The sequence below is a fragment of the Zingiber officinale genome, chromosome 4B (genome assembly GCF_018446385.1).
Source record: "Zingiber officinale cultivar Zhangliang chromosome 4B, Zo_v1.1, whole genome shotgun sequence".
Lineage (NCBI taxonomy): Eukaryota > Viridiplantae > Streptophyta > Magnoliopsida > Zingiberales > Zingiberaceae > Zingiber > Zingiber officinale.
In genome coordinates this window covers 122199677-122260624 of record NC_055993.1, presented here as the reverse complement: position 1 = coordinate 122260624, position 60948 = coordinate 122199677, and the positions used below count along the sequence as shown (strand labels likewise).

The following is a 60948-nucleotide window of genomic DNA, read 5'->3' as shown; positions in this document are numbered from 1 at the left end:
AAAAAAATAAGGAAAATGTTTTTATTTCTAAATTAAATTTTAAAAAATTCACTTTTATGTGCAATGTAAATTAAAATGATAAAAATATTTCTTTAAACAAAATTTATTTTTGTTCATTTTTAATTAAAAAATATTTTTTTTTCGCCAGAGAGAAAAAAAGACCATACTCAATCCTGAGAATGTTTTTTTCCGTCTTGGAAATGACAAGAATGGAAAGAACACGAGCATGCAACTAAAGGAGGTGCAAGGAAGTCAACAAAAATGGCCCACGCTTTTATCATTTGGTGTCAATGTTTCTTGTTCAAGGAAAAATATATTATTCTCTAGTTTCTTACTCTTTTTTGTCCGTAAATCTTATATGTTATAACATAGAAATGTTATTTCCTTAATATTATATCATGGAAATATGTTATTTCCATTTTTATTATTTAAAAAATACAATAAAACTATTTACTAGGCTTTACATCATCAATCAGTATTAAAGTTCACTTGGTAATCCCATCGAGCTAGAATCTCTATAAAATTTTCAAGTTAAATCCGTTGAACTGATCAATCTTTTTTCAAAAAAAAAAAAACTATAGTTTAAAGGGAGAAAACAGAGACAAGTTCTAAACGATTAAAGGAGATCAAAAACAAGTTAAATACAAATAAACCAAAAAAAAGATAAACTACAATTTTACCTCGTCTTGCGGAAGTTAAACTCTGGCTGCAATGGAAAAAGCTCTAAAGTTTGATCCTCATGATCATCATATTCATCTCCAACCGCCTTCAACTCTAAGCAATTCCAACTCTTATTACACTTGCGTTTGTATCTACTTGTATCCTTGACAAACATAGAAGATGGTAAATTAACAATATTTTCTAGATCACAAAATTATAAGTGATTAATATTTAATAGATAATATTTTCAAAAGTGATTATATATTACCATGAATATTATAATTTTGTTAATTTTTTAATGAGGAATTTCCATTTTGTGCACCTAGAGATTTCAAGCTTTCATTTACAACTTAGAAAATCATATTCCATCTTCTAAACTGTGAGTTAAGTGAAGTATTCCATCTTGTTAACCAAAAATTTAAGAATATTACATTTAGTATTATAAACATTTCAAAGAAAATAGTAAGTAATTTTTTTCTCCTTTTTCTTTTTTTCATTGAATTTCCAAAAATGAGAATTCAATAGTTAGATTAATTCTTCTTACCCTGAGATTGAGATTGGAGAGATCAGCACCGGTATCACCATCCTGTTGATAGCTGCGTTTCTTGTTCAGCTTCTGCCTCTGCCTCTCTCTGGCCTTGTGGTTTTGGAACCAGTAGAAGACGTTCTTTCCCTCTATCCTCCCATACTTGCTCAGCTCCGTGGTCACCTCCTCGATTTCCGACGGACTTGGACTCCGCATCCCGCCTTCGAACAAGGCCTGCAAGATCTTCATCTGCTCCGCCATTGGAGTCCATCTGCTTATGCTTCTTGTAGTCGACTGCACACAAATATTTCCAGAAGGAATTACATCTATGATCAGGAGAAGACATATATAATGAAGTGATGAATTACTAGTATTGAGGTGGTGCAGTTTTGAGGATTCTGGGGTGGCTGGAGAGGAATGACGGCGGCGGCAACAGCGGTGGAGGGGGGCGGTGGAAATAAGGAGGAAGGAGAAGGGAGTTGGTCTAGTAACAATTGATGAACCTTCATGGGGCTAGGGATGATGCAAATGAGAGGAATAAGTAGCTTAGTGGTGTTATATGTTTATATAGTGAGAAATGATGTGATGACACAAGAAAACAAACATGGATAATGCAACAAAGGAACCTTTTGCAATAATGATAATTAATTAAATATCTTATTCAAAATGTTCTTATAGTCATATAGATCGTCCTAAATATGTAACTAAAAAAGTATGACACTAAATAGATGGAGTAATGCACTAGCTGACTAGGCGTATGACTTGGAGTAATGGAAGGGAGGCATGCATTCAATTGCATTGCATTGCATTGCATTGCATGAGAGAAAAGGGAAGACCAAATGATGAGCAGGTGTTTGACTTTGGAGGAGAAGGGAAGGGGAAAAAAAAGAAAAGAGAGAGAAGGGAAAAAGGAGCTAGTGTTTCTTGGTGTGGAGTGTTGGCTTACAATAATCATTAAAAAGTAGTTGCAGGAAAACATACTCTGCTCCCAATGCTGGCACGTCAAATCCTGGTCGGGCTTCTTGTTTTCATCATTCATGCTCATGCTTTCAAGTGATGGCAGATGGGATTCATGGAGGTGATCAAATCCTGCAATTCCCATAAAGAGAACTACAAAAGGTCAAAAGACAGCTGAAGATAAAAGATAGCAAATAGATAAATGTTATTTTGCATAGCAACTATGCTGCCTAAATATAATACAAATGCATTACATTTGAGGGGGCAACTGCAAAATAAATATAAACTTGAACCTGTTTATTTCACTAGTTTGGTAAATAACATTGTGCCTCATTACTAAGTTTATTTTAATCATAAGACAACTTGCACAATGACATTTTACATTAAAACACAAGGACCAACGGTGAAAAATTCACTATATCACATTATTTCAATAGATAGCTAAATGTACTAAAATCAACTTAGATAATATCAATATATTTAATGTATACATCGATTGAGTATGGCACAGCTTTCATACAAAATAATGGATGAGAGAGGACCTGATTTAGACTTGTCAGAAGGGAACCATCTCTGAGAATTTTCTATTATTTGGGACTGCAATTGGGTATTTGGCCATAATAGAACGGCAAATAAGTTAATCTCAAGTATGAACATATAAAGCACAATACACACACATATATACATAGATATACGAGCGACAGTTACATTTGTGTCCTCTATGTACAAGATCAAAATTTCATTATCAAACGAGTGCAAAAGCAAGAATGCTCGTAGCCTATATTGGCAAAGATGCTTTCATTCATCAGTGGTTTGTATAACCGACAGACGCAATTTCCCTCCGTAATTCTCGTTCACCAAAGCCTGAAAGATGGGGAGATGTCAAACTATATCATACAGTAAGCTGATGAATTTGATTTGGAACTCCAAAGCAGGGTGGCAATATTCATTTCAAAGATGCTTGAAAGAATAAGAAACAACACATGACTGCAATTACAAATGCGCGTGCACAAAGAAAATACATAATATTGAAGTGCAGAGTAATAGTAGAACCTCCAATGTGCAGATCAGTATTGACAAAAAATAAATGCAGCAATTAATCAATCATGATGAGGATCTATGAGTTGTTGGCAATCAACAAAGTGTGTAGATATATATTGAATGAAGTATTAGGTAAAAGGAAAACTAGTGTATAGAAATAGAAAAGTTTTAAGTATGAGCGATAGTCCCCCCATACTGGAGCAATTCAGCTTCTCAGAACTCTATTATCACGAATCCAATTCTCATAAATCTTACAACAGGTGATATGACAGCAAATTATTCATGAAAACCATTGTTAACCTTCAATGTGCGCCCTAGAAGTTGATCGGAATAATCATTTTGAGGGTAAAAAGCTCATCACTGGTATTACCTCGACCTCAATAATCAAAGAGTATTTTGTATGAAAGTTCCCTTGGTTATATCTTGCAACAGAAACCATTTAAAATGTCAATATTTAGGCTACTCAAATTGTTTGGAGCATCAATGAAGCATTGAATGATCAACAGTTACCCGTATAATAGAACAATTTACAGATAGCCTGAACAATAGACCATCTACAAACCATCTATGGTAAAAAAACATGTTTCCCATTTTTCCATATGCCTATAAGAACAGAGAGCCCAAACATTACAGAAAATACTTTTATGCTCCCAAGCAAACACGAGAACATCAGGAAAGTTAATATGAAAAGAACATCAAAGTTCCAAGCTCTTACCTGGAAAAGAGGAAGTGCACTATTGTATACTAGCAATAAAATTTTTGATGATGGTGAGATCCTGAAAATACAATGACATACCAAGTCAATATACCATACCGAATTGGAATTGGAATTGAAATAAAAACAATTAGTAAACAAGAAAACGAGAATGAGATGGGAATTAACTACATTTCTTTTCTCCAAAGACAAGTATACGTTCCATAAATAAACAGGAACAAAATTGTAAAAGTTCAGATGTAAAACTAGACATAAGAAGTCCAAATAAAATGAGCATACCGTTTTAGAAAACAAAAGCAATTATAAATCTCCTCAATATCAGACCCAATTTTTAGAACAATATACTGTGCAAGAAGCTCATGTAACCAACAGATTGCTTCAGCATATACTTCATTGCTTAATTCACAAACTGGCAACAGGAATGGAGCTACAGACTGCAAAATAGATGAAAGACGAATATCCTTGCTGGATTTGGCATGCCTAGAAATAACGTTCAGAAGAATGTTCTTGCTTGTATTAAATTTCTCCACCCACCATGGTGGATCACCCGACCAAAGATGGGTTTTCAAGTGAGGATCTGGAAATTGTACACAGCTTGGAAAGTCGAAGCAAGTATAAAAATCTTTAGAGACCTTTAATTCTCTGTGAAGTGGAAGTAGGCCATGTACATCAGCTTTCACATCTTCAGGCATCTGTTCAAGAACTGAAGCATCTGCCTGGCTTAGAGATGCAGGCATTAAATCAAACAGTTTAGGCTCCATCGTTACTTGATCTACATAGCTGATACTCTCCACATTCTTTGAGAAAAAAAATACAAATGAGGTGAGAGAAATGTCAGAAGGTCCACAAGCAGAGGGAATACAAGTAACATTTAAGCAAGAAATTGTTCACCTTCGGATTTTCAGGTAAAAGGCTGGTGAGATTATAACAACAGAAAATCAAAGTGGTAATCAGATTTCTGTTTGAAAGTATGCTTTCTTGTTTCATTCAAGAAAGATTACATGAATGCACACACAATTATAGGGCTCTAGCACAACAATATAATGCTATTACAGTCAATGGAGGGCTAAAGGTTTATTCTGATGAATATGTGCATGTGCTACACACATATTAAAAGTTATGCAGCTGCGGCCAACTAAGATTTTGAGCTCCAGAATGAATAGCCATTGAGGAACTTTAGCAAATTAATAATTTTTAATTATCGTTCTCAATGTTCTAACTCATGCTGATTAATTTATATTGATGCCTATATTTATCCATGTGTAAAACAAATTGGTATGTTACTGGTATGAGATCTTAAATTCCACATCGGATCAGTATCATCAACCCAAACATGAACTGGAGACTTGAATATCTTCAATTCAACGACAAAATAAATGTTAGCATGTCAAAAACAATTCTAAAATGACCAAGGAAATGAGCACCTAAAGATAGATAATAAAATCGAAAGCAAAGAACAAAATGATCCTTCAGCTAATCAACTGGAAACAACAAAAGAATGTACACTACTGATTTAAAAAAAAAATGTACCTCACAGATAGGCATTTTCCCTTTGTCTTTTGAATCTAGACCCAGTTTCACAGAATCAATATGTGCATCAGATATGCCTGTGTCAGCACTGTTAGTGCTTGCATCTATCAAGGATACAGTAGAGGAGCATACGTGGGTCAAGCAATTGTTCCCTTTGCTCTTGCTGATAAGATCAGATAATTCCCCCTTGTAAAGAACATCCATTTCTAATATAATTTCAGTAGGGAGATTCCTAACCACATCTATATCAAGATCTTGTAAAGGAGGCAATGCTGATGATCTAATTGGTCTGACACAATCAGCACCCTTAATCGAAGAGCAATTAGATCCTGCATCTTGAAAGAGCAGAGTAGGCTTGTCCTGATCTAGCTTATGTGAACTGTCTAAATCTCCTGATTCTGGTGCCCCACTAGAAAATGAAAAATCTGCAATGATATTGGGACATCTGTGAATAAGAGATCACATCTAACAGATGGGCATGCAATGCCAAGAAAAAAGGTTCCCAAACACTATAAAACTATAAGTTTTACCTCCATTATCACATTGTCTGTCAGACTGACTAATTTGTTTGCATTTGCTTCTTGTTGCATGCATAGGAGAACTGAGCCATACTGCTATATTCTCACGACCTTTAGAATTGATCAAAAGCAGAAACAGACATTAGCATTGGTCTCAAACAAAATATGTAGCAAAATAGAACCCTAAAGATCCTTGTGTTGCACAAGTCCTAAATAACCAGAAATATGAATGTGGGAACTCCCACAGCATTGTCTCAGATAACCTGTGATAAGCTAAAATGAAGGGACTTAACTTCTAGGAAATCTTGGTTTAGCTCTTAGGAAAAAGAAATCATGGGAGTCAATGATAAATAATTTAAAGAATGCATCGAGGTACTTCATATAATTCCATTCTCAACATCATTATCTTCATTATCAGGGTCGAGTATACATCACTACCATGTGTGAAGAATTATCAAGCAAACTTCCTAACATACCTTTCCTAGTAATTTTTGCACTCTCAAGCTTTGTTAAATGCAAACCAATGCCTCGGACTTCCTTGACATCTATGAGAAGACAAACATAATCACATGATTTGCAAGAAGTGCATTATAATTCAAGAAAATATATAATTTTTCAGCACTCCAATAACCTCAAATGCATTCACAATTAAATCAGGTCATAATTAAAGATGTATTATTCGGTCCTGAAAGATGAGATGTACTAAATAACAAACAGTTCATACATCTGAACTACCTGAAGACTTGTTGGTTGTTCCTACACCTAGGTACTACCTTGACTTGGATTAAGTGTCATGGAGACTTCTTAGCCTTGACTACTTTGCTTTTGAGACTTCTTAGCTTTGACTACTTTGCTTAAAAAGCAAACAAGCCGAAGGAAGACAAGCTCACCATGCTCATGATGGGAACTTATAGTCTAACAGTACTATTATGTAGACATGGATCTGATCCAAACTAAGACCTACCAATGTGAAAAGAAGACAAAATTTTCTTCGCTATTCTCAGAAGGGCAGCTTCATTATCTATGGCAATAGGTACCTGCAAAAACCAAGAAAATTAGTTACACATGATGATGCATCTGCAGAAAATATGAAGAAAAAAAAACAATAAAAACTCCTCAGATTTAATAAATACCGTATTGGACCGGCTCATATTTTGGCAGTCCCCACAGCCCATGAACTTTAACGGCTCAGCTGCTCCGTGCTTTCTTTTTTTCACCTGAAGATGTGTTAAGGACATCCATGCATAGCACTTCGAAATGACAGATATAAGAGCTTTGCATTCTGAATAGCCTGTAGATGTATAATACCTTCAATGTAACAGTACGACCTTGTACTCCACATCCCTGAAGCCGTAATGAGACCTCCTTGCAGAGATTGATGAGGAAATGATTACACTGAAATTCAACAAAGATACAACACCATAAACATGATGCCATTCCTGCACCATAAAGACAATAAAATTTAGATAACAATTCCAGCTCAAAACCCACATCTGTCATATCATTGAACCTAATTCCCCAATTAACTTCAGCACCAATAGATTTTGCTTCCTGCAGAAAAATTCGTAGTTACTAATTTTCCAACTATAAAAGTAACTAATCTTCCAACACGCTCTTGAGATAATGGAATTCAGTAACTTAAGTAGAATGGTCTATCCATATATTAGTTTTTCCTAATATATTTGAATTTTTTCCAATAAACAGGAATATTCAACTATGCTCTCAAACCTGAACTTCTCCAACATTTCGATTATCAATTCCGCGACAATAATTCCACAGCATGTCACCAATTTTTTCACCAAAGTCCTTCTGCAAACCTTCCTATAGACATAAATCAAACAAGTGGTTTTTATTTGATAATTAACAGCCTTCTGAAAAAAGTAGGGAAAACAAGGTGCTAGTAATGGGTAGTAATATTGCATACTTGTGTTACACTGGGAAATAATTACATATCAGAAGCAAGAAACTATACAACAAAAACCATGCCATCCCATTTTCAGGATTTGCTGCCTCGAGTTGATGCAGCCAATGACTGTATATTCTGTTAATAATACCCACATTTATTGTTTGTTGTGAAATCACAAGTTGTTTGTCCTGTTTAGAACAACCTCAGCAGTTGATTGGCCGCCTCAGTGAGTGCCTAGGAGTGATAGGTGTTGGATGTAACACACTACTTGAATAAAGTCACGCTTGTGTTTGGAGCAACACGTGGTGCCATCTTCTCCAATAATTTTGTGTCTGCTGAGGTCTGACTTTGAGGTCATCTCTAAACAAGAATCGTGAATGATAATGAAATTCATAAATTATAATTTAGGTCCTTGAAATGTAATATGATAGAAGTTTAAGGTGGACAGAAAAGATGGAATAAAAAGTGAATTATTTATAACGCAATAGTTATGAGAATAAAGAAAAGAATAAGGAATAAATTAATAATTGAATAATAAAGACTTCATGACCTAAAAGCTAGAACTTGGTTACTGGAGAAATGTTTAACCTTTCTGCTTGCATTGGAACAAATAATGTAGCGTATGCAAAGAATGAAGGTGTAAAACTGCATAAGAAATCTTATCAACATTGAAGATTAAATAATTAAATAAAATAACAAACCTCTGAACAATATAAGCAAATTAATATTAAATAATTAATGGAAAAAACCTTTTGAGTCATGCGCATTTGACCACAGGTTTGAATTTGCCTCTTCTTAAGCTTCTCATGTGTAGCATACCCAATGCCAGGAAGTTCCATGACAGGAAGATCATTTAAGTAGTCTTCTACCTACCCCAATCCCACAATACAATAGTACTAAAAAATGGGTAGATTTGGTATAAATAAAAAGAAATAATGATATGAAGGTAATACAACAGACTTTTTAGAATAAAGTCCACTAAAAAAATTTGGGTATAATGACACATACGAACTAAATGTGAAATACTTTAACAACCAATGCATCAATGTGAAGTTCCACCTTTTCAGATGGAAGGAATCGCTGGCCATTAGGTTTTGCAGACCTAGTAGCCAAACGAGCAAGAAGCAAATTCTCAGCAATTCCTGCACTGGCTGTACAACGTGTAGTCTCAGCAATTTCCTTCCTAATGGCCAATGCTATGTCTTCAGGATCAACATCACATTCTGTCACATCTAAAAATGCTTCATCACAGCTTAATGCCTGCACATTCATCCAATGTTAGATTAGGACAAACAAAACAAGAAGATGGATAAATAGAAAGATGCACTTAAATTTAAAATAGTAAAAAAGAATTGCATTGTGTGCAGTGAAACTCAATTAATGCAAAAAAAAAAAAAACATGCACAGCCCAATTTGACTATCCTCTCAAGAAGATTGTTTTGATGAATTAAGTACTGATTACCAAGCTTGCATATATGTATAATAGTACAAGATTTTACCAATTCCCTTGCAACCAGTCGTAGTCAAGTATTATAGGAGATGATTTTTAGACTCAAAAGTAATTTATGATTTTTTAAATTGATACACATGTTAAGTAGCAAGTAGTAGCAATATGTACCTGAACTTTGCTGCAATGTTTATGTAGTATGTTGTAGAATTGCTCAGCCACCTGCAGAATGCTTAGCTTGATGAGCATCTTAAAAAAATGAAAAGATTAAAACTTTCCATTGTATATGGTAGCAGAATCATGCAATCAAGTGTATATTACCTCTTGATAAGCCTCAAAGTCATAAGGCAATATAACAAGATTAGGGCAGCAAACTTTGGCATCTCTGACAAAAATCCCAGCCTTAACACCTGAAAGAAAGGTATGCATAAAAGGTGAATTATGTTTATCATCGTCAAGCATAGGAACACTAAAAGGTGTATGCACTCAAACTGCACCAAAATTTCTTGCCACATAATTGGCAGATGATATTTCAGCAGTTCCTCTGGGGTTGTCAGAGTGACACACTGCTACAGGCTTATGGACCAAATCTGGGAAGTTTCTTATAATCACCGAAACGAAAAAGCAGTCCTTAGAAGGAACACAAGGCTTTTAGTACACAAGAAACAATATGGACAACGATTACAAAATTAACACCAAATGTAGATGATAGCAGTCAGAACAGGGACTACAGAAAAATACACAACATCATGACAGATATCTATAGAATAAAATAATAATTTACCATATCAATGTGTATGATTGCAGTTTTCTGCTTGGTTGAATGACACTTCAAATTTTCATTGCTGCTTTTAACTCCAGTAAGCAATTTTGAAAATCGCTGTCTGTACCTGTTTCTCCATGTCCCAATAAAATGCAGCCTGGAATTCTAAATACCAAAATAGTTAGGTCCAAACCAAATATTCAGAACACACTCTCTTAACGAATGAAACTATAGGGATCCACTCCCCACCAAATATAAATGTTAGAATCCTTGTAAGTAGAGGGGAAATTGAATGTATACAAATACAAAAATCTCAATAACTTCTAGCCAAATGACAGTGCAAAATTAGAACAGAAAGAAAGTCACAGTGGTACATATAGGGCATACCATAACAATGATAAACATAGACACTTTCTGTTCTCCCTAATTCCATTTTCTATTCTATTTCAGCTGTTCTCCATTTTTCTCAGTAAAACAAGATTATTGTTTTGTATTCTCTATTAAGTCTTGAAGGTAAATTACACATAACTACTTACTATACTCACTATCATCTTTCATCCTGATTCTGATGTCCAAATAATAACTTCTCATCCTCTCTTTATAACTGAGAGAAATGAACTACAAAATGCTACTTAATGTATGCTAAAGTCGATCACCATCTCTTTGAGATATCACCATCTCTATGAGATCTTTGTCTATGGTTTAGTGTGTTGCAATTTCCACTTCCAAGTTCCAAATCAGCTATGCAAGCCATGTAGGGTAACATTCAACCAAATTAGTTTAGGTCGCATTCACTAGAACTTGGAACTTTATATGGATGGTTCAGCTATAACAACACACAAGGACAACAATGAATGGCAGAGAGAAACTAACTAAAGATTTTAAGTAGAACCAAAACTGATTGTATAAAATGTAAATTCAACAATAAGAAAGAAGTGAAGAAAAAGTTTAGATGGATGAACAAGAATCTCTACAGTAAGGATTTTCGAATATCTAAGATGTATTATCTGACACAAAAAAGAGTTGAAAATAACATAATGAAAACTATAAATGGAGAGGAAACTATGGAGATATTTTGCAATCAAGACATGCCTCTTACGTAATTGTATAGTTTTATAAGATGAAGGTAGAACAAATTATATTTTATGTGTTAGTATTGGCAATTAGAAAATAACATGCACAAAAAAATAGAAAAGTAAAAGTGAGAATAATAGGATGGATGTGTGCAGTTACTAGAAAGATAAACACAAAAACAATTATTTGGTTGCAACTGGGTACAGCTCTAAAACATGGTAATTGATAAAATGGGAGAAAATAGATAATGGCATATATATTGCAGACTAGGTAAAGCTCTAATAAATGATAAATATGAGAAAATAGATAAATGCATAGACATGTTTACAGACCACTATAGGTTGTATAGTTTGAAAAGTAGAATCCAGAGTTGAAGGGTGAGTGGTAGAGAGAGACAAGATAAAACTCTTTAATGTAACTGAAATCAGTTTAAAATATCTGAATATTACTAATGATAGAGCCTTGCATAGAGTTCATTGCAGGATAACATTCATATAACTGACCCAAATAATGATGCTCATGGTTTGTTGTCGTAAATTACATAAATGCCTAGTTAATTGCAAAAGTAAACTGACAAATTAAACAATCAGTCAACTTCTGAAATATAAGATAAACAAAAGGCAATTAGATTTAAGTCGAAGATATGAAACATTAGGTACCAGATATTTCCAAAAAGCTTTACAGATATTAACAAGTAAATTTACTTGCAAAACAAGTTAATCAAACCACCTTGAAGTAGTTCTCCACAAAATTGGGATCTGTAAGAGTTGAATGTACCATATTGGAAGCTGTGAATTCACACTTAAAGAATGGTTAGACTTAAATTATTTAAATACTAGCATTAACGACAATGAGCATTTGTGGAACCAAATGCAACTAAAATGGCAAAGTAATCTTACACACCAGAGGGTTCTTGATTTGCATCTCTTGCTTGAGAAAATTCTTCACTTTTCAAGCATGCCACATCACCAACCTGAATGCTTATCCCTCCACATTCAGATGTTTGGCCATCGGTTGGTACCACCGAATGATTTTGACCAACCTTAATTGCCTCATCATGATTTATAGAACCTTTAGCATCGCTGCTGGTTGAAATCCTCTGGTGATGAAAGTAAGTTGAGAGTTTCTGTTGTTTGCATGCACCATGTACAAGCTGATATGGAGCCCCTTAAGGAAAACAAAACACAAAATAAGCTTGCCTTGTCATATAGGATGAGTAGATGCGTGGTTAATATATAAAGGTAATACTAATATCTAATAAGTATAAATTTCATTTGCATCACCTGAAACATCAAGCACCATATCATTTTGTTACTCTATTTACATAAAAAAGCAATGCAATTGCCATATTTTTCAATGTAGAAACTCCCAATGAATACTCCCAACTTCACAGATTTCACTTCACGCATTTCACCATTCAAAAGAAGACAAAAAATATGGCAAGCATGTCATTTAATAGAAGAGCTTAAGAATCAATATCACAAAATGAGTGAAAGTAGCAGCCACATGTTAACTTACATAGCGTGTCCATTTGTTGTGCTCTCCACTCGCATATATTGACCCAACTGGAGCATGCTAACTTACATAGTGATGGAACTTCAACACTATAGTGCACCCAGAAACAAACAATAGCACATCCCAGTTCTTTGTGATGGCTAATGCTTTGTTGTACATAAAAAGCTTGATGGTTTCAAATTTTGGCTACTCATCAGTCATCAGGGTACCAAAAATAAAAAGAAGAGAATGTGTTGTGTCTGCATAATCACTTTTACAAATATAATACCAGTGCACTCGACCTATTATTTTGCAAGCACATCCCTACAAACATGCAATTGTTTGCCTGCACAAATTCAGACCTGAATATCATCTGTTAAAAGAGATGGTATTCCAGCATCATAGGCAACAAATACTTGCCTATAACGTGATCTTGTTGCAGTTTACTAAGACCTAACATAAGCAAACATCAAGGAGATATAACAGCTGCAATCAGATTAAGAAAAGAAGTATGCATCAGCAGAAAGCTCACAACTCAAGAGTCTATTGGCCGCCAGGCTGTGCAGCACCCACTCAGGTCTCACGACAGGTAACCCATGGCTGAACGCACTAAACCAAAACAACCAACACAAGGAGATCAGTCAGAGAAAAATATAAGTGCAAAATAAATTAGAGCAACAACAACCACACCGAAGGTTTCTCATTTTACTATTGGGTAAATTGCTGCATATGATATGAGTCACTGTATCTCTCGAGAAGTAATTTTCAAATCGCCCACCATGCCTCAGCATGTACCCCCTCAGTTCCTGATAACCAAATTCACTATCTAATTACAAAGGGTCGTACAAGAACAGTGTGTAAAATCTCAGCCATAACCAAACTCATGTATTGAATGGTAAGTGAAGCGCTTTAGCTAGGTTTTCCAGTTAATCATTTTCGGCAGAGCTGAGAACCTGACTGGATGGGATGGTAAAACCATCGACGAAAATGGAGACCCCACGAAAGACGCCCTTATCTTCTTCGGAATCGACGGGAGCGCCATCGGCGCCGAGTGACGAAACGGAGGCGGCATCCGCTCGAAATTGAGCTCCCAGCTTCCGGTTCTTTTCCGCCATGTAACTACAAGAAGGTTACCAGATGAGAAGATATCGAAGGTTTTGAGGGAGAAACAACCTCGTTACCTTCCGAAGTCGGCGAAAGGAGATTTTCTCTTGGTCGTCGAGCGGAGGGGATTTTGTGGGGTTCGGTTTCTGCTCCTCTTCAGGGAGCCACCAGATGCAGCTGCAGAGGCGAAAGAGGAGACCGAGGTGGAGGGCCGATCTGAGGATTTAGAGCCCATGTCGCCTTCGAGAAGGCGGAGATGGGCGATGGAGTGCCGATCGCCGGAGACGATCACGTTCTAGGGCGGTCAGTGGTCGAACGAGTGAAGGCGGCTCCAAAAATGTCGTGCTTTTATAGTCGTACCATTCAGCCCATCGAAACAGTCGAGGACCCTGGAAATGGGTCGTTTCAACGTGGACGGGTTGCTAATAGGTGGAATTTCATAAATCTTAGGCTTAAATACTTTTAACCTCCCTGTATTTTTAATTAAGTAGCGTTTTGTTCCCCTATATTTAAAAAATAACATTTAACCCTCTTAATCAAAGCCAAACATTAAAAAAATTATAAAAAAGGCAATTATACCCTTATCTTTTTATAATATATATTTTTAATAATTTTGAAAAGAAGACAGCTTTGACTAGCAATTAAGTAGCAGGGACTAATGAAAATCCTTGAGTATGTTTATTATTCACATTTATTTAGCAATTTGGTTATCTAGTTTTTTTGGATCTATGAGCATCATATTATATCTATTCATAGTTTATACACTTTAATTTTTGTAGTTTCAAGCACATATGTTTGCACGTGGTGAATACTTCTTGTTCACTCAATAATCATCAAGTGGAATGCATTTTGTCAGGGATGCTGGTCCAGAAAGTGGAGAAAATATGTGATCTATTGTTTCTTTGAGTTATTTTACATGCAAGTTTCATAATTTTGAACAGTAGTATATGTGCTTATGGATTATACTTCTGTGAAGATTGTACCTTCTAGATGTTAGATTCAATACATTGACTTTTGGTTTGTCTTTTCGTATCAAAGTAAATACTTGTAGCAGTTTGCCTTCTTTTGTGAGATACAACTAACATAATATGGGTAAAATAGTACTAAAATTCCTAATATGAATTTTTTTCTATTTAGATGTATTTGTTTCAATTTTCGTTCTTTTACAAATTTTTTCACATCATGTCAATTTAATGTGTTAATTTTCTTTTTTACCTTGTCAAAGCTCTTTTATAAATTTTTTCACATCCTGTCAATTTAATGTGTTAATTTTTTTTACCAAGGACATAATCATCAATTTGATATATTTTTTCTCTTAAAATTATCATATCACAAAAGAGAAGGGTACAATTGTCTATTATTTAAGGGGGGTTAAATGCTACTTGAGGGAGAATAAAGGGGGTTTAAGGTATTTAAGCCTAAATCTTATATGTATAATAAGTAGAGTCAATGAAATCCCACTTATAAATAAAATGATCCATCCTCTCCTCTGAACCGTAAAACTATTTCATCAGCATGTGCTTTTTCATCGAAAACACATTGCTTAATTTTATTATCATTCTTATAAATTATTTTTTAAAAAAACCTCATATTCTGAAAAATACCCTCTAACATGAAACAGTTGTTACAGTAGCTTTGCTCCAAATAATCTTCGGCTTTGAGAAATGACTAAATCAAGTAGGTAAGTAAAAAAATTGACGAAATCATATATGTTGTAACGATTTTATCCCTTTATTGTCGCAATCGAATCGAATCCATTCTTTTATCGGTCAAATTATTTTATTCGTCAACCGGGACATAGAAATCTCAAAATTATATGAAACCAGTTCTTACGTGTTCGTCTAATTTTTATGATTATATACATACCCTCAAACATCAATTTGACATAATATATTGAGAGCAATATTTTTTTAACATGAAAAACTAATTTATATTTAAAAAATTATTATTCTCAATATATTAGATCAAATTAATATTTGAGAGTATAGATATAATAATAAGAATTAGATAAACACATAAAAATTAATTTCATGTCAATCAAAGATCAATTGTCCATCAAACAATTTTTTCTAAAATAAATTTTTTAACAATCCATTATAAACAGTTTTATTTTTTAAAAATTTAATTTGTGTTCAAACAAACACTGCGCTCAATATATTATGCTAAATTAATATTTGAGAATATTTATATAGTCAGGAGAGCTAAATAAATACATAGAGACAGTTTCATATTATTATGAGGTCTTTAGGTCCATCAGTCGATTTCGGCTAATTTTGGCTGAAAATGACTGATGGACCTAGAGACCTCGGAATAACATAAAATCAATTCCAATGTTTTCATGTAGTTCTCCTGATTATAAAAATATTTTCAAATATAAATTTGACTTGATATATTGATAGCAATGATTTTTTGAATATGAAAATGTGTTCGAAAAATTAATTCATATTCAAAAAATCATTCCTCTCAATATATCGGGTCAAATTGATGTTTGAAGGTATTTTTATAACCAAGAGAACTAGATAAACACATAGAAATTAATTTCATGTCATTTCGAGATCTCTAAGTCCATCAGACCGTCCATCAGTCAGTTTTGACAGAAATCAACTGATGGATGAATTTTTCAAAAATCAATTCAACTGGAAAAAAATCAATCAAATTGATTTCCGATGGATTTTTCAAATAATTTGGAAATCGATTCAATTGATTTGTTTCCGATCGAATCAATTTTCAAAAAATCCATCCATCAGTCAATTTCAATCAAAACCGATTGATGAACCTAGAGATCTTGGAATAACATAAAATCAATTCTTATGTGTTCGTCTAGTTCTCCTGATTATAAAAATGTCCTCAAACATCAATTTAACCTGATATATTGAAAGTAATGATTTTTTAAACCTGAACATATGTTCGAAAACTAATTCATGTTCAAAAAATTATTGCTCTCAATATATTATGTCAAATTGATATTTGAGGGCATGAATATAATCAGGAGAACCAGAATAACTCATAGGATATAGTTTCACTTCATTCCAAGCACCCTATGTCCATCAATTTGACATGGTTTCACTTCATTTCGAGCACTCTATGGTTTAAAAAATCAATGCTTTCAATATATCGGGTCAAATTGATGTTTAAGATATTTTTATAATCAGGAGAACTAGACGAACACATAAGAATTGATTTCATGTCATTCTGAGATCTTTAGGTCCATCAACCGATTTTGACCGAAATCGATTGATGGACGGATTTTTCGAAAATCAATTTGACTAGAAAAAATAAGTCGAATCGATTTCCAAACTGTTTAAAAATCCATCAAAAATCGATTTGACTGATTTTTTTTCCAATTAAATCGATTTTCAAAAAAATTCATCCATCAATCGATTTTGATCAAAAACGGACTGATGGACTTGGAGACCTCGGAATAACATGAAATCAATTTATATGTGTTCGTCTAGTTCTCCTGATTATAAAAATACCCTCCAACATCAATATGACCCGATATATTGAGAGAAATAATTTTTTGAATATGAATTAATTTTCCGAACACATTTTCATATTCAAAAAATCATTGCTCTCAATATATCATGTCAAATCTATATTTGAGGGCATTTTTATAATCATGAGAACTACATGAACACATAAGAATTGATTTTATGTCATTCTGAGCTCTCTAGGTCCATCAACCATTTTCGACCAAAATTAACCGAAACCGACTGATGGACCTAAAGACCTCATAATAATATGAAACTAGGTCTCTACGTATTTATTTAGTTCTCCTAACTATATAAATGTCCTTAAATATCAATTTAACATCATATATTGAGCGCAGTGTTCGTTTGAACACGAATTAATTTTTTTAAAAAATAATATTATTCAATGATGGATTTTTAAAAAATTTATTTTGGAAAAAATCGTTTGATGGACAAACAATCTCTGATTAACATGAAACCAATTCCTATGTGTTCGTCTAGTTCTTATGATTATATCCATATCCTCAAATATTAATTTGACCCAATATATTAAAAGCAATGATTTTTTGAACATGGATAACTTTTTCATGTTCAAAAAAATCATTACTCTCAATATATTAAGTCAAATTGATGTTTGGGTGTATAGATATAATCATAAGAACTAAACAAATACATAGAAACTAATTTCATATAATTTCTGAGATCTCTAGATCCCGAAATCCACTGATGAGAGAAATAATTCTAACTGGTAAAAGAATAGATTCAACTGGGAACAATAACAGAGGTAAATTCAATACAGCATACGTGATTTTATCCATTTTCAACTTCTTTTACATGATTTCATCATTTCCCAAAGTTACCTTAAAAAGCCGAATAATCTTTATTTGGAGTTGTTCGGTTCAGTCCATAAAAGAAATTATGATTATCAAAATAAATCTAAATCTAAAAGTACAAATAACAGACGACACAGCCCAAAAAATATCCCACAATATACTATAATTAAAAATCAAACTATGAATACTTGAGCCTTGACGTCCTACCACTCCATCCTAGCCCGAGGGACATTTTTATGCTTTAGAATTTATAATTTAAAATTATTACAATTTTAATCAAACTATTCCAATAATATTTAATAAATTTTATCAAATTAAAGTAAATTTAATAATATTTGAATAATATTGATCAATATTAAAATAATTTTAATTATAATTACTTAGTAATTTTAAATATATTAGAATAGTTTTCTCCAAAACTGCTATGCGGAACAGAAGTACTTTCAAAATACAAGACAACATTTTATTTTATTTTTTTTAAATTGGAACCTCTTTTGAATTTAAAAAAAAAACAGTTCAATCCATAAAACTCCTGTAATCTATCATACAGGACCTTATCCTATATTATATATTACAAGAGAGTATTTTCCCAACTCAAATCCGACCACTAAATCACACAGAAGTAACTTTGTCAAGACTCCCTTCAAAATGGAACATCTTTTGATGATAATAATAATAAATAAAAGTTTCTACCTAAATCAATTGTGCATAAGTTTCACCACCTAATTATTAACATTGTTAACTCATTTAACAAATAATGAAGCTACAAGTCACAACTGCCTATAATTAGGAGCTAGGTTGAACGACTAGAGTTCTAAAGGTGTTGATTGGTATTTTATTGATGTTTTAAGAAAACACTAATGAAGAATGAAAGGAAATTCTCACCAGTGGTAATAATTTAAATAGGAACAAGGATATAAAGTACAATGAGAATGCTGCAGCTGTTTAGAGTGTGCTACATGAATTGAATCTAAACTCTTAAATGCTTGAGAGGAGTGACTAGGAGGCAGTTTGAGATAAATGATCTGCAAATGAGACAGGCAGATGACTCCCAGTTCTTTTAAATGCCTGTAGGAATGAATGGTAGGAACATCAATAGCACATGGATAAAAAGAGACAGGAGAAAGTTGCATTTGGCCGTCATTTTACCTCCTCTCTCGAAATGCCTTCCGATCAAGTAAACTAACAATGCTAATGGTTCGGGAGTAAAATGATAAGAGTTTGAAAACTTTGAAGAGTATTTTGATGATTCCAAAATTCTACTGGCATTTTGAGAAAAAAGGCATGCGGCGAAACAAAAAAGAACTCGAGTATACTCACTTCACAAGGATGAAGAAGATGAATGTTCTGCTAAATGAGTAAGCCATTCTTTGAAGAAAGACACATCTTCAGATACTGTGTGAGAGAGTGCAGTTATAGGGGTGACTGTGATCTGAAGAAATGATGATATTCACAACCTCGATAAGTATCCTCTGTGATACCAATGCGACTAAGGGAATAAAATGAAAAGAAGAAAAAGGAAGCGAACTCACATATCCTTCTTGAAGAACTCTGTGGTCTACATCCTCTTCTTCCTCCCTTACTACATTGTTCCTGTTGATAACCTGCTCAAAGAATGTAAAAAGAGTAAAATTAGGAGATTAAGTTATAGTTTTCTTTTAGCATGTTAGGGTTCAATGGCTTTGTTGATATCATCGAAATATGCACTCAAAATGCAGCTATTCGCCTAAATCAATGCCTTTTTATGATAAAATGACTTTATCTATGATGATTAGGATAAACTTCAAAAGGATACATGGAAGCTGTTAATACATGATATCAAAATGGATTTTCCATGGAAGTGGTGCTCGCTTTGATGTTCAATTATAAAAATGATCTCATAATACCAACAAGAAATTGTTATTTCTGATCATGCTTCTTAGTTATCCTTCTTATCCATTCATACCTTATCCAATTCTTCAAGATTTTCATATTTTGAATGGTAGAACTAGGAAGGGCAAACCATGCAGACCAAGCGAGTTGGACAATTCAAGTACATCGAGCAAGCATGAATAACCAAACCCACCCAATAGGTTTAGCAGCTTGAACGGACAAGCAGACTAGGGAAGCTAAATGACTGATTGGACTAAGCAGGTTGGGCAGACTAAGCAGACTGGGTGGATCAGATAGATGAGATGGATTAAGCATGTCAGACGGGCTTGGCCACTTGAACCATTGGAAATACTTGAAGAGATATCTTGTTATTGTGGAAACTTATTCCTTAGTTGTTACTTATAGCATTTGTACAAAGTACAAACTACAAACAAAACCTAGGATAGAAAATGAACTATTTATTATGTTCCATGAACCAAACCAAGTAATATAGATATTTCATTACTTTATCCATTCCATTCAGGAATAAATATTGTATTCCCTATCGATTCCATTTTGTGAACCAGATGCATTAAAGTAACAACATGGAACAGGTAATGCACAAACCCATGATAATTGATGAATGTGGCTAAAGCCAACAAATTACTATTTACTTGATAGATTAACAAAAGCAAGAAAAGAGAAAACTTGCTGTGTTGAATAGTACAGGCCGGTGCACAAAGCTTCCGCTAATGCGGTAGACCTGACCATAATTCGGAACCGACGGTTCGACAATTCGAAACCGCCGGTTCAACGGTTCCAAGCAGGTCGACCCTTAACCTTAACCGCCCAAGACGGTTACGGTTCATAGTTCGGAATCGCCGGTTCACGGTTCAGTTCACGGTTCGTTACGGTTCGCCACGGTTCAAGATTATTATGTTAAAAAAATTAAAATTACAAATTAAAAATTAAACATTAAAAATTACAAATTAAGCATTAAAAATTACAAATTACAAATTACAAATTACAAATTAAAATTTATTGGAAAAAAAGGCTTGCACTTATTTAAGTTGCTTACGTATCTCCTTAGGGGAATCAAAGTCCACGTAGTCTTTTTACATTTTTATTCTTTTACATTGTCACTCACTTCCATTTCCCATTCCTGTCGTATTTATTCCTTCAGTATCAAAATCTTTAACTTCGTCATCTGAAAGTTACATTCCTTGGATTCTTTTCTCCGCTCTAGTCCAATCGTCCAGTAATACTTGGGCTTCCAATGAGTCGGGAGACAAAGTTGATCGTCGTTCATCTAATATGTTGCCGCTGGCACTGAACGTCTACTGCACAGCAACAGTTGACCTGGACAAACTAAAATTTCTTTGGCAATCACGGAGAGGACGGGAAAGCTTTAAGCCCACCACTTTAAGATATCGAAATTTTCGCTATCTGCTTCATTAAAATCAAAAGAAGTCGTAAAATAATTCTCAAGTTCGTGTGGAACTTGAGGATCCTCATGGACGTTTTGTCCGTTCTTTTAATAAAAGTTATGTTTTTGTAAGTTTTAAATTACTACTAGTAGTTTGTTGTATTTCAGAAATATTAATTTGTGTTCCATATTTTGCATAATATTGATTATAAATATCATATAAAAAAATTCTAACATTATATATAATATTAACTGGATCAGGAGAAGAAGAATCTTTAATTGGAATTAAAGCGTCATAATATAAAATTAACATTTCTTGTAAAACTTCTAATTTAAATCTAGGATCTAAAGTAAATGCAATTAAATAAATTTCAGAAATAAAATAAAAACATTTTTCCCATTTAGTTTTCATAGCTAAGATGCAAGGAGATAAAGATTCATTATTAATATGCTCATTTAAAACTAATACTATATTAGAAAAATTTTCTAAAACTAATTGGGATAATAAACACCGGAAAGTTGTTCGGTTGCATCATTAAATATTTTTAAAATTTCACAAATACTACTACAAATATTTCATTATTGTGAAAATAAATATATATTAGTATTAGTATTTTGTGCAAAAAAATGAACATAATAATTCTTTATATTGAAATGAATCTTGCAATAATTAGTATGTTGAATTCCAACATGCTGGTACATCACGTGAAAATTTTTTAGGTCTCATTCCATTAGTTTTACAAAACCTACCTCATTGTTTCATTATAGATGGATAAGACTATAAATAAGAAATTGAAATTCTAATTGGTTTAATATAACTTTTTAAAATTTTTAATCCATCTTGAACACATAAATTTAAAACATGACATACATAACGAATATGAAAAAATAAACCATTAATAATAGGTTGACAAACAAATTTTAGATCAACTATACAAGCGATATTGGAACTAACATTATCTAATGATATTGAAAATATTTTATGAGTTAAATCATATTCTTCTAAAATTAAACATAATAATTGTGCGATGTTATGAGCATTATGCGATTCATCAAAAACTCTATAAGCTAACAATCTTTTTTGGAGGTTCCAAGAGTTATCGATCAAATGGCAAGTCACACCCATATACGAATGTATTTGCTAATGATCACTCCAAATATCGGAACATAAAAAAACTTTATTATCTAATTTACTAAATTCATCGATTAAATTTTTTTTCCTTGTTTTACTAATTTTTTAATTGTACGAGTAAATGTAGTTCTAGGAACACGTTTAGCACATGGATTAAGAGATTCTTTACAAAAATCTTCAAATATGCATTTGGATCCAAAACTAAAAGAAAGATGTTCTACGGAAACAAATTTAGCTAATGATTCTCTTAATTTATTATCTGAATATAAAAATAAACCAAAATCGGTACTACCGCTAGTTGAAGAAAATCTTGATAATTGTGTTTGAGAACGGTCGAGTCCATATTCCGTCGGGTGATTCATTTCTACATGTCGTTTCAACGACCCAGCCGCCGCCGGCTTGGAATTTGTAGGAAGCATTGCAATGCTTACATTTTGCACACATTTCTCCCCACAGAAAAGTGACATTCTCAAAATGTTTAGTGAAAATAGAAGACTTTCGAGGAGGAAGTTCTCGAACCTTAGAAGTAATTGCATCGGTACTTCTTTGTGTTTCGGATGTCGAATTCGGAAGATGCTCGATCTCATCATCGTGGATTGAATGTTGGAGTCCTCCTTCCGCGGATTCATTATTTCCTTTCCCTTCCGAGCTCGAGATTATGGAAATTGAGATTAAGAATAGAGAAGATATGTGTGAAAATGATGAAATGAGCTCTCTATTTATTGAGTTTTGATAGTAACGGATACTAAATCATAGTCATTGATCATAAAACGATCAAATAATCCCTAACCGTTGAAAAAAATATCCAAGCCCCCCCCCCCCCCCCCCACCCTCCCCCAACGACTAGGAACCGTCAGTTCAAGCCGTTTAAAAAAAAAACAAAATGGTTGAACCGGCGAGCCGAACCGGTGGTTAATTGGCGGTCCGCCGGTTTTGCACAAAAAGAACCGGAACCGGCCCGGCAATGCTAGGCCAGTTCCGGTTCAACCATGTGAACCAGGTCAACAAGCAACCGGCCCGTTGACCTAAGTCGGGTCCAGGCCAGACCCGACCCGAAGTCGGGTCTACAATGCGGAGTTCCAGGGAAGGATCAATTGTGCGCAACCTTACCATGTTTTGCAAGAGGTTGAATGGTAGACAGGTACGAAAAACAAAATCATAATCATAATCATTTGGAAGAAGAGATGCAAAAATGAATTAATCAGCACAGAAAAAATAATTACAAACAAAAAGGAGCAAGCTATGATCAACTTTAGATATGAGGAAAGGTTGTAAAATTCAGCAGACAGATGAAAAGAAAGCAAATGTTTACCCTCTTAAAAAGAAGTTCATTTTCTACATGAGATGGAATATTGTTTGCATAGCCCGAAACAGAGTCAACATCCATGTTTGAAGTTTGATAGGTTTCAAGTGCTGGTCTGTGAGAATGCGTTCGCTCCCAACCAATTCTGGCCATATATTTCCCCTGCTTGGTTATCTTGAATCCCTGTGGAAACACAAACATTGACATTATCGTAGCTAAAGTACACAAAATGGGAAAAAAACACAGGAAGCAAAAATTAGTTTCAGTTTAATTTAGAGCGGCCAAAGAGGATGATTGACATAAGACAATTTGGATTTATCCTAGAAATACCAAGCATAGAGAGTGCAGGTTGTCAGAGAAGTAGAAATCTAGAAGAGAAAATGATGCTCCAGAAAGGATTTTAAACAAAATTCTAGATGCTGAATAACTAAAATGGTTTGTGTTTATTCATGTGTCTCTCATTAAGTAATCAAAAAGATGACAGTTTTCCAGTCAGTGCGTATTATGATAATATTTGGAAACTAGTAGATCATAATGTCTCCATGAGATATCTTCACCCCTTGTGACATACATCTCTATTATGATCCCAATTCTTATAATCTGAAGTGTTGGTGAGATATATAAAGGAACGAGGTTATGCATGAGCTTCAAAGACTAAGACTGCTTAATCAACTATGATTCAGAAAATCTATGTCAGCAAGTTTCAACAGTGATTGCCAGTTTTTTCAGATATTATAAAGGGGTTGACCGGTGCATGAAGCTCCCACCTTACCTTGCATTTTGCAAGGTACATTGGATCTATTGTACGCAGTCTTACCTTACATTTTGCAATTGGCTATTTCAACAACTCGAACCCATGAATGACCTCAAGTCCACGTGGCAACAACTTTACTGTTGCGGCAAGACTCCCCTTCACAAATACTATGATAAGGTAAATTTGACTAAACGATAATATTAAATAAAACCATGACATATACCAAGGAACATTATTCAATAATTACCATACATGAAAAGTAAAGTTATTACACTTTAAAACAACATCCAAAGTCTGATTCCAATTATCACCTTGTGGTTTACAGCATCTGAGGGTACATCTACATTCAAAAATGAATCTTCAGGATATGTCTTTGCTTTTATCTCATTCAATACAGCATTAATGAGGGGCAAGCAAGCATCCGCAGCTAGCTTCAGGTCATTTGCATTGCTTTTACCTGCCTTCCTGAAAACCAGATGAATGAAAAACTCCAGTATCATCTAGGTAGCTAGGAAAGAGACTACCTTACTTGAGAGATAGAAAGGGACAAACAATTAACCAAATTAAATAGAGTTTCATCCAGGCATGTAATAATTTTGTTACATATAATCTAATCCACCAAGCTGCAGTGGGCATGTTTAAACAAGCATCAAAGGAAATGCAGTGAACATGACAGTAGCAGGAATATGGCATTAAATGCGTGGATTAGGATTATCCATACTTTATTGTGTGACGCAATCAAATAAATACCTTCTGAAAGACAAATGAGGAAGCACGAATTCCAGTAACAAGCATGCGGAATAGCATGCATTGTCATCCACATGATTCCATGTGTTTAGGTCCCATGTATTCTAATTTCTAACCACAATCACGGAATTATTCCAACAAGAATCTCATTGTGCAATTCAAAAGATTATGAATAATCCATGTGTCATAAACTACACCTAGTAAGTTTTCAAACTTTAGACACCATGAGGTTTAATATTTCACATTTTAAGTGAATGTTTATGAGTGAATTTGAATCTAAAGAGTACTAAATATGTCCATTGCCAATACTCTTCTTTATCCTCATTTTTTAGATTATTCTGATTCTTTTAATTCCGCAATTTTGATTCTAAAAGATATCTCCTGTTAGTCCTTATTTACTAGATGGTATATGGAACCAGTGAATTGCATTATTAAGAAATGAACTCATGAAATAAACATCATTCAAAACTGTAAGGATTACTTAATCGCATTCATAGATCAACGAAAGACAACAAACTTACCAGTGATTTAGTTGATAAAGTTTTACTTGCTTACTAGCAGTCATGTTGAAAAAACATAAACAGCAAAAGATAATCATGGGGGGAAATAAATAAATAATCAAAAATCTGCCCCTGGGAAAACAGATATTAGTTCACAAGATATGCCAACCCTCTTTGTAGACTTAGGTTGTGTTCATTAAGTCAAATCAACAAACTTTTGTCAACTTTCAGCCTTTTGAATTGTATAAATATGGCTGAAGATCGCAGACTTGAATTGTAAACAAGGATGAAGATAATGCTGATAGCACACAGGAAAATTCTAAAATTACTTTTCTAAACAAACTAGGGTATTCAAGAAAAAGATTAATTCAACCAAATGATAAAATCCTTACATACCAGTCATATGAGATAGCTACAGAAGGTACACCATACAAGAATGCCTCACGAGCACCAGCTACTGTCCCAGAGTATACCCTGGATACAAGTGAAACCAGGAGAGCTATCACAGACAACAATCTCAACATCAATATTTAAGCATGCTCAAGGTTGAAACTTGCAGATGACTAAAGTTCTAATATACTAAGCCAAGCCTGTGCAAGGAAAAACTCATCTTTGCTAGGCTCAAGCACGAAGTGATTTTCAGAAAACAAGCTTGAAGTAATTTCAAAGTGTAGGCTCAGAAAGTGTAGAGCCTTGACAAGCTTTCCAAGAACAAACTTCAAACTGGTAAAACTTGGCAGGGTTTAGCTAATATACAGTCCTTTCTACTGGAGGGATCTTCACTAAAATAATTGACTTGGCTTTTGGACCACCAAGAATGGTATGTGAAAAAAAAAAAAAAATTAGCCAAGAAGTCATCGGTTCCTGTTGCTTAAGCCTTTAAATACAATAAAGTAATTGTTCCCGAGTCAAGTAAAATGAAATTTTGCAATCAGTGAAGGCAAACAATAGAATGCAAATCATCTGGAGTGCAAACTGTTCAGTTAGAGCAGGGAGAAATTTGAAATTCTATTTGATCACAGAACATGCCAACTCCGGAACCTATGAGCAGAACTAAGTAATGCATCCAAAACAATAACTGAGGTTCCTGAATTCCTCCTCTTAGTGCTCCTTGGCTATTAGAACTGAGTCTTTACTGATACTGATACAAGCAATAAGATTATAAAAGAAAATTCAGCAGAAAAAATTGAATAAAATGATACTAACGTGTGGTATCCACAATTGCTTCCAATATTGATTCCGCTGATCACCTGTATATTGCAGGAATAATACAACCTCAAGTTAATTGATGTACTAAAAATTTACAATTGAATAATGTCTCCTGAACCATTGTATTACAAGTAAACAAAGCTAGAACAGGCAGTAAATGATGCATCATGTGAGTTGACGAAATTTGATCTAAAATTTACCAAATCAGGAATCATGCCATCAAAGAGCTTCCCAGAAATTCCTAAAGATGCACAATCTGCAGGAGTGCCTACAAATCACACAAGAATATTATTTATGGAAACTCATGAGAATATTGGAAGTGAAGAATTGTGAACATACTCCATTACCAATGGGAGAAGAATGGTCGTGGATAAATTTGTCATTTCATTTTAAAGTTTCAAAAATGTTTTATCATCTAATGCATGAAATACTGCCAATTGGTTGTCCAGTAAAATATCCATCAACTGAATTCACTGAACCTGTATCATGATTGACGTAATATGGTGCCTATGTTTGCAAATAGGAGATTCAGTGGAAGTAGGGGGGAAATTAAAAGGAGTGATACCGAGTGGAGATTAGTCAAACAAGAGTTTCCTCATCTCGAAAACTATGGTTAAATATTTTGAAAAATTAGAACCCACGTTGAGTGTCATTATAACCTGCTAGCCATAATTAATAACAACTATCTACCTCTTGGTTCCTCCATTGCTCACTGGGTAGTGCTTTCTAACGCTCAAAGAGACTGCCAATTTCCTAGTTCAGGTGGCCCTAAAAACATAAATTCGCATTCTAAACAAGCCATAAGCCGCAACTTAAGCCAAACACTTGAAGAGTAACATTAGGAGATTGACATTTGATCACTTCGATTTACCCCCGAGATTTTTTTCTATATATAAAAAAAAAGAAGTTTGACGGTATGTTCAAATAATGTTTTCTCAATTCATAAACAAGGTTATTGGGCAGATGGAAGAACCTGATACTGCAAAAGCTGTAGCACCCGTGATCTCAGCACGTCTGGCACTAAGAGGACGAAGCCAAGTAATGCTATGACTAACACCTGAATTGTCCCTACAAAACGAGCGAATTTTATCATGCACGAGGTCAGATTAGCGAATCTAAGTACAATAACATGATCAAATTGTATCATCCAATAAATTACAGTGCGAGAGAGCGAGCGAGTAAATAACTAAAGTCTAACGCAGACTACATAAACACCAAAAAAAAAAGCGAACACCCGATGTTGTCTCGCTATACACAGAGGAGAAGAAAAGGAGAGAAATTGCCGAAGTAGATGGGGGTGGTGAACTCACGAATCGGGAGCGCAGACGAAGACGCGGTACCGATCAGACGCGACGAGGAGGTCGACGAGGAAACGGAGCCCCGGTGCATCAATTCCGTCATCGTTGGTGACCATCACGGCCGGCCGCGAAGCCACGATCGCCCCTCCGTCCATCTCCCTCGCCTGCCCTCGATATTTGCGCCTCCGCTACGCTCGAGGGTTGATAGAAAAGCTGCGAACGTTTTTTATTTAAACCCCCCTCCGGTTGCCTTTTTTAAAATATTTCATCCAAGTTTTTAGTCGGAAATACTCATAATTTTCTTCTTTTTATCATATTCTACCCTTCAATTAACACGATTAAAATGTGACGTACGTTAACAAAATAAATTATATTTAAAAATATTAAATTTTTATGTCTTATATTTTACGTTAAAAAGTATCTTCTTAAAGTTAATTTTATAATAAGAAAAAATTAAAAGGTGCTATAAATTATTATTTTCCTGGAAAAGATTTATCTCTTACGTTTAAAAAAATTAATATTGTGTTTAATATATTTTTTATATCGAAAATATTCTTAGTTCTTATATCGGAAATTAAAAGGTGATGGTACAGATGACTATTTATTAATTAGATTTATTGGAAATGTGGGTAGTATTATAAAAAGAATACCTAATGGAGGAGCTTCAACACCTGCGATTCCTGTGATGATGACGTGGCAGTGGCTGAATTGATATGACTGGTGGAGCCCATTAGGTGGGTAGGTGTGAAAAACTACAGTTCGATGGTAGTTGGACATTTGAATTGATTCTCAGCCCGACCCATTTGAGCCATGGTTCGGGTCAACCCGTTGGATCTTGATGGATTTGATTAATCTAATCAATAGAACAATTAAGTTGAATTGACGTGAATCGATCAGATTCGATTTGATCAGATCAAGCTAACTCAATTTGATAAACAATTAATTCAACTAAATGATTGTGAATCTTATAATAAATTATCATTTATGATTGCATCATCGATCTTGCTCTCATGTAGTGTGAAACTAATCTAAGCTAGCAAAGCCTTCTATAGTAAGGTTGTTATATTCGGGATATTGAGAAATTAATCTCTAGAATATTCATCGCTAATGATATTTGAACTTTAAACTTCTTAGCTCCGAGACTAATTCATCTTAGTCAATATTATTATTTGAGCAATAATCAAAATGTCACCCCTTTTTATTAGAATGTTGAGTTGATTAGTATGGAGTAAAGTTATTATCATAGGATAAGAATTCGAATCTCAGTAAGTCGAGGAAAAAAAATCCTTCTCCGTACTGTATGCCAATTATAGTTATCCGACTTACCTCTTCACAGATGGTAGTGGAGTTGATCGTATGGAGTCGTTGAGATGGCGGATTCCACCTTTTGTTACCATAATGGAGCGTCATTTTTTTATTTTTTTAAAATCAAAATAGTATCCACTCCACCAATCTTCTTTATAAAATGATACAACTATCTTTTAAGTATATTGTTCGGTATAATTATCTCCTATCATACATTAAATGTAGAATTGATCAACCATATTATAGTAATTACAGTTTCATAGCTACTATAATATATATTTTAACAATTTAACTTGTTTAAAAATATTCACGTTATAATAGTTATGATTTCATAATTATTACAGCATGAATTCAATGTTAATTTCTATCCACCCTCGAGGGTTTAATTATTATTTAAACCATTAATTAAATTTCTAAATAATTTTTCCTCTTAGAATGTTTCAGACTTAGAGATTGCTATTATCCTAATTTTTTATATGTATAAAAGGAAGAGAGATATTATGATTTAAATTTAGGAAAAGTATAACTTAAGAGGGGGGGTCTTCTTTACAAGTTAATTCATTATCATGTGCTATTTAAACTTTTGAACTAGGTCGTCAAACATTAAAAAAAAAAGGGGGAAAAAAAGAGATTATTAGTTGAGGGAGTACTACAATCAAACCTATATTTTTATGTTGTCAAAGGTTTAAGTTAAATCTTATTATTATCTAATGAACTAAACAAGTATGTAGTATACTTAACTTGGAAAGTCCTAATAGGTCAACTGAACTCAATACTTAGTAAGGGAAGTCTCAACAGATTGTGGAACCAGGCAAGAAGTTCAGATGGGTCAAGTGGACCTGACATCTGGTAGATGGATTCGATAGGTTTGGAGGACCTGATATCGAGTCAAGTGGAAACCTTGGTAGTCAATCTGATGCTGAGCGATTAAGTCCAAATAGTTCTGTAGGACCCAATGCTAGGCCTACTCAACCGGTCGGTTAATCAGTTTACCGATTTATCGGTTCCAGTTAATTCTGGTTTACCATGGTTTATTTAAAACCGGTTAACCGACCGGTATCTTACCAGTTCTACCGGTTCCGGTTGAACCGGTTCCGGTCGGTTAATCGGTTCCAACCGAGAATCTGTAAAGACTATTGGGCTTGGGTAAATGTACTTAGTTAAAAATTTCGCATTCGAGGTGAGAAGATAGCTCTAGGATTGGGAAACTATTGCATGCGAGAATAACACAAAACGGATGAAACATTGAATTAATTTCGCATTCTTTTATTCTCTTTTGCCGTGTTTTTGTGGCAAACACAAGTTTGACAACATACCTCAACCTGCCTCTGCAGTGACTGAACATAGTTAATAATCTCATCGAGCATCACTGCCTTTCCAATAACCTAAAGCCATATGTTTAAGCAGTAAGATAACTTTCAAGGGTATGTTCATAACATGGAGGTGTATAAGTAACTTATTTTGCTGCAGCCAGGAACACTAGGGTATATTCCTAGTTTTACTGGTTTACCGGTTAAATCGGTAAAAAAAAGTCCAAAACCGAGAACCAACTGGTAAAAATCGATTAATCGGAATCGATTAAAACTGATTAATCGATAAACCGGAACCGGTAGCTTACTGGTTCCGGTCCAATTTTCAGTTTGTCAGTTTTTTTGCACATCCCTACCCAATGCTTGGCAGGTGAGTAGAGGTAAGTTCCTGGATATAATGTAGTGAGGTAGTATCCTAGTAGGGACAAACCTTAGGCTCTGATCCAACTAAAAAAAATCAACGGAGATTTCTAAGTTGAAATCAAGACAGTTCTAACTGTCATACTCGTGCATATTTAATATATATTATCTAACTTTATTTTATATGATCAATATTTATTATCTAACTTTGTGTTGCAGGATTATATATGTAACGACCTAAATTTCCTTATTACGAGTCCTAATAGTACTTAAAAATATTTAGAAATACTTTAGAAATATTCTAGAGTTTTTTAGAAATTTTTAGAGTATTTTTATGTAATTTTTGGAATTCGTTTGGTATTTTTTCCAAAAGAAACAAGTTACAAAAATAAAGAAGTTGAGCCGGAGACCTCCGGTTAAGCAAAGCCTTAAGTTGTCTCTGATTAAAGAAAGAGTGAAATTAATTTAAGTAGTAGTTAATAGGAAATAGAAAATATTAAGTATAAAAGAGTTTCGGCCGAGGTTCGAACCCGCGACCTCCGACCCAACCCGAATCTTAAGCGAAGCGCGATAGCCAAGTGCCCAAGCGAGCAGTGCTGTTTAGAAAAGATAGCGAAATATATTAATGTGGTAGATAGTTAACAAAATATTGGAGTTATAAAGAGAGGAACTTAGGGCTTGATTTCTTCCGAGACCTAATTCTTTCCCCTCTCCTTTTTCTCTCCCGACGGCGCAGCGTCTTTGTTGGGCGAAAACCAAAGAGAAGCTAGGGATTCTCTCCGGTGGCACAGCAAGGGTTCAATTCGAGAAGTTCTTCCCGTCTTCACGAATCATTTCGTCGAGGAGAGTTCGTGGGCACGAGGAGGAGCCAAAGTTCGAGCTATCCGAAAACCCTAGAAGCCCTTTCATTCGGTTGTGAGTTCAAGAAGCAAGGTAAGCGTTGCTCACCTGCAATAAGAGTAGTTTTGGAGCTTTGTTTCACTCCTTACCATCCACAGCATGCTCTTTTGTTTCGGATTGTGTTTGTGCCGAATTTATGCTTGCTAGGGATTTAGTTCCTTCTTGTTTCGGATCATGTTGTGCAGTTTTCATTTTTCTATTAGCAGAGCACGAGTAGTTTTTCTTTGTTGTTTAGACCTTCATATGCTATAGATGTGCACGAGCAGATTTTTGTTTTCCCTTGCTTTTAGATGTGCACGAACAGATTTCTAGATTTCCTTATTGCCATTAGATGTGCATGAGCAGATTTCTGGTTTTTACATTGCTTTTAGATGTGCACGAACATATTTCTGGATTTCCTTATTGCCATTAGATGTGCACGAGCAAATTTCTGGTTTTCCTTACTTTTGGAATAAGTAGTGCAAAATTTTAGTGCAGTATAGATCTCCTTGTAGTGCAAAATTTTAGTGCAGTTTAGATCTCCTTGTAGTGCAGAATTTTAGTGCAGTATAGATCTCCTTGTAGTGCAGAATTTTAGTGCAGTTCTTTAAGTAACTCGTGCTTTAGCATTAGTGCAGATTTCTGTTAAGCTTTAGTGCAGATTTTTGTTAAGCTTTAGTGCAGATTTTGTTAATCATTAGTGCAGATTTCTGTTAAGCATTAGTGCAGATTCCTATTAAGCATTAGTGCAGATTTTTAATATGCATTGCAGATTTTTAATATGTATTGCAGTGCAGATTTTTCATTAAGCATTTCAGTTCCAGATTTTGAGTTCCCTATCAGTATTTTGAGTTTTATAAGAAAGATAAAGGAAAGAAAGAAAAAGGCCAAGACCTTAAGTAGATCCCAAAGTCAAGACTTTAGGGATTTTGACACACAAGGTGCTTGTTAAAATGCCAAGATATTTAAAGAAGAAGTAATTAAGATATTTTACTTTGAAAGGCTAGTACCCGACTTCCGAGGTTGTCGTTAAACAAATCCAGGTGACCAATTCTGAGGTCTTGGCCCTGGTAAGACCGAGGTCTTTACCCTCGTAGGACTGGAGGCTCGCTACCTCAATTTCTATTAGGGAGCGCGCAATGGTACTGCGCCTGGGCCCAAGAAGAGATTGATTATTATTTTGAAGTATTCAAGTATAAGTTTTTAAACAAGTAAAATAAGTTTCACATAAGTTTAAAATTCAGCAAGTTTAGTTTTCTTGTATGCTGACATGTTGTTTGGTTTTGCTTACATGTTTAGTATTTCAGTATGCTATGTTTCTTTTGCTGTTAGATGAGCATGAGTAGTATCTTCTTTTGAGCATTCAGTTTCTAGATTTCTTCCAGTCACATGCATATTTGAGATTTGTGAGTTAGATAGCGCTTACTAAGCAATTTTGCTTATAGTTGCATTTCCTCTTACTGCAGATAAAGGAAAGGAAAAGCTATAGCAAAGGAAGGCAACAAGGAGGTGCGGATGGATGTGTGATGCCTGGACTATAGAAGCCTTGGGATTTAGCATAAGAATTTATTAAGATTGCTTTGTATTTAGGCTATTGAAATTGTTATGCATATTAGACCTATTATCTGAGTTGTATAATGGTTGCATACATGTTCAGATTAATACATTTATTTCAGCATGATTAGATTGATGTATAGTTTTAGTTGTGTTCATATGCTGGAGTAGAATGTAGAGATAAGTTGTTTATGTTTTCCGTTGCTATCAGTTGCATGTTTAGAGAGTTTATGTATTGATATTCACATGTGTGCAATGTTAGTTAAGATAAGTTAGTAGTCCAGTAGCGCTCCGCCCTCACAGACTAGTAGTGAGGAGGGTGGGGTGTTACAATATAACTCCTTGAATTTTAAAGGGTCATAACTTTTGACTCAAAACTCGGAGTTATGCTCTATCAGTGGCCACACATGTAGAACTCAGAAATTTTCATTTAACTGAGGGTTTGGTCGACTGAACAGGAGGTTAGTTGATTGATCCAGTCATTTTATCAGTCATATGATAAAATCTATCAGTCAACCGAACCCATTTTGGTAAACACAATGACAGATTCGATCTTAGCAAAGTTGAGAAACACAGGGATTGGTCGACCGATCAAGGTGATCAATCAACCGACCAATAAATACAATTAATGAAGTGAAGATAGATCTCAACAAAGAAAGGATTCATATCAATTAATCGATAGTGAGATCGGTCAACCAAAAGGATCAGTTGACCAAAGGTTTTTTCGAGCGATTGAACACGGCTTATAAAAGAACATCCCAAGCACCGAGCCAAACAACTTTTTCTGATCTCTGATTCATTTTGTCTACACTGTACTACTATTGTTCGTGCAAGTGATGACAATTCTACTACGAGAAAATCTCCAATAACTACGCTACATTTCTATTTTATTGTTGTTAGTAAATTCTTTTCATACTTGTACAATTTTGTTTCCTTTGAAAGAACTTAGATTTTAATGAATGATAAATGAATTAAAGTTAGATATTGTGTTGTCTAACCTTGTTACCAAGTGTGTAGGGCTTGACGAGTTTAGAGGACCTGACAACTGTTGGTGCAGGTTGCACTAACAGTTTGGTTTTGATGTATGACAAATAGGTTAAAGTTAGATAGATTATTTGTCTAATGTTCCTACCAAGTGTGCAGGAGTTGACTAGTTTGAAGGACCTGACACCGGGTTAAAATCCAGCTAGATCCGCCTGGCCCAATAGGTGGTGCAAAGTCCAGATAGGTCGGCGGGGCCTGATATTTGGCAGGAAGTCTGGTTGGGTCCGCGGGACCTGACAACTGGCATAAGTCCAGTTGGGTCTGCAGACCTAACAACTGGCGGAAAGACCTGATGGGTCAGAGGCAAGTCAGTGACTGCAAGGGGTAAGTAAAGGTAAGAAACTGGAGAAGATATCCAGTGAGGACGCGTTCCCGATTGAGGGAACTGTAGGCGTCAGTCCAACTTAGGTCCATTTGAGAAACCTAAGCTGAGACCTTGACTATATCCTGGTCTCGAGAAGACGTGATCTAATTACTACTCATATTTTATTATGTTGTGCTAACTCTGTTTTGCAGGAAAAAAAATTATTTTTGGTTGCCTAGGACTAACCTTTTCTGCAAGGCAAAGCTGTTGAAGAAAAGGGGTCCCGACGCCCGGAAAGAATCTGGGCACCAGGAGCTGGTTCGGGCACCCGGAGTTCGAGCACCCGGAGTCCGGGCGCTAGGAGCTGGTCCGGGTACCCGAAGTCCGGGCGCTCGGACCAAGCTTGCCCTGGTGGTCCGCAAGCGCCCAGGCGGTTCGGACGTCCGGAGTCGGCCTATGCGCCAGGACCCGGAAACTAATTCACAAGCTGACGTGGAACACGTCGATTGACCGAACCACGTGGTCTAGGCGCCTGGAGGGGTTCCAAGCGCCCAGAATAGACATGTTTAAAGGCCTTCGATCTGGAGCTTCAAAACAATAATCACTACAAGTTTTTTTCTTACTTAGTGCTCCAAAAAGGCTCCCACAACGCTATTACGCTCCACTGACAACCGGCGACCAAGACTTTTCCATTATATTGTTGTTGTTGACTTTTATTTCCAGTTCTTGTACTTAACTCCTGTAATCTTTTGTGAACTGTTAGGAGATTTCCCAACGAAAGCATTCGACGAGTGTCGACCTTAGAGTATAAGTCGTCAAAGGTTCTGAACTAAGTAAAACTCGGTTTGTTATCATTGGTTCATGTTTTCTTCCGTTGCGTACTTCAATTAATTCGCTATCGATTTTCGACGATCGCTATTCACCCCTCCCCTCCCCCCTCTAGCGTTCTTTTTGATCCTACAACACCGAGCTGAAATCCAGCTAGGTCTGCTAGACCTGATAGCTAATGGGAAGTTCAGATATGTCAAGGAGTGGTCCGATATCTGATCGAAAATCTGGCTGGGTCTATAAGACCTGACAGCTAGCTGAAGTCTAGCTGGATTTGCAAACCTGACAATTGGCAGAAAGACCTGATGGGTTAAAAGAAAAGTCAATTGACTACAAATGGTAAGTGAGATAAGTCACTAGAGGAGAGAGATCAGTGAGGACAAGTCTTGGTAGGACTATAAGAGTCATTCAGCTTAGAGTCATTTAGGATATCTAAGTTGAGACCATGACTAGATTCTGATCTTGAAAAGATAGGATTTAAGTCATAAATTGATCATATTTTTAATGTGCTAACTCTGTTTTATAGGATAATTTTTGTTGCTTGGACTAACGTATTTTGCAATGAATCAAAGCTGCAATGTGACTGGAAAAGGGGGCTCCAGGCTCTCGAATGTTCGGGCGCTCGGAGATGCTCCAGGAGCCTGGAGTTGCTCTAGGTGCCCAGGTAAGGAAGTGAAGAAACGGGGCGACTAGCTAAGGTGGCACACACTGGTTGGTTGGTACACGTCAGGTCCAGACACCAGGACTGGTCCGGGCACCCGAAGATGGAAGAAACTTTGAAGATTGAGTTTCGCCGAGAAGCAGCCACGTCGTCAATATTCCAGGCACCCAGGTGTGGTCCAAGCACCCGGAGATGCCTATAAAAGGACTTTGACTAGCAGCTTAAATACATCATTCGCTACAACTTTCGTTCTTGCGCGCTACTCTGAGAAGGCTCCAACGATACTGAAAGACTACTCTAAAAACCTACAATCAATCTTCTACTTCTTATTGTTGTCGGTATACTTTTACATACTCACGTTGTACTTAAATTTTGTAATCTCTTTGATCCTATAGTAATTGCCCAACAAAAATACTCATCGAGTGTAGGTCTTGGAGTAGGAGTCACTGAAGGCTTCGAATAAAGTAAAAAGACTTATGTTAGCAATTGTTCTTCTTTCTTTCATTTATTTTTCGCTGCGTATTCTCGTGATTCTAGAAAAAGTGACGAATGCTATTCACTCCCCTCTAGCATCTTTTCAATCCTACACTATTATTAGTGGATTATCCAACGAGTGCGGTCAAGGATCATGGGTCTTGAAGTAGTAATCACGAGACTACGAACCAAGTAAAAAAATAAAGTTGTACTTTACTTTCTACTGCTATTCACTTTGATTTAGTTTTACGAAACGAAAAGATTTTTAATGAGTGATATTCACCCTCCCCCCTCTATCGCTATTTCGATCCTTCACTTTTGAACATTATTTTTTTTTTTTTGCATATTTTTCTAACTTTAACTTAGGTTGCCATTATATCAAAAATTGAGAGATTATTGGAACAGTTAGCACCAATAATCAAACTCAGGTTTTGATAAATGACAAATGGTTTAAAGTTAGACGTTATGTGTTCTAATTTTTTTACCAAGTGTGTAGGATTGAAATACTTGACATAGACCAGACACCAAGTTGAAGTCTAGTTAGGTATGGAGGACCTGATAACTGACACATGAAGACCAGATAGGTTGATATCTGCCAAGAAATCCAATTCGGTGTACAGGACCTAACAACTGATTAAAGTCCAAATGGGGCATCTGACATGAAGTCCTAGTGGGTCAAGTGTCAAGTAAGTCTGCAATGATAAGTAACGTAAGCACTGGAAAATATGTAATTACCCTGTGATAGTTTTGATATGATCAACCAAGTCAAGTTAGGTCATGTTATTATTTTGATATCTTGTGTCTAAGTGTGCAAGAACTTAGGAGCACAAGAAATCGAGTGAAAGATGTGGCTAGTGAGAAGGACGGCACGAGAGAAAGGCAACGAGCTAGGTGCATCCGAGGGACGAGGCACTGCAGAAGAGTACGCTGGCAGACAAGAAGGAGGAGGCGAGCGACGTTTCCGAGAGACGAGAAGCCAGAGCGGAAGATTACTCGAGAATGCTAGAAAATGGGTTCGGGTGAGCTCTATTCTGAATGACATAAATTACCCAAGCCAACGGAACCGGAGCAGAAGACCCAGACAAAAAGTCAACCGTGAGTTGACTCTGGTCCGAGCGCCCGAATCACCCTAGGCAGCCAGGGGGCCTCGGGTGCGAGCCCACGATCGCGGGCTGGTTCAACCAGGTCCGGACGCCCAAACCTGGTCCAGGCGCCTGGACTCAAAAACTTATCGAAACGCCTTCTGTTGCGATCTGGTGCGATGAGAATAAAGTTCTATCCACATCCAGGTGTCTGGAACCCTTCTAGGTATCCCAATCAGGGTTATAAATACAACTCTGATCCCAGTAGCTTAGAACTACACTAGTAAATGACTTTTTCCTGTTCTACTACTTTTATAAGCTATCAACGTTATAAAGAGGCTACTCCACCCCAAAGGAGATTTGAGTGAATTTTATTTGTCTAGGATTAGCAATCCTTTGATTGCAAACTTAGTAAATTCTCTTGCCTCTGTTTTTAGTTTATGCTTTACTTTTTATTATTAAACAAGTGTTTTCTTGATTTAGTTTAAAACGTCGAGAAATGTTTGAGTTACTTGTGCAGGGCTATTCACCCTCCTATAGCCAGTCTCCAGGGGACCTACAATTGATATCATAGTAAGAATGCTTCAGAAGAACTAACCGCTGACCGAAACAAAATCAATGGCCGGATCAAGCCTCATTCCACTAAAGTTCTAGCGGGAGTTCGCACACTAGAAACGCCGAATGGATGTATTTCTGAAAATTGATTTTGAAATTCTTTTAATAATTAAGTACAATTTTGTAGTTCACAAAGATCAACAAGGCGTAGAGAAAGAAGAATATCTCTGAACGAATAAGGAGCAAAGTGATTTCGTAGCCAACGGTAGAGCGGAATATCACTTATTAAGTGTATTACTGCCTCAAGAAGTAAATCACATCGAAAACTACATATTAGTAAAAGTCCTCTAGGAGAAGGTCCTGGAACTTCACGAAGGAACATCCGAAGTGAAATTCGCATAACGGGACATTCTTCAGAAAAAGCTAACAAACATCCGTCTAGAAAAAGACACTACAAGAATATATGCTTTTAATGGCATTTAAAAGTGTCTTCATATACTACTTATACTGACACTTTTAATATAGTGACATTAAGTCAAAATGTCCTCTATAGTGATGTCGTCTAAAGTCTTATGACATTTCCTAGTGTCACTATAGCATAAAAATAGTCACACCACTAATGTTATGAATAATTGTTATAGTGACAAAAATAATGTCACTATAAGATTTATAATGACATTGATACATGCCTTTATTATAGTAATAATATGACAAATTTATATGTCCTATAAAATCATTTAACAAGACAACTATAAGTGTCATGAATTGTTTTTATAGTGACAAGAAAAAATGTCCTTAATGATAATTTATAAGGTTAATTTAAAATGCCTCATTATGTAATTTGTAATGACACTTACAAATGTCTTCTATACTAGTCTATAATGTCTTCTATACTAATCTATAAGGACATTAAAAAAATATCATTAAAAGTTATTTATGATGACTTTTTTAAAAGTCTCAAATGAATTTGATGGTCTATTGTGACCTAAAAAATCCATATATTATGAAAGATGTCATCCATTTTCAATATTTTCATGATATAATATTCACGCACATAACAAATTAACATAAATACAAATAAAAAATTTTAAAATAGAAATTAAAATGCTAATCAATAATTGTCATTAATTTTCTAATCCATAAGGATAATAAATTTGTCACATCAAAAATATCTATATCCCATTGTGCATGTATCTATGAGGATAAAACTAATTAGGTAGACCATCTTCAACCGTCATATTGCTTCACAAAATTCCAAATACCTATCACCTACAAATACAATGAAAGAATTTGTATTAGTGAAATAAAACAATGAAGACAAAAAGTTAATAGAAATAATGATAAAGATTAAATATCATACCAAACGAGAAAATGTAAAGTATCATTCCATATCCACCTAATAGTAATCTTCGTTTACTGTTAACTGCAAATGCATTTCGTATTTATTTAAAATTATAATTACATGATAAATATAAAAAATTAATAATATTTCAATAAAAAGTAAGAAATATACCAGATGATAAGGCCAAGATATCATTCCTCCAAGTGTATCCTTAAACTTCTGTAAAAGATCATAAGGTCTAATTAAACTATCTTATGGTTCTAGGACAACTTGTATTCTTACTTCACACCAATTTGGTCCTAGTTCTTATCTCCCTACTATAGTATTTGGATCCATGCTATGGAGCACTCCTTTTGCCACAATTTTCGTTGAATCAAATAAACTTTTGATCAAAACAGAACATCCAATCTACAAAAAGAAAAATAGAGTTAAAAATTTGAAGAGTATAAAATAGTTGAAGAGTATAAATCATTTTTGCTACAACATAGTTGAAGAGTATAAAATAGCTTACCAATCTTTCTGCTACAATAATACTTGAAGGACTTCCATTGGCATGAGTAAAGCAAGCTTGGAATAATTCAACTCGAGATGGAGGGTGTCCCTTTTCTTTTTCCTGCAAATATTCAAGTTCATCCCAATCTAATAAGCATGTTTTCCACCTTCAGTTACTTCAATAAAACTAATCAACAGAAGCTAATAAAGCTAATCAACAGAAGCATGTTTCCAAAGAGCATCAAACTTGAACAAAAATATTATATTATCTTAACGTAATCGGTGGGAGTAGCAGAAGCATTAAACTTGAAGTTAGATGGGAGCAGCAACATCAAAAATTATATTATCCATGCATAGACTGACAATACCTGTAGTTCTATACTATATAAACAAAAATTCTTTCATCGTTTCAGGATGAGGACCAATGGCAACAGTTCACTTCTTAAACAAATCAATATTCACTTCTTTGTAAAATCACTGTGTTTTCACAATTAGATAACTTTTATATCTAAATTCAAGTTGTTACAACATGTTATCCATGCATAGACTGACAATACCTCTAGTTCTATACTATTTAGTCCCATGCTTTGTTTACTAGAGGTTCTCATACCATTTACTTGAAGCATGAAATTTTTTAAATCTTTGCAGTTTTCCAGTTAGTCTATCTAGCTAGTTTCTACATGTAGATTGGTTCTGGTTTGACAACCAAACAATATGGCCTGGTTCCTTTGCATTTCAATCTCCAGTCTAGTTCAAAACATTAAGTTGCAACAATTTTGCAAATAAATACACGGGCAGACATTCCATAGCTACTGAAGATTTTCAAAGTAAATGCACGGGCAAATAAATGCACGAGCCACATTTTTGCTACCATTCAGATACATTCTATGAGTTTCAAAGTCTGAAGTGCATGTAGACTCCATCAAGGAAGCAACAAACTTGAATCAATGTTGCTACGGAAGATTTTGCTTAAAATTTCATTTGATATTTACTTCATTACTAGAAGTCAAATGTGTACTTTATGACTTCAAACTACCTTGCTACTAAGGTCGAGCACAAATGACATGTTGACTAAGAGTTAAAAGATAATTCAACCTCACATGCAAGGTTCACAGTAAACAAAATCAAAAGAAATCCTTGAATTAATATTTGAAAAACATGGCTTGGACTTTGAGTTAGGATCATTAACTGACTCACACTATATAGAATAGACTGGAAAGACCTTGAACAAGAATAGACTGAATAGACTTCAAACTACCATTTAGAAAGCGAGATGATACTAAACCTCGTATAGAATTGTAATAAACACTTAACTCCATTTCTATACTTCTCAGTTTGTCTCGGTAAAACCATCCAACTCTTATCCATAATGATTCTAAAAAAAAAAAAAAATTCAAATAAGTTTAACAATATATATAAATTGAAAAAAAATTATCATGATAGAGGTAATGCAAGTGAAATGCATGTCTAGATAGTATAATCTAGAATGAAAAGGTTCCTTTGCATGTTTAGTTGCAGCAATTTCTTAATACTATATTACAGAAAATGAATTTGCAGAAACTATGTTCTGAATTAAGCAAAACATAGCAGAGGTAATTTGGATAGTAGCAACTACAAAAAACTTTGATCAAATATGTTCCGACTTTTCTATATAGTTGCTACTTATCTTACTTTTTTGTTACAACATGGTAAGAACGTTGTAGTTGCTATGAAAAACATAGTTAGACTTTTCAATTGTTGGTAATTTGGATACATAGCAAAAAAAATCTGCAAAAATATTCTAGGATTATATCCAACTAAGTTTGATGATTCTTAATTAATTGATTTGCAAAATATAGATTTGGTGTATTATGTTTCTTCATATCGTGCTTAGTGAAAATTATGAAGCAAGATTAAGCAATACACCAAATTATGTTTCTTCAACATAATACACCAAATCTATATACTAATGCAGATTAAGCAATACACTAAGCAAACTAAAACAAAAAAATCTGCAAAAACCTAGAACCAAGAGAGGATTAGCACATACACAAACCTAAGAAGATGAAGGGTGGATTCGGCGCGTTCCTGGAAAATGCAGCAATCGAAGGAAAAGAGGAGGTGTGCGAAAATGCGCGTTCTTGGATTCGGCGCGTTCCTGGAAAATGCAGCAATCGAAGGAAAAGAGGAGGTGTCCGAAAATGCGCGTTCTTGGATTCGGCGCGTTCCTAGATTCGGCGCCTTTTCCTGGAAAATGCAGCAATCGTAGGGAAAAGATGAAATCCAAGGACAAAGAGGTGGTGTGCGAAAATCAAAACCTGGCCGTGTGCGATTGGCGATTTACGGCGTGCGAACGGAAGGAAAAGAGGAGATCGATCGAAGGAGACTTACGGCATGCGACGTAGGGAAAAGAGGAGATTTCGATCGAAGGTGAATGAGCTCAATCGCTGGCGAAAGGAAACCTAGCAGCGTGAGAAAAACATCACGCGGCGTGAGAAAAAGAATCGGCACAGGGAAAGGGAAAAGAAAGAATCGGTCTAATATAATTGTGTTTCTTAAGTTACATTAATTATTAAACTAACTATTTTTATATTGACATTTATTAAAACTGTCATAATAAAGGGTTTAATATGTTATTTTTTTTATTTTTTTGAAGTTTTTGATAAATGTCACTATAAGGTATTTATAATGGCATTTTTTTATAAGTGTCATTAAGAAAATGTCATAGTAAACCTTTTTTCTTGTAGTGAGGTGAAAAGGTAGTCGAACTACACGCAAAGATCAAGGAGCTGATCACCAGACTGGTCAACCTCAGTGAAACGGTAACCAACCGGGACTCGATAAGCTACGCACTCAATATTTTTCCCAGAACTTCAGAATGGACTTCAATCATAGATGTCTACTACATCTCGAAGGACCTGAAGGTAAGTACCCTAGAGGAATTCTTTTCGATTTTGGAATTACATAAAACTCGATGTGCAAGTACAACAAGTGAGCCAAGCCAGAACCTGACACTAAAAGCCACCAAGAAGGACGAACCTGAGTCAGACTCGGATCCGGAAGGAGACCAAGAAGCTTATATAGTAAGAAAATTTAGGAAATTTTTTAAATCTAATAAATTTAAAGAAATACAGAACAGAAAAAACTAAAGAAATAGAAGAAAGTTTCGATACTACCAGTGTCAAAAAGAATGATACATAAAAGAGGACTATCCAGAAATCAAAAAAGAAAAAGACAAGAGACCAAAGCAAAACAAGCCTAAGAATCTCAAGGTCACTTGGGATGAAAGCTCATCATCCAAGTTAGAAATAGAAGCATACGTCGGACTAGCACTGATGGCTAGGCACGAAGAATAAAGCACCTCAAAAGCCGACATCGATGAAGGGGGTCGACTTTAAATGAATGCAGCGAAGCAGGAGGAGAATAAAGCTTCATATCTGACATGGTAAGTGAAGTATACCTCTTACCTCCTGATTAACTATATTATGGTATTAAATCAATGTCAATATCAATATGCAAATTGAAAACTAAAATGACAAATTGAAAAAGAAAAATTTAGAAATAATTTTTTTTTTAGCAAAATCATGCTTAATAGCGGATCTAGATAAGTTAAAAATTGGAAATGCTAATTTGAAAGAACAAATAGAAAATTTAAAATGTTCAAATTTTTTGCTGTAAAGTTTAAGAACTATAAAGGATTAAATTAGTATTATAGATTTTATAAGGGTCAAATCAAAAAAGTAACATATATATATATTCGTAAAAAATAGATTAATGCAGTAAGAAGGAACTCATATTGGGTTCCAAAATTATTCTTAGTTTAAATTCTATATATTTCTAAGTTTAATTTGTTTTAATTGTCTAATGTGTTAAAATAATTTTTTTTATATAATTTCATTCAAAATTAATTAGTTATTAATTTTTCCTAAAGGACTTAATTTCTTATCTTAAAAAAAATTTAAATTTTTTACCGTTGTATTATTTTTTTATGATTTATTTTTTAGATATTGTAATTTTCAATTTAAAAATATTCTCTGTCCAACAAAATATTTTAACTAATATTTAATTTTGAATTATTTAGATAAATGCTAACTTTTAAAATAAAAATTATCGAATACTTAATTTTTGAAAATTTATTTATTTTTCTACAAATATATGTACTCTATTACATTCTCAAAAAAATTTTTAAGATTTTTCAAACCTCTAAACTATTTTTTAACATTTTTTAACAAAATTCATCCTTCTATAGTAACTAAATTATTACTGCTTAAATTATTGTTATTTTCTTATGAAAATTTATTACTACTTTGTATATGTTTGTTTAACCTTCATAAATTTTTTTATGATTTTTCAGTAAACAAAATAATTTTTTAAAATTTTTTTTGTTGAAAATTGCCTTTTACATAAATCAGAATTTCGAATATAAATATTCAACATTTTTTCTAAGTATAATTCACTATTTTTAATTTTGAATATAAATTCCTTAGACTTTAATTTCAACTTAATTGAGTAAAAATTCCTTATTTTTAATGTGATCAAAGGGGGAGAGTTAGAAGTTAAGTTTAAAAGGGAGATATATTTTTCTCAAAATATTGCACATATACTATTTTAAACTTGCATATTCATTTAAGGTCTTTAATTCAATATTTTATTTTATCCTAACTTAACTTGAGTTGATCCACATCAAAAAGGAAGAGATTATAAGTATTCCGTGATGATTTTGATGTAATCAACCAAGTCAAGTTAGGTTCTATTATTATTTTGATACCTTATGTCTAAGTGTGTAGAACTTAGGAGCATAGGAGGTCGAGCGAAAAATGCAGTTAGTGAGAAGCACGGCACGGGAGAGAGTCGACGAGCTCGATGCGTCCGAGGGACAAGGCACTACATGCGAAAGAGTACGCTGGTGGATGAAAAGGAGGCGCGCGACGTTTTTGAGGGACGAGAAGCCAGAGCAGAAGACTGTTTAAGAATAATCTAAAATGGATTCGGATGAGCCCTATTCCGAATAGCTGAAATCACCTAAGCAAGCGAAATCAGAGCAGAAGACCCGGATAGAAAGTCAATCGGGAGTTGACTTTGGTCCGGGTGCCCAGATCACCCGGGGCAGCCAGAGCGTCCTGAGTGCGAGCCCGCGGGCGTGGGCTAGTTCAACCTAGTTCGAGCGCTCGAACTTGGTCCAAGCGCCCGAACCAAAAAACTTATCGAAACGCCACCTGTTATAATCCGGTTCGAGGAGGATAAAGTTCTATCCGCGTCCAAGCGTCTGGAACCCTTTCAAGCGCCCCGATTAATGCTATAAATACAGCTCTGATCCTAGTAGCTTAGAACTACACTAGTAAATGACGTCTTTCTGTTTTACTATTTTTGTAAGTTGTCAACGTTGTAAAGAGGCTACTCCGCCTAAAGGAGATTTGAGTGAACTTCATTTGTCTAAGATTAGCAATCCTTTTATTACAAACCTAGTAAATTCTCTTGCCTTTGTTTTTTGTTTTGTTTTTACTTTTTGTTATATTAAACAAGTCTTTTCTCAATTTAGTTTGAATTAATGTCGAGAAAGGTTTGAGTTTACTTGTGCAGCGCTATTCCCCCCCCCCCCCCCTCCCTCTAGCCGACCGTCAGGGGACCTACAAAATAGTGGTCCAGTGAGGACGAGTTCTTGTGAGATTGTAGGCGCTGGTCCAGTTTAGATCCATTTTGGAAGTATAAGCTAAGAGCATGACTAGATTAGTAAGATAATATCTAATTAATAATGCTATATTATTTCAAGCACTAACTTTGCTTTACATGTTATTTACTATTATTTGAACTAACAGTCTTGCAGGAGTTAGTTAGCAAAAGTTCATTTTAGATGAATAGTACTTGATGCGCCTCAGAGCCGTGCAAAGGCGCCTTAGAGCAAGATAGAGACGCCCTTGTGCAGATAAGAATGAGGATAACGTTTCGCTGCGAGGAGATGCCCTAGAGCGCATTGGAGGCACCTTGTAGCCATTGGAGGTGCCCTCGCTTGGATAGAAACCGAAGATCTCGAATCAAATAAGTGCCATTGGAGATGCCCTGATCCATTAGAGGCGCCTCCAATGGTGTATAAAAAGAGGTCTTCGGTAACTCGATAAGTATTAAAAAATCACTCTTCTACGCTTATTCTCGATCATTCGGCTACTTCAATTTCGTTCTGTTGTTGTCCTACAATGCCGCCTCACCCGACAACTGCAAACATACCAACTCCAACACCTGAGCTAACAACTTCATCATTCTTGTGTTGGTAATATTTACATTATTGTTTTAAGGAAGTGCAATGTGTTACACTTTCCTCTTATTATTTTTTGTGCTCGATTACTCTATCGGGAGTTTACCAATAGAAGATTTTAGTGGATTGTCCATCAATAAATCCAAGAGATCTGGGTCTTCGAGTAAGAGTCGCCGAAGACTCCGAACCAAGTAAATCGAATGTGTCACTGCTTTTGATTTTCCATTTCCATTTTTTTTGCTTTATTGTTATTAATTTTGATCCTATAGTATCATCTTATGGTTCAAGTCTCAATTATAATACACTAAATTTTTTTAATTGATAAGTATCTAAGTACGTTGAACTGATGTTGAACTGATGGACCATTAGTACTTCTCGATTTATTTTAATTATCGGTAAATTTTTTTTTATAGAATCACATTGATCATTCAGAATTAATCAATATAAATTAAGATAACTAATGTTAAGCTACAAAAAACAAAATAAAAACCACTTCGTCAAAATATTATGAACGCCATAGATCAGAACTAGGTCAAGCCAAGTTTATCGACCTATTCGTATATGGAAGTTAGTGGTTGGAGGGTATTTTTGTCTTTTACTTAGTATTAAGAGGCTTGGGCAATATTTTCAGCGGTCAAAAACCGCCGGTGGATTAGGTTACAAGGGCGGACCTCGCTCGGCCAACGTGGGCTCGGGCTTTGGTTCGGATGAGGTGCCAAACCCTCGGCTGATCACCTCCGGAACCAGAAGTTGGCAGAGAGAGAGGGAGAGAGAGCAAGGGCCGCGGGCGATGGAAAGGGGCGGCACCGCCGCCCTCCAGTTCTCTTTCCAGAACGCTCACCCTCCGTCTGCAGTCGCCTACAGGCCTCTGCTTTCCCGGCGTCAGAACTCCCCTCGATCCACTCGCGGCGCCGCCACGAAGCCACAGCTCTTATCCGGGCAGTTGTGGTAAGTTTTCGAACAGGATACTTGTCAGTTGATTTTGACATCGGAGTCATAGTTTGGCCAGAGGTCGTACTTTTGCTTGCTTCCGTGCTCCTTTTTCTTCGATGCTCGATCTGGTAACCCTAGTGAAGTACGGACGTTCTACTTCTTATGAGTTGAATAAACTTAGATTGAGTATGTACGTTTTTGTCTGTTTGTTGAATTGCTGTGGAAATCAATTAGGGCGGCGTCAAATAGGCCTACTTTTTTCCTTCTTTCTTAGCGGTTCTCCCGCTGTGGAAATCAACTGGATCATAACTTTTACTATGATGATAACTGAATAACGATATTAGTGGCTTAGCTACGAGTTATTGTGGAATCCAGATAAATAAAAACACATAACCAATTTTTTTGGGCAATGCAATGTGAGAAAGAACATAAGCTCTCTACCTCTTCTGTGAAGTATGACTTTTCCCATTGTGCTTTTGGTAAGATGTCAATACGTTTTTCTCTCAAAAAGAATATGGTAATCGGGACTTCCATAAATACTTTTTTCTCTCTCGAAAAGCACTAGTTTGGTCAAATTGGATGATCCTCACTTGTTTCAAAAGATACCAACTTATCATGGACAAATCTAGTGATCCTTTCTATTAGTGTTTTGAATTTGACAGAAAACTGTCAACAGGGCATCTTCTCAGGCCTATACCATCACTCTTAAATTGGCAAAGCATTGTAAGAACAGCTTTGTGATTTCCAACTCATTTTTGGGGAAATAGCCACCAAGCAAGTTTATTATTCATACTATGGCAGGCCTACAATTGCCTGATGAACTAATTACTTCGATATCTTGTGCTTAATATTTTAGGCTCCAGCTACAATCGGAATTATTGATTTTTTTTTTTTCCTCATGTAGCTGTTTTCTTCACTAGAAATAGTGTTTTTGAACTCCATATGAAGGTAAGTTGGATAATTTGCGATTCCTTGATTTGAAGTTTTTATCCATTTGCCTGTTTCCAATAAATCTTCATATTGCAAATTGCATCCTTGTTATTTATGATCTCAAATAAGATTGTCACTTTTATTATTGATTCTTTTATCTTAATGCTAATTTAGTTAGATGTTATGCTTTATATCTTTAAGTAGCAGTCCGGTAGTTGCTAACAAAATAATGATTAAAATTTATATGCATTCCACACTTTTACCACTTGTTCGCAGGTGTCATTCTTGTTTCAGAAGGAAGCATGCGCCCATGCATGTTGTTGCACAACATTCTGCAGCAAAAGCTTTCAGTTCAAATCGTCCAGAGGATACAAGCTTATGTGGTGAAGAAATACAGAAAGATAAGTTTCTCATTGATTGTGGAGCAGATCAAGAGTGCGTGATTGGTAGGTAAATACTTAAATATGACAAAGAATACTTTCATTTTTATATACAAGAAATTTATCTACCAATTACCATGCATTACTATGCAAATTTTAGTCAGAGAGTTCTTTATTAATTTACTGTCATTAGAATGCTAATACAGGTTTTGATGATTGATAGGGATGGAACTGGGCTGGGTTGAGTCAGATTTGTTGAAAAACTGTGCCCAAATAAATTGATTCTGATTATTTAAAAATCCTAACCCCGAAATTGAAAAATCAATTCAGCTCAATTGTGTGTTTATAGGTTTTTCAGCTTTTTCCAATGTATAATACATGTTATATTTTTATCCAACGTATATTATTGATATAGCATATATGTTTGTGACATATTGTTTAGCTTTTTTGTTTGTTTTTGATAAAAACCTGAAATGAATATCACATATTAAAAAAACTAGAACCCATAGGAAAACTAATGAAACATAGATTCCTTGATTCAAACATAAATGCAATAAAAGTCGTCTAGATTTTGTAAACATTCACAGGCTATTGTATGCTTATACAAGCGACTTGAACTGTCAAGGTGGAAAGCCTACCTAAATATAATAGATGCAGTATACTAGAAACTTCCAGGATAAGTTTTTCATGTCATGTTTCCTTCTTAGCTTTTCCACTTTATGCAAGTTGTTGTACTATGCTGAGTTATTTACTGAAGTAGAGTAGAATGTTGTCGGTACTTGCCTTCGGATAAATTAAAGATACACACATTTCTTATGGTTTCTTGTCCACCCTCTTGCAGGAGGTATAGTCGCCTTAGGCAAGTTTGATGCTCTTCACATTGGTCATCGAGAACTTGCAATACAAGCATCAAAAGCTGGCACTCCTTTCCTTCTTTCTTTTGTTGGAATCGGAGAAGTGCTTGGTTGGGAACCAAGGTCAGCAATTTCATCTGATAATATTTTCTACCAATGCCTTTCTTTGTGTGCAAACTGTGGAAAATTCAGATTTACTCTTTTTAATCTTTTGTGTAGTATTCAGATTGGCATATATATTCAGATATTTCTGTACTACTTTCTATTGCGTTTTCGGTTACTTATTTTGGTTCCAGCTATATTGAAGCTTTCTCGAACATTTGCACAGGCCTCCTATTGTCGCGAATTGTGACAGGAAGCGGGTTCTTTCTTCATGGGCTCCTTTTTGTGGTAATGAAGTGCCCCTGGAATACAGTGTCCAGTTTTCAAATGTCAGGCATCTCACTCCAAGGCAATTTGTTGAAAGGTTGTCGAAGGATCTCAAAGTAAGTGGAGTAGTTGCAGGTATAACATGACCACATTTCGATTTGAAAAGGAAAAAAGGGATAATCATGTATTAAAACTCGCACGTCATTTGCTTCAGGTGCCAATTACAGATTCGGATACAAAGCCTCTGGTGATGCATCAGAGTTAGTGAGACTCTGCAAGGAATATGGTCTGAGTGCATTTATCGTAAGCCCTGTTATGGACAAAACTCAGCGATCATACAATGGAGCTTTCAGATGGATAAACACAGATGACAAAGGTCAGGTATCATCCACTCGCGTACGCCATGCTCTTGCCATCGGTGCAATGGATTATGTAGCAGAGCTCATTGGTCGAAAGCATCGTCTTGTCCTGTCATTGCATAAACACTGCTGCTCACAGAAGGGAATTTCAATTCCAAAGTCAAGCTTGTTAAACCAGCCACCAAAAGATGACGCCTACATCAATTGCACTATTGTGATAGATGACAAGCTGGTCGGGCCTGCAAATGTGGTTATTGACGTCGAAAACATCAACATAGAGTTGAATGATACGAGCATGGATGCAGAGGAGCTCATTCATGATCATTGTTTCCTTGGGATTGAATTTGATTAGTTGACACTACTAATGGCCTTATCATTTTCACTTTAATGGGTTCGAGTCGAAATAGGTGCACAGGTACGTTGTAGACCAAGCAAAAGCAGAAGTCCACCTCCTCATCTTAGAGTAAGGCTCCATCTCAGCTTGGGGCATTGAAGTGGTTTCACAAGGAATTGCAAGGGCTAGATTTCAAATACAGGTTCATCAGGCATCATTATTCGTCAAAATGGGTGTCTAACATCTCTCTTTCACGAAACAATCTCTCTCGAAACCGATTTTTTAAAAAGAATTATGTTTTCTTTTTCACTTTCTGATGTATTTTTCATATTTATGCTGGTCACTTCAAAGTAGATAAGGTATATTTTCCTCCACAATAAAGCTTAGAGTTGTTCTGTCTCTCATTCTCTGCTAAAACCCTTGATTATTTTTGGGTGATGTTTAGTTTTTATGGGACAGCCACTCTTTTATTGAAATTTGATGGTTAGATATTATAAATGACCCCTGTGAGTTACTTATTACATTCTAAGTTGGCAAGAGCAGTTACCCCTTTTATGAATAATGAATGTTTTTATTGTAAAATGAATTTGGAATATAAACTGCTATAGAAGGATTATTCTGTCAATTTTATTTAATAAAAATATTTAAATAGACAATGCCAGTTTAGGGAACCCAACCTAACATTCATGAAAGGTTGAGAATGTTCATGAACAAAAACAATATTATTCATGAGCAATAGTCATAAATATTTTATGATTAAGACTTATAAATTATATTCATCACTATCCGATCAGCATATAAAAGTTTTAAATAATAAAAAAAATTCAAAATAAAAGTTTGATAATATCTAAATGAATTAAATTTAAACTTATAAAAAAAATTATATCGAACTTCAGCAATTATTCCAACTGTACTGACATCTGTCTTCACAATTAGGCAAACGCTATGGACTGAAATAATTTCACATAAATTACATCAATGTCTGTGAACACATACAACTTAAATAATTTACAGCACCCAACACCTTCAGAAATCCCCACATCATTAAGTCTCGATCTTATTTTTTTAATGAAATCTTAATCTCCAATAATTATGCTGTTGTCTGTGTAACATGAGAAATGTAACTAATTGAGGAAAGAAAAACTTAGAAAGCCAGCTTTATGTTTGCACAGTGACATTGTTGGTGATCTAGTTTGCTGTGCTTAGTGTGGAGAGTTTGGAGCCCTCAGTTGTTTTTGTACCTTTGCCTTTAACAGCCTTGGGACTGTTTGGCAAGCTTTTGGAAGATTTCACAATAGGGCACAAGTCGTGCCGATGGAGCCGGTCACAGGCTCCACCACACTTTTCGCCTTGCAATGGATTGGCATCACTGAAACTCCACCTTCTAGAGAACTTGGGTGACTTAGCACGAGTAGGAGGCACCTTGGTTGCAAACAAAATGGCTCAACTAATAAGCTTACTCATGAAGAGAACTTTCAATATTCACTACTGAAGAATGTTTTTTTTTCCTTCATTTTATTTGGTTTGATCTGACAATAAGTTTTGACTATGATATAATTGGACCTCTTGCTTAAAGTGTAATTATTGTGAGATTATAAACAAAGCATCTAAATGGCTCATCATTGACAAAACCATAATTATGAAAAATTAAACTAAGGCCACTGGTTAGAACTAAAAGGCTGGAAGAGACCTCTCTGACTCAGATTAGTTTTGCGGATCGGATGTGCAAAGAAGTGATCCGACTATCCAGTTTTTGCAGAACTGTAAGAACTTGGTGATTTTCAAAACTTACTTCTTTATTCCTTTATGTGCTAATAAATTGTTATTCTTTTAAGGGAAAAAACTAAAAGGGCGTCTATTTTTATTGGAATAATAAAGGGACATCTTTTTTCATTTAATATCAAAATGATGTCTCATCCCATGTCAGTATATTTTATTTTCCGAAACTATCTTTATTTTTTGCGCTATGGTAGAGCCAGGAATTCATAGTTGTTGCAACATAAATACTTCCAACTTTAACAATAAATTATGTTATAGTAGTTATAGTTTATAACTGCTATAATATAAGCATTTCATTTCTGGTCAACATTATATTATAGCAACACTTGACTATGATCAACACTAATAATACTGTATTATAGTAAATTCATAATTCTTGTAATATAGATGTTTCATCAACATCAAATTATAATAGTTACGAATCATAGTCGTTACAACATAGATTTTTTATTAATATTAATTAGTATTATAGTGTAGCAGCCACGAAATCATAGATACTACAATTGTGTAGTTGTAGTAGCTACGAAATTATGGCTGTTATAATTGTATAATCGTAACTACTATAACGTAGCAGTTGTGGGATTATAGCTGCTAAATTGTGTAGCATCTACAACAATGTCAAAAATAAAAACAGTTTTGAAAAGAAAAATGTATATAGACAAGATGGAGTGTCTTTTTGATAATAAATGAAAAAGAAGCGCGGCCCTTTGACAATTCCAATAAAAAGAGACGCTCTTTTGATTTTTGCACTTCTTTTAACATAGGTTTATGAACAATTGTGTTTTTTTATAGGTATACATTTTTGATGATATGCAATTATACCGATTAATCTGGGTCGGGTCAACCAATTAGTTTGTCTAGTCAGGCTCCAATTTGGTTTCTATAACGGTTGGCAAAACCTCCATGAATAAGTAAAATTCAGTAATTAGTAATACAAGATGACGTGTAAGACAAGCACAAGCTATTTGAAATTTAAGCAAATGACAAATATCTAGCAGTAGGGAAATTAAGTTAATTGAATTCATGAACTTTGAAGTTCCATCATAAAAGTTAGCATTCACTATTCCATTACTTCTTTGATTTCAACATTCTACTTAAATAGTAAGTGCTAAACATCATTTACAAAGTTTAGACGAGTACCTTCTTTAGTTCGGCCTTCGGTGGAGGACCTTTTGCGTAAAAGCTAGGTAAAGGGTTTGCCTTAACAATCAAGTTCTTTCTGAATTCCTTAAGAGCAGTGTCCTGCTCTTCCTAGAAAATATAAGAGAATTCAGAACATATAATGAATCACGACTCCAACTGAAAACGAAAGGTAATATTAATTTAGTTTATTGCTACTTATCTAGCTTCACTAATGAACTCTTTTCTACATAACAATCTACATGACTATCTGTATCAGTATCAACTTCAATCATGGCTAAGAATCCAATATTATAAAAAAATAAAGCATACCTTAATTCTAGCCTCAATATGCAGTTTCTCTGCTTCCAAAGCCTGGTGTTTCTGTTCTAATTTTATGTAGTACTGAAGAAGGAAAAAGGGAAGATATAAAAATTATGTGGATTTAAGCTTCATGATAATAATCAATTAGCAGTAAAGGGATTGAAATAGTACTTCTTTCCGCTTTTCTGCACGCTCGCTACATTTAAAGGAAGGAGCATTTCCGATAGTTCTCCTTCCTTTCAATGATCTGAAAGAAGCTGCAGTTCTATAAAATAGTCGAGGAAAACTAATATACGATTCTAAATGATGCAGTTAGAAGTAGAAGTAGCAGAAGGATATGAAGAAGCAACAGAGCAAGAATCGTCAGTGTTATGGTGATGCATTTTCTTATCAGGTTGCAAAGCTTTCCCATGTGTAAGAGATGAATTACTCTGCATTGGTAACAAACAAAGAATTCATACTTCCATGAATAAAGTAAGCAATGAAAGCACAATTAAAATTCTCTCTAGTACATGAAACAATTGGACTAGACACTGAACACTATGAATCAGTGGGCGTTTGGATACCATATAGAGAGTATATCGATTGTCCAACACAAAAATTTTATATTTTAACGTTATAAACCAAATACAAGGAAAAAGGTCATATTAAGAAAGCAGCAGATGGAAGAACTCAAATTTATCACATGAAAGATCATGGTACAACTTAAATCTGTCCCGCATATGAATGACTTCAAGAACCAGATCCGGAATTCAAGATGAGTAAGAAGTAAAATAAGCATGTCAAGCCAGAAGCAAAAATAAGCGAGGGTTCCTTACAATGCTTGCCAAGTGTGAATTATGTGCTTTCACAGGTTTGTTTAAGCTTCCACTCGCTTCAGCAACAGAAGCATGATGCTTTACAATTGCAAGAGTACGGGGATGAGGAACAAGGCAGTGAGATTGTGCTTTTCCAGCATTATCTGACTTTGATGCAGCTAGCTTCTCATTTAATTTCTGAGCGGCATGCTTATTTGCTGATCCCACCTGATCAAAACTTATATTTCTAATGTCAGGCACTTCTTGTTCTTGATGAGAAGTTTCATTATCTCTCATATCACAGATAGCATTTTTTGACCCTGGAGTTTCATGAAGTTGGCTGGAATCTTGATTGGAATTACCCTTGGGTGCACAAAGAGATTGAAGTTGGCCAGAATCTTGATTGGAGTTATTCTTGGGTGCGCAATTTGATTCTGGATTTTTATCAGTAACCACTTCAGCAACTTGCTTACTCGGCAATTCTTGTCCTTGATTGGATTTTTCATGGTATTTTATGCCATTAGTAGCTTCATTTGACTCTAGAGTTGCAGAGGGTTGGCAACAATTCACTTGATTAGAGTTACTCTTGGGTGAACAAAGAGATTCTGATTTTTTATCAGTAGTCACTGTTGTACCATCTTGTACCAGGTGGGAATTTTCATTCCCTTTTATGCCGCTAATGTCTTCTTTAAACTCTCGAATCACAGAAGGTTTGCTAGAGTAAGCTACTTGATCCGAATTGTTCTTAGGCGGCCAACGAGATTCTAATTGTCTAAAAGAAGCTACCACTTTTGCAACTTCCTTGCCCATTTGTCTGTAACAAAAACAAAAAAAAATGATATAGATAAAGTTTTTGAACAGGATTGCAAAGAGTAGACAGAAATAGGCACATCAGTGGAGATAGCTAAGCAAGGACATTCATAACAAGATTACATTCAACTGAAAAGCAGAGCTAAAAAAAAATAGAAGAATTTCCTATTGACAAAGTAATTTGTTATCCAGGAAAACACCCCGTATAGGTACATAAACCAACAAATTGTAAGGAAACTCCAAATGGAGTTTAAGAACTGGTTTGAAGAAAAGTAGAAAGGAAAAAGAGCATGGATCGCAAATAAAACATTATCTTCACACCAGTGAGCATCTCCTATCAAGTTGGCCCTTTCATATTACTTCTGAATAAGCCTTTGATTGAAAGAGAAAAGTTATGTCCATCTTCATCTTTTAAAAAGTTATAGTTAAGTGGACAAGTAAAGTTGTTATCAATAGCATACTTTAATTATCTCAAGCACGCAAAGAAGCATAAAAAGGAAACGAACTCTAAGGTAAATGAAGCATATATTTACAATCCTTAAAAAAAGGAAAAAAAGACTGCAGCTTTACAATAAGAGATTTTGAGTATATTTTGTGCTACGACATAGAACCAGTACAATAGATGTTCCATGTTGATACTTGTTACCTCACAGGAGCCTGTGTTAAAGCAAAGTATCTTTCAGATTTGTGAAGAGAGATTTCAGCTTACCAAAATTTCCAGGAGAAGTTGATGCGGCAGAGTAAGTAATATCTAAGGCGATATAATTACAGAATAAGTTCCACAAAGAGTTCTGCAGAATTAATGTTGTGTTGTTGGTAATTATTCAGTTTGAAGCATTCAATAGATGCAAGGCATGATAATTTAAACAAGTCCATTCCATGCCTCTCTGAAGCATTCGTTTATGTAATTTTAATGCGTTGAACAAGCTCAAGTCGCCTCCAATATGAAAGGCCTCTAATTTTTGTAAGTACTCGTTTCGAAGATGTATACTTGTTGATATCGACAGGAAGTAAACATCAGCGAATGAGAACCGTGCAAATACTGACCGTGATGGCAATGACGTAACGCAAACAACGGCAGAGTGGAAACAACAATAGAGGAATGATTGAGCAACACACCATCGAAATGGAACGAAGATCAGAACATTATCTTATTTATTTAAAACACTAAGAAGAAGAAGAAGAAAGCAAAGTTTCCGACGATCGTTCCCTCGAATCACAAAATGCCCCGGAAAACAAAAACATTTATCTCGACAAACTTACGAAAAGGAGATGAAGAAGAAGATCCAGATCAAAGTCAAATATCCATTTGAAACTTACGAGAGACCGCGAAAGCTTCGATCGAAAAGATTAAGACCAAACCGAGAGACCAGCAAAGGGAGGGGAGCTTGAAGTCAATGCCTTGGAATCTCGCCTAGCTCGCTTCCTCCTTCGCCTCCTTCGATCCGCGACGGCCGCGACGGCCACCGCCTAAGCCCGTTCACCTCCTTGCACTGCCTCCGGCCGGTGACGTCGTTGAGCTCTGTTACGCTATTTATAGCGCCCTCCTCTTTAACTCCTGAACTAACGCCGCCGTTAAGTATCCGAAGTGGAGCCCCATTAAACCAGGGCCTCTGAGCGGTGAACTCACCGTATTCATCGGCCAGTTTCACACTAACAGTCTCTTACCCGATTAACACACCACGTTTCTAACGTCAAGATTATCCAGCGGTCCCACATCTGAAACCAATCACTAACTTCTAAATTATGCGAGTAAATGAGACTACTTGTCCGTGTTCTTGCATATATAAATAAATAACTTCATTTTCAAAATATTTTTTTTAAAAAAAAACTCTATGATTTATTTTTATAACTAATTACAATATTATATATAATATATATTAAAATATCATAAAGGTTTTGACATTGAATGAGCATTTAATAAATTAATTATTAAACTTAAGCTACATTTTTTTTCCTTATAGAAGGTTGCATCCATGTCCTTTGCTTTTGCTATGGCACAAATATTTTTGAATTATTTTTTAAGAAAAAACAAACATGTTTGGGTTGATTGAGAAAAATAGTTAAAATTATAAAAAATTATTTGTGATTAAATTTATTAAGTCCATGTTATGATTGGGCGTAAAGAGAAAAATTAAAAATATATTCAGAGATTTAATGGCCATTTAGAAGGGTATCTTTGTATGTTTATGATGTACAAATAACTAATTGTTAATTATTATCCTTTACTAAGACAGGGTACTAACATCAGAGAAGACTACAACATAACTTATGCAGACTTAGAAGTTGATCTCAGTGATCCGGCCGTTCGAACGGGGACCCTCTGGATGGAAGTCAACGTCATGTGATGGTCAAAAGTCAAAAGGGTCAGCAGGAGATCCGACCGACCGGAGAAGGTTTAGAGCGACCGACCGAACGGGTCCTGGCGGAAGCAGAGACAACTCGACGGAGAGTCGGGTCTCCGACGCTCATGGTGAACAGGGTCGCCGGGCCGAGCGGGCTTCGCCGGGTCACCGGGCCGAGCGGGAAGCCCGCTCGGCCGAGGCTTAAAACAGTAATGCTGTGAACAGTTTCATTCGAGCACACGACCTGGAATCTCCCAAGCGGATCAGTATCTACGTCCGGTCGGACGTGATGGGACCGCCGAGCGACCGGACGCTCGGCGCGGGAACAGAAGAGACAAAAGGACACATCGGGGGACATTTTCTGACAACAAGCGTGTTCGACGACTAACCCATACGCAGAAGCCTATGACGGAAGGTTCTACTGTCCCATCAGAGATGTGCTCGGACTGTAGCAGTATGGTGTCAGGCAAGCTCCTCTGACAAGTCCATACTGAGGTATGGTAAGAGGACACGTATTCGCCTCGGTATATGTGCATAAGCCTCTTCACAGCTCTATATAAGGGTCCTCATACTTCGCCGGAGGTACGCATTCTCGCATCTTCGGAGCCACTTCTTAGTTTCCTCTTGTCTGACTTGAGCGTCGGAGGGTCGTCGTCGGGAACCCCTTCCCGGCCCAACTTCCTTGCAGGTTCGCCGGAGGTCCATACGATCAGTCGGAGATCTACGTCGGCAATTTGGAGAGCGCCACGTGCCCAGCGTCCGTTGATTCAGCGTTCAGACAGGATCAAATTTGACGCCGTATGTGGGAACGCACCTACATCCGAGCGGAAGCAATGGAAGAAGCTAGACGACCGCATACGGTGATGCTCTCCCAAGAGGAACTCAACGCTCTAATCGAGGCAAGAGCAGCTAAGCTCGTGGAGCAACAGAAACAAAAGGCGCGAGCCGAGCGCCTAAAGCAACAGGCGACGTCAGCATCAGCAGGCCGAGCGGAGAATATCTCAACATGGGGCCGAGATGAAGAGCCGATCGGCATTCAAGGGGAAGCACCACTTGCCCCGATCCCTTTTCACCGAGCTGGGTGAGAGGTACGCCGATGTAATTCATTTTATGTATGGTCGTCTGTGTCCTTTTAATGCAGGAAGCAAAGTGATAAAACGCATTTGGTATTATTCGCCGAACGGACGACTACACGAAGACCCCGTGCCGCTCGGTAAGGCATATATCATCCGTGTTGAAATTAGCCTTGAAGGCCGTCGAGCTCCGACGTTAAAAATCGAGAGTCGAGCCGACGATTATAAACCCTCCAAGCGGAAGACCGTCGAGCTCCGACGTTAAAAATCGAGAGTCGAGCCGGCGACTATAAACCCTCCGGCCGGAAGACCGTCGAGCTCCGACGTTAAAAATCGAGAGTCGAGCCGGCGACTATAAACCCTCCGAGCGGAAGACCGTCGAGCTCCGACATTAAAAATCGAGAGTCGAGCCGGCGGTTATAAACCCTCCGAGCGAAAGACTGTCGAGCTCCGACGTTAAATATCGAGAGTCGCGCCAGCGACTATAAACCCTCCGAGCGGAAGACCGTCGAGCTCCGACGTTAAATATCGAGAGTCGCGCCGGCGACTATAAACCCTCCGAGCGGAAGACCGTCGAGCCCCGACGTTAAAAATCGAGTCGCGCCGGCGACTATAAACTCTCCGGCCGGAAGAAGACCCGAGCGGACCAGATATGCAAAACACTTGTAAAAATCCCTTTCGAACACAAGAAAGGTGGGAAAAGAGGCGAATAACGAGGAGAATTAAGGGAATATGAACAACGGTAGTTGGCAATCCGAGCGACCATCACTCATATCGATTAGCAAAAGAAAAAACAAGAAAGGATAGCATTAAAGAAATTACGGCCGAGCGGCCGAATTACAAAAATGGATAAGTTTCTAGCCGAGCGGCCAAGTTACATAAAAATTTCTACTCTAGATAATCGTAAAGGTCCTTCGGGATGTTGTTGAGCAGCGCCGCTTGGTCCTGGGCCGGGATGAGGATAGAGTTGGGAAGATGACCCTTGGACTTCAGGTAATCTGTGGTAGCTGTCATAGCAAGATCAAAAGCAGTGTACATCCGTTTGCAAACCTTCTCCGAAAGTTTGATCGAACGGATGTAATTCTGTCTCAGGGCAGCGACCCGGCTCGGCTCGGCCTCTTGATATTCTTTAAGGGCCGCTTGGGAAGCATCGGCGGCGGACTGGTGTTCTTGCAAGGCAGCCTCAAGCTTCTTAACTTCATCCGATCGGGCCACCTTCTGGCCGGCCAGCTGGTACATCAGCTCTTTAACTTTTTGCTCCAGGCCCCGAGCCTCTACGTTCTTCTTCTCCAGATCGGAGATAGTCGTTTTCTTCTGCTCGGTGGCCAAGCTTATCTTGCGATCCAGTGATTTGTTCAGGCGATCAAGTTCGGCCAAATTGTGAGCCTGATCGGTCGTCTTCTTCTGCTCGGCTGCCAGCAAGTCTTGGGCCTTTTTGAGCTCTTTCTGTAGCTCGGCATAGGAAGGGCCTTGGGAGCCGGACGGGCCGCCCGGAGCTTTCAGCCTTCTCAATTCTTCGTCTACCATCGCTAGACGATTGGAGACAGCAATCTCCTCTACCCATCTCTGCAATTAACAAATTCATTAATAGCCGATCGAAAAGAATGCATAAAAAACTTCGGAAGAAAATGCACTTACCCCGGTGGCCTGCTGCATGTGGTTATTGGCCAGGTTCCTCAGAGGAATCATAGCGATGCGGGCCTGAGCGTCGACCCACATTTCGGCTAGGGGCCCCTTCAATGTGATCGTGTGCTCGGGCGCGGTTGGTCGATTAGTCTCGGGCATCAGTTCTTCGGTTGGGAGGTGAAGGGAGACCCTGAACGTACGGCGCTGACCGGGAGTCGTCTGAGCGGAGGCCGGCGCAA

General features: G+C 35.9%; 6 protein-coding genes across 9 annotated transcripts in view; 1 reads left to right on the top strand and 5 right to left on the bottom strand.

Moving 5' to 3' along the window:
- Nucleotides 1-604: 604 nt before the first annotated feature.
- On the bottom strand, nucleotides 605-14156 carry LOC121976340 (DNA repair protein REV1-like). Of its 4 annotated transcripts, XM_042528468.1 has the most exons (27): nucleotides 13813-14155; nucleotides 13585-13750; nucleotides 13322-13437; nucleotides 13164-13240; nucleotides 12041-12304; nucleotides 11867-11925; nucleotides 10085-10228; nucleotides 9798-9930; nucleotides 9622-9710; nucleotides 9472-9522; nucleotides 8913-9113; nucleotides 8603-8722; nucleotides 7676-7768; nucleotides 7439-7498; nucleotides 7256-7342; nucleotides 7081-7164; nucleotides 6912-6984; nucleotides 6424-6492; nucleotides 5960-6058; nucleotides 5430-5854; nucleotides 4179-4696; nucleotides 3900-3960; nucleotides 2852-3007; nucleotides 2686-2740; nucleotides 2168-2275; nucleotides 1205-1480; nucleotides 605-823 (listed from the first exon to the last, which is right to left on the bottom strand). In XM_042528468.1, the coding sequence occupies exons 1-23, from the start codon at nucleotides 13968-13970 to the stop codon at nucleotides 2942-2944; spliced, it is 3213 nt and encodes a 1070-aa protein (XP_042384402.1). In that variant the 5' UTR covers nucleotides 13971-14155; the 3' UTR covers nucleotides 605-823; nucleotides 1205-1480; nucleotides 2168-2275; nucleotides 2686-2740; nucleotides 2852-2941. The 4 variants fall into 4 exon arrangements, with proteins under 4 accessions (XP_042384402.1, XP_042384403.1, XP_042384404.1 ...); XM_042528469.1 differs by lacking the exon at nucleotides 8603-8722 and having other exon boundaries at nucleotides 2686-3007; nucleotides 13813-14156; XM_042528470.1 differs by lacking the exon at nucleotides 13813-14155 and having other exon boundaries at nucleotides 2686-3007; nucleotides 13341-13437; nucleotides 13585-13727.
- LOC121978620 (WUSCHEL-related homeobox 4-like) lies at nucleotides 677-1695 on the bottom strand. Its single transcript, XM_042530942.1, has 3 exons — nucleotides 1555-1695; nucleotides 1205-1480; nucleotides 677-823 (listed from the first exon to the last, which is right to left on the bottom strand). Exons 1-3 carry the CDS (start codon nucleotides 1693-1695, stop codon nucleotides 677-679), a joined length of 564 nt encoding a protein of 187 aa, XP_042386876.1.
- Nucleotides 14157-18906: 4750 nt separating the features above from the next.
- Nucleotides 18907-28476, bottom strand: LOC121976338 (5'-nucleotidase SurE-like). The gene is made up of 10 exons (XM_042528467.1): nucleotides 28271-28476; nucleotides 27934-28028; nucleotides 27161-27228; nucleotides 26958-27001; nucleotides 26148-26225; nucleotides 24816-24969; nucleotides 23760-23933; nucleotides 19571-19642; nucleotides 19359-19470; nucleotides 18907-19106 (listed from the first exon to the last, which is right to left on the bottom strand). Exons 1-9 carry the CDS (start codon nucleotides 28411-28413, stop codon nucleotides 19360-19362), a joined length of 939 nt encoding a protein of 312 aa, XP_042384401.1. The 5' UTR covers nucleotides 28414-28476; the 3' UTR covers nucleotides 18907-19106; nucleotide 19359.
- Nucleotides 28477-39682: 11206 nt separating this feature from the next.
- LOC121978619 lies at nucleotides 39683-43803 on the bottom strand. Its single transcript, XM_042530941.1, has 8 exons — nucleotides 43671-43803; nucleotides 42819-42964; nucleotides 42484-42674; nucleotides 41763-41823; nucleotides 40468-40569; nucleotides 40128-40364; nucleotides 39975-40037; nucleotides 39683-39883 (listed from the first exon to the last, which is right to left on the bottom strand). The coding sequence occupies exons 1-6, from the start codon at nucleotides 43801-43803 to the stop codon at nucleotides 40263-40265; spliced, it is 735 nt and encodes a 244-aa protein (XP_042386875.1). The 3' UTR covers nucleotides 39683-39883; nucleotides 39975-40037; nucleotides 40128-40262.
- Nucleotides 43804-47311: 3508 nt separating this feature from the next.
- Nucleotides 47312-51240, top strand: LOC121976337 (FAD synthetase, chloroplastic-like). The gene is made up of 5 exons (XM_042528466.1): nucleotides 47312-47625; nucleotides 48817-48986; nucleotides 49762-49897; nucleotides 50103-50278; nucleotides 50358-51240. The coding sequence occupies exons 1-5, from the start codon at nucleotides 47468-47470 to the stop codon at nucleotides 50852-50854; spliced, it is 1137 nt and encodes a 378-aa protein (XP_042384400.1). The 5' UTR covers nucleotides 47312-47467; the 3' UTR covers nucleotides 50855-51240.
- Nucleotides 51241-51761: 521 nt separating this feature from the next.
- Nucleotides 51762-60948, bottom strand: part of LOC121978618 — a 9625-nt gene continuing 438 nt past the window's right edge. The window contains exons 2-10 of the mRNA XM_042530940.1: nucleotides 60500-60649; nucleotides 57334-57384; nucleotides 57067-57278; nucleotides 54877-55669; nucleotides 54398-54489; nucleotides 54230-54323; nucleotides 54068-54139; nucleotides 53756-53866; nucleotides 51762-52258 (exon numbers count right to left, since the gene is read on the bottom strand). Coding sequence (XP_042386874.1) covers nucleotides 52025-52258; nucleotides 53756-53866; nucleotides 54068-54139; nucleotides 54230-54323; nucleotides 54398-54489; nucleotides 54877-55669; nucleotides 57067-57278; nucleotides 57334-57384; nucleotides 60500-60649 — 1809 coding nt within the window. The 3' untranslated portion in view covers nucleotides 51762-52024. The remainder of the gene's footprint in view (nucleotides 52259-53755; nucleotides 53867-54067; nucleotides 54140-54229; nucleotides 54324-54397; nucleotides 54490-54876; nucleotides 55670-57066; nucleotides 57279-57333; nucleotides 57385-60499; nucleotides 60650-60948) is intronic.

What these genes read in the sequence shown, in the direction of transcription:
- LOC121978619 (XM_042530941.1), bottom strand. Translation starts at nt 43,803, where the DNA reads ATGTCGGCTTTTGAGGTGCTTTATTCTTCGTGCCTAGCCATCAGTGCT. An exon ending in TCCACCCTTCATCTTCTTAG is followed by an intron (nt 41,824 to 42,483) that starts GTTTGTGTATGT and finishes TTTTTTTTTTAG; the next exon opens with AATCATTATGGATAAGAGTT. An exon ending in TTATTGTAGCAGAAAGATTG is followed by an intron (nt 40,365 to 40,467) that starts GTAAGCTATTTT and finishes TTCTTTTTGTAG; the next exon opens with ATTGGATGTTCTGTTTTGAT.
- LOC121976337 (XM_042528466.1), top strand. Translation starts at nt 47,468, where the DNA reads ATGGAAAGGGGCGGCACCGCCGCCCTCCAGTTCTCTTTCCAGAACGCT. An exon ending in CTCTTATCCGGGCAGTTGTG is followed by an intron (nt 47,626 to 48,816) that starts GTAAGTTTTCGA and finishes ACTTGTTCGCAG; the next exon opens with GTGTCATTCTTGTTTCAGAA. An exon ending in AGATCAAGAGTGCGTGATTG is followed by an intron (nt 48,987 to 49,761) that starts GTAGGTAAATAC and finishes ACCCTCTTGCAG; the next exon opens with GAGGTATAGTCGCCTTAGGC.
- LOC121976340 (XM_042528468.1), bottom strand. Translation starts at nt 13,970, where the DNA reads ATGGGCTCTAAATCCTCAGATCGGCCCTCCACCTCGGTCTCCTCTTTC. An exon ending in AACATTGCAGCAAAGTTCAG is followed by an intron (nt 9,114 to 9,471) that starts GTACATATTGCT and finishes ATGAATGTGCAG; the next exon opens with GCATTAAGCTGTGATGAAGC. An exon ending in TTTGTCTTCTTTTCACATTG is followed by an intron (nt 6,493 to 6,911) that starts GTAGGTCTTAGT and finishes GTCTTCTCATAG; the next exon opens with ATGTCAAGGAAGTCCGAGGC.
- LOC121978620 (XM_042530942.1), bottom strand. Translation starts at nt 1,695, where the DNA reads ATGAAGGTTCATCAATTGTTACTAGACCAACTCCCTTCTCCTTCCTCC. An exon ending in ACTGCACCACCTCAATACTA is followed by an intron (nt 1,481 to 1,554) that starts GTAATTCATCAC and finishes ATTTGTGTGCAG; the next exon opens with TCGACTACAAGAAGCATAAG. An exon ending in TCTCCAATCTCAATCTCAGG is followed by an intron (nt 824 to 1,204) that starts GTAAGAAGAATT and finishes ATGTTTGTCAAG; the next exon opens with GATACAAGTAGATACAAACG.
- LOC121976338 (XM_042528467.1), bottom strand. Translation starts at nt 28,413, where the DNA reads ATGGACGGAGGGGCGATCGTGGCTTCGCGGCCGGCCGTGATGGTCACC. An exon ending in TTCGTCTGCGCTCCCGATTC is followed by an intron (nt 28,029 to 28,270) that starts GTGAGTTCACCA and finishes CTCGTTTTGTAG; the next exon opens with GGACAATTCAGGTGTTAGTC. An exon ending in TACAGCTTTTGCAGTATCAG is followed by an intron (nt 27,229 to 27,933) that starts GTTCTTCCATCT and finishes TGTGATTTGTAG; the next exon opens with GCACTCCTGCAGATTGTGCA.